General features: G+C 32.1%; 3 protein-coding genes across 3 annotated transcripts; 1 reads left to right on the top strand and 2 right to left on the bottom strand.

Moving 5' to 3' along the window:
• Nucleotides 1-2,731: 2,731 nt before the first annotated feature.
• LOC139484122 (complement C1q-like protein 2) lies at nt 2,732-5,443 on the bottom strand. The gene is made up of 2 exons (XM_071267850.1): nt 5,219-5,443; nt 2,732-3,120 (listed from the first exon to the last, which is right to left on the bottom strand). Exons 1-2 carry the CDS (start codon nt 5,400-5,402, stop codon nt 2,732-2,734), a joined length of 573 nt encoding a protein of 190 aa, XP_071123951.1. The 5' UTR covers nt 5,403-5,443.
• A 28,790-nt stretch (nt 5,444-34,233) lies between these two features.
• On the bottom strand, nt 34,234-37,891 carry LOC139484121 (uncharacterized). The gene is made up of 3 exons (XM_071267849.1): nt 37,882-37,891; nt 35,964-37,562; nt 34,234-35,507 (listed from the first exon to the last, which is right to left on the bottom strand). Exons 1-3 carry the CDS (start codon nt 37,889-37,891, stop codon nt 34,234-34,236), a joined length of 2,883 nt encoding a protein of 960 aa, XP_071123950.1.
• A 25,059-nt stretch (nt 37,892-62,950) lies between these two features.
• LOC139487023 (cholecystokinin receptor-like) lies at nt 62,951-64,546 on the top strand. Its single transcript, XM_071272043.1, has one exon. It carries the CDS (start codon nt 63,178-63,180, stop codon nt 64,324-64,326), a length of 1,149 nt encoding a protein of 382 aa, XP_071128144.1. The 5' UTR covers nt 62,951-63,177; the 3' UTR covers nt 64,327-64,546.
• Nucleotides 64,547-72,089: the final 7,543 nt, after the last annotated feature.

Genomic DNA, 72,089 nt, shown 5'->3' with positions numbered 1-72,089 from the left:
TCATTTCGAAATATTTAATGTTTGTAAACCATTGATTTATAATGATGATCAAATTGTGATAATTCATGGCAACATTAATCAAAGAATATCACCAAAAAAAAAAATGATTTTAGCTTCTCATAAAGAATAAGCAGTGCTTTTGGTTTCGTTAAGTGCATTTTAAATGATTCTGGCTATCATACTTAATACTGATTAGCAATTTGGAATAATTTGACGTGTGCTGCTGTTTTAGAACATTGATGGAGGTAGCGGTATTTGTATATACCATTAACATTTTCTTGATATCGTTTAATATTCATAATGTATTGGCTTATCTTGCCAGTTCTCAGTTGGCACACATACCACATCGTGTTATACATATTTACATATCTTAGCTCCACATAATTCTTTATTTATCATTTTTTTATAAGTTATATAAGCCCATTTTTCATCATTATTTTCAGCCAACTCTGTATACCATTTTATATTTTTCACCACTATTCTCTTATATGCAAATTGCCAAGAGGCTGCTGCATGTCAAAATAGTCTTATCCCGTTTATGCACTTCTTCTTCTATTGGAGTTACTAGATGACATTTACATATTATTGGGTTAATCTGAATCAAATTAAAATCTCTCAAAATAGGATAAAGATTATTCATAAAACCTGATTGATCGGCGTACACTTTTTCTGCTAACACTCTTATTCTGTAATTGTCATTATATTTTTGTAGCGGTTACTTAAGTTGTAAACCGCCTGCTTATTACAGGAAGTGACGTAGTTTTTATAATGTAAGTAATTTTGTCAACAATCTAATCATCATTCTCTTTCAGACTCTTTGACTCTGTATTGCTATTTAAATGATTGGTGTTTAACGCCACTTTCAGCGCTAGTTTGCTACTTTATGGCGATATTTTGTTAATTGAATTGGCAGCGAAAGCCGGAGTGCCGGGAGAACACAATTGTACTTCGGTAGAAAAGTGACAATCCTGGTCAATTTAGTTTGTAGTCGAGCGCACTTGCCACATGCGTGAATCGAACTCACAACCACATTGTTGAATAGATCGACTACTTAGACCATTCGTCAATTGAAGCTCATATGTTGATATTTGACAACCAAAGGATTTTTAATAGGTGAATTCAGAATATGCCTTATTCTTTTCAAACAAGTGACTTGTATGATTATGACTTATAACATCATGGCACACACAAATATTGTCACTGATGTTTTTTCTTTTGTGTTTCACATTATGTTCTCAATAATAACTACTTCTGAATCAAATGTATTTCCAACCAATGGATCGGTAATATACCAACTAGCATTAACATCGTCCAAAACCCCAATGAAAATGATTTGATCCAAGGTAAATATGTTAAGGGTGCATATAACTGCATGTTTGTTGCAAATGGGAAAAAAAGAAGAAACAAAAACACTATTGACATTGTTGACGGCAAATAAAAAAAAGCATTTCATACTTTCACAATAAGAATAAACTAATTCACCTAATGACTTATTCGAAAAAAACAATAAATTCGGACTTTTCATCTCCGGCTATGAATGCATTATCTAAAACAATTACAATATTTTAATAATCTGTATGTTATAACAACTTTTCTTCACATTTGAACATTTTGAAATGATTAAGATCAATTTAATTGTTTAGATTCAGGAGTATGACTTTTGTGGTTAAGTGTTTTTCTTTTTTTCTTTTTATTATCATTTTGCATTTGTAATGTCGGGTCAGTTTGTGGCTTGCTCTATAGAAGAGGGACGAACGATACCAGAGGTAGAGTCAAACTCATAGCTAGAAATAAACTGACAACGCCATGGCTAAAAATAAAAAGACAAACAGACAAATAATAGTACACAACATCGAAAACTTAAGACGAAGCAACACGATCCCCACCAAAAAACTTGGGATGATCTCGGGTGCTCCGGAAGGATAAGTAGATCCTGCTCCACATGTGGCACCCGTTCTGTTGCTTATGTTATTACAAATCCGGTAAATACTCTAATTCGGTAGGTCACATTCGTGAAAAGGGAAGGGTATTGTAGTTACGACATAAATAACATATCCGATATCATCTGTGAAACGGTTATTCCATAACGGTCAACCAACTCGTGATGGCGTCCGTAAAATTTACAAAGGGATGGTTTCAACTTCACCATTTGGAACTCTTGGTTTAAAAGCTTCCCTGTTGAGTAGCAATCCTCTATCAAGGAAATCATGATAGGAAATAAAAGACCAAAAATATCGTATCAATTGGGAGATATATACTCCGTATGCAGGCGCTGCTGGAATATTGCTACATAGAAATGGAAAGTTCACAATTGGGAAGCTAATCATCTATTGTGTCGTAAAGTTTTGTTCTCAACCGACCCTCATTTTCAATCTGTAGATGTAAGTCAAGATATGAGGCAGACTAAGCTGTATCTGTAGTGTCCCTTATCTCTAGTTCGATGGGATAGCTTCGTTCAACATAGTCACCAAATTGTGTATTATTTAGTGAGAGAACATCATCTATATAGCGGAACGTAAAGTTAAAGGATATTGAATACTTATCTTTCTTCCTAAGAAGTTTGTGTTTTTGTCATTGTCGATGCCCGTACGGTGATTTGTGGTTACTGGCTTCTACGTAATTAAGTTGTCTTATTGGCAATCATACCGTTTTCTATTTGTTTTATATACATGTATTACACAAAAACGTGTAGACAGGGAACACGTTATTTTTAAATCATTTTTTTTAATTCCTATATCATGAATCCAGAAAACGACGAATGACTGTCCCCACGTGCATTGTCTACTGCTGGTCCTCTGTGCTGAATGAAGATATGATCACCTGTCTTTAATGTGACAACACCACTCATGACCTGCGACTCAGCATGAGAGGCACCAGACGAGTAGCCTCTTAGCAATAGTTTATGATTCTTATTCATCTGTGCTTCAATATCTGCTCCCTGTCCATTTGAATAAATAACGCCCGTAAATTGATAGGTGCCATCTTTTGGAGCTATAAACACTCCCGTTATAGGATCATATCCTCCTCCGATATTGGTTTTTACACTGTCGAATTTCAGTATTTGTTCGTTCCCAAAATTTTCACCCGTAATTAACACTGCAAAAAAGGCTGGTTTCGTATCTGGAAACAAATATGAATATCACATAAATTTGAATTGTAATGTTTAAAATGTGAATATTATCCTATAGTATTGTGTCTTGCCGCGTCACGTGTACGTGTTATACAGGGAAAATACATTCCAATGATTTGAAACTATGATATGGCTATTTTACTTGCCCAATCAATTCGAAAATATAATAAAATATCTTCCAAATAAAACTTTTCGGATGTTTATAAAACAATAGTCAGATAGATACCTCTTTTCTTCGACTTGGATTTTGTTTCACATATTAGGATTAACATATTAACATGTACAACTAGCTGGCATTGATGAATATACACAATAACATCCTTGTTTCAGAGTAAAGCGTAAAATTAAGAAAATTTGTATCATTGACAATGAGACTTATTAAAACTAGACTTATAATGTTTTATAAAATTGTTCACCATATTGTCGCTGTACCATCAACATTACTCATACATATGTCATACCAACAGATAATAGAACCCGACAATTTCATCTACAAACATAGCAGACACCTACTTACATTTAAAGATTGTTACAAATATTCATTTTTGCCGTATACTATTACACAATGGAATGTACTACCTCCAAAGGTAGTACTTTCTCCCACTCTTAATATTTTAGAGAACAGTTGACACCTACTGTTCTCTACAATATAGAACAGTAAACCTTGTAGTTATGTAAATAGTTTTAACCACATGTCATGTTAGTATTTGTTTATTTTTTGGCACTTTTATTTTGTAAAAATTTATTTATTAGTATCCTACGCATGCGCAGCAGTTAGTAATCATCAAAAATCTTATGGATAACTGGATATCATAAAAAGAAGAAGAAGAAGAGACTGAAAAATATCCACGAAAGACCAAATGAAGTAAATTGAAGCAACTATGGATAACCGTACGGTCTTAACCAATGGGCCATTCCAGTCAATGTCTGCTAAAGGGGGTTGGATGTTCCTTTCTGAGGGGTGTACAATGTATATATCTTAAGGGTGTATTTGTTTTAATTTAATTTTTTATCTTACACGTACAATTATACGCAAAAAACTTAAAAGGGTCTTGCAGCAGTAAAGTTTTTAAGGTAAAAGTAATTACATCTAAGGAAACTATACATCTGATAGGTCTTAATTTGTAGATCTGATAGGTGGTTTTTCATGATGTTTTTTCTGATACGTATAAAAAAATCTTCCCATTCATCCCCACCTGTCAGAAATTAACTGGAATGGCCCAATGAACAAAACCTATGTCAAATAGCTAGCTGTGAATGGTCCGAGACGACGAAATGTATAACAGTTTAAACAAAATAACCAACGTCTTGATTATGAAAACGAATAACGGATATGGCAGACAGCTACCAACATCAACGACGTCGACTGAATGGTAAGCCTTTTGACGTCAAACTGGTATATACGGAATGTGACGGGATTAAAATGCACTCGATCACCCAACCAACCTCGTTCCTGTGAACGTGTGACACACCACAACATATACATAAAACCTGCTAAAACCATTGCTGAAGGCTGGATACATAATATCGACACTAGGCTTACAAACAATCAGCAATTCGAATACAAAGACAAAGTACTGTTCGAATAAGAATACAGTCCATTTAAACTATCATAAACAAACGGCAAATCTTTTTAAAATTGAACTAATAATACGCTTCATATTTCTAAAATGTGCAAAACTTAGTAAACAGAATACTTGGTTGTTAAATATGTGCCTATAACATAAACTTCTGAGATTAATTGTTCATCGGTCAGTACTTGAGTCCCAAAGGGCATGATTTATTGTTTCATTGTACATTTTTTTATATGAGCTTTGTTCAATTATTACATTTGGTAAACTAGTTCTTTTGTGAAACGATACATTCTTAAATATCAGAAGATGTGGTATTAGTTCCAATGATATAACTCTCTCATCCAAGTAACTACAGTTCATTTAAAATATGAAAAACGTCTTTTTTTCAAAACGAAAATTTTGTCATTCAATTACCACTTTTTTAATCTGTTGGTGTAAAATTGGTAGAAATAGCCTTATTTCTTCTAAACATATCCTTGAATATATTTTGGCAACATATAACAAAAATACAAACCATTAAATGTTCTTTTCAGTTGTTCAAGTTCTTTCGTTTGGTTTAGTACGGTTTTCTCCAACTGATCTAGACGATTCAAAATGGCTGCAGGATCATCTAATAATAGACGTTTTCTGGCAACAGCAGATACACAAAAGTATAACAAACAACACAGAGAAAACACACGATAGTGTGCCTTTGCCATTGATGCGATTTATTCCGATTTTGAAATTGAATATTCGTCTTATCTATTCCTACTTGTCATTCTATATTCTGGCCTTGTTAGATATGACACGGTTATTTCATGTTAACTAAATTGTGAAACACCGTTTTCGTGCATGACAAGAACTTTGGGATCATTTAATTTCAGAAATGGTCTTGTTTGTGTTTAATTAGTTTACAACTATTCAGACTTGGTATCTTTTATATATAGATCCACGTTTTATCGCGGTGGAAATCATCAATTACAGTTGATTTAATTTCTATGTAATGCTAAAATTCCACTTGTTTGTTCTTGTCTCGATTAATACCTTGCATCATTTTTTTTATTCAGCAATAAAAGTATGGGAATAGACCTTGAATGCACTCAACCATTGCCATATCATATTCAAAAGTAAAAAATAACCAAAATACCGAAATCAAAGAAAGGTTCTTAACGGAATTCTAAAGCAAATGGCAGAACAAAAAGCTCAAATACATGAAATGAATGGGTAGCATCTGTCATATTCCTGATTTTGGAACTGGCATTTTCTTATGTAGAAAATGGTGAATGAAACCTGTTTTCTAGGCTAGTTAAACCTCTAACTCGTATGACATTTGCTTATAATTCTATCAGATAGAAAACAATGTGTGAGCAAACGACAGAGTTAACTTCGAATTTGTTGATAATATTAGTTACACAGTGTGCAATTGTCCTAATACGAGAATTTATCGGGTCAATAAAATTCATATCGGGTGAGACGAAACCCGATATGAATTTTATTGACCCGATAAATTCGGTATTAGGACAATTGAACACTGTTTAACGAATTTATCCTGATTTTGTTATATTACATACAATTTTATTCAAATTCAATATTCAGACAATATCAACCAAATATATTTTAGATATTTAATCTAAAACTGTGAAAAATTAAAAATATTAGGACTAGAAAGCAACTCAAATTACATTTTTGTTATTAGGTCAATGATATAGGGGAGATAAATCCAATTGACGTAATAAATAAGGGAGATAATTAAATTGTACTGAAATTTATTAGGACAATATCAGCCACTCAAATTGCGAGAAATTACTCTAAATCCGGATAGAGAAGTTTATCCAGTTATACATAAACTTTTTATAATCAGACGGCATATTTTAGGGAAATCTGATCATTTGTCTTCATTGTAACGTCCCTGATTATGACCTGTGAGTCTGTAAGTAATTATAAGTATCACTTTTTAATTTTCATTCAGATGTGCTGTAATATCCTATTCCTCGTCATTTCGATAAATAACATTAATCTCTTGCAGCTTTTGGTTACTGTTATAGGATCATAGCCTCCTCTGATATTTGTTTGTACACAGTCGAATTCAAGTTTTTGGACGTTCCCGATCAATATCATATATATATATAGCCGCTATGTGCTAGATATCTATCGTTATTGAACGTCTTGCTACATACCTAGCATATATTTTGCATTTTCAAGATAGCATGGTGGTTTTTTTTGTAGGAGCTATCTACATTTTTTGTAGATCTTTTTAGCGACTAGGTTCACTTTATACGTTCAATAGTTATATCTACACAGCCTTACGTAGCGACTACGATATTCCGTGGTTGATCCACAATTTGTTTGATAAAATTCAAATAAAAAAAACAATATATGGATACCTAAGTACCTACAGTTGGGTGCAGACCAAGCATTACATAAAGTAAACGCAAGTTAACGCGGCGTGCACATTTTTCGTTAGTTAACTATAAATTTCGCGTTTACTAGTAAACGCCCGTTTACTTCATTTACGTTAACGCGGTCAAAACGGAAATTTCTAATGTCTACTCGAGTAAACGCGCGTTTACTCTGTGTCCGTTTAGTCAGTAGTAAACGTCCGTTTACTTCAGATTTCACAAGTTTAATTTTACGTGCACGTTAAAGTAAACGGGCGTTTACTACAGATTTCTCAATTGTATTTTTATGCGCACTTGAAAGTCCACAATTCCTCTAAAGTCCACAACACCGCTAAAGTCCACAACAATTTTACGCTAAAGTACACAACGCCGTTAAAGTCCACAAACTTTCCGCTAAAGTCCACAAAAGGACCTCCGCTAAAGTTCACAAGAAAACACCGTTAAAGTCCATCACTTTATTACTGCGTTTGCGCTAAATGTAGATATATTGCGATTATACTGGTTGACGATAATAGGTCGTCATATTAGAATTAGAACTAACCAATTCTTTATAAGCACTAAATTCAAACTGAGGGTTTTAAAACCATCTGTCGAGTTATTGGGAAGGGGGACCTTCTTCATTAGTTTTGTTTATTACAATCTCGGCGAGGATGAAATTAAAAAAAATTTTGAGTTAAAATTTTTTTATAAAGGATGAGAAATTTGGCCAACAAAAAGGCAATATAACAATTTATGTAAAAAGTCAGGATAAACTAATAAAAGAAAATGCTGGACCGGAAAGAGGATCGAAACAATCATCAAAACGATATATAAGATATCCAACGCCAGAAAAATAATATATTCAATGCATGAGGAAGCTAAAATGCTTCACAGCTCGTATAAGGACATACAATAAAAATCAGTTTAGAAAACAAACACGGAACCCTATCAAATTGGTTCAATAAAAAAAATAAATGAAATAACATAGATAATTGTTAACAGATACTAAAACAGGACAAAATATGACAATATACCGTCCACTATGATATATATATATACAAATGTATATACAAGTCTAAATTGAAAACAACGTTCAAACCTATGATTGCGTTGGATAAAAACCGCAATTTTTATACGTGTGCATGCAACAAATTTCGTTGTAGAGGGGTCTAAATACAGCACAAACAACATTTTCCAAAAGACCAAAAGAGTGAAAACACTTATTTTAACAAAACACATTTGACTAACAGGTCGAACAACTGATGTTCTTAAACCCTGCTGCCTCCCATTGAGGATTGCCAAATAAATTGATCACAAGGTGTAACCAAAATGGATCTATATTAATTTAATACGAAGTAGAAACCAATAAACTTGCGGCAAAGATGGTAAACCATAACATGAGAAGCTAGATTTTTTACACCATATCCGAATTTCGACAATTAATGTCTCTTCAGTGATGTTAGTGTATACTCGTATACTGAAATCATCTCACAACTTACCTTTAATTCGAATTTAAAATCCCTTCTATTCGAACAATAAAAAAATAATATGTGTTTATTTTCGTACAGCTACACAGTTTGTTTTATGAAACTGTGTTACACTAAAATTAAAGGATATCGTTTATGAACACCAAACTTTTCCGCTGAGATGGAGATTCAACGCAATACAGTATATGGTGAAATTATATTTGATAATAGCAATAGCGAGAACAGAACACATGACTAAGGCATAAAACATTAAAATCTAAGTAATTATTTTGTAAAATGTCAGTCCTTGAACTTAGAAAACTCCTAATAAGATTATATTCCTAAGCATATTAAGTGTATAAGTAGTGGGAAACCAGATGAAAATAATAGAAAAGACTCTTCGTATTTATAAAAGGCGACAAAGTCAATAGATTGTTTACGCCAGTACAGTACAGTGGAAAAACCGATGACATAAGAACAATAGGAAAGTTCCTTTTTATGAAAAATTTCACAAAAACAATAGCAAAGCCGGTTATTATATTGACTAAAACTTATTTTCTAAACAACAATTGTAAAATTTAAGGAAAGTATTTGTTTAATTGTCTTTGTGAATAAAACATGCAAATACATGTTGTTTTTTTTTTATTCAATTTTTTTTTATATAGATAATCGAATTTAAAGTTAATTACACTGCAAGAGTGTTAATCTTAACTTGGTATTGTTTAAAACAAATTGGACGAAATCAGGTTCATATCTAAAATCAAAATCTGGATAAAATGGTCTTCAAAATCGTTAGCAATTTACATTTCCCCAAGGTTTAATAACCTATTCCTAAAAATAAGTTAGGAATTTTTTTTATTCACTTTTTTGGAGTACGCCGGTCTGCTCATTCATTTATGTCATTGTCACGTGGTAAATAAATATAGAACTTAAGTCTTTTCATGAATACATGGATATAATGAATTACACTTTGTGTCGGTACTGGTTGCAACACTAAAGATAAATAAGTTTGCAAAGTAGGTTGTCTGTTTAAAGATTTCCGCAAATTTGTTTACAATTATGTAAGAACAGCTTGTCCATTTTTTGTTAATGTATTTTGGTGTTCTCAGTGTATTCGCATTCGATGTTTACACTGGGATAAGGTTCGTTTGAATTTGTTAAGTATACATTTTTTTGTAAGTAAATTAATTTCAAAATTATTAATTTTTGCTTTATATTCATCGACTCTTTTTGTATATTTTCCCTTAATGTCCTTGATCTAGCTGCATACATATATAAATAATTAGCATTGTTTGAGTGAAGTGTTCAACAAGGGATCTATTCGCAAAGCAACATTTTATAAACAAAACTCTAATTGCATGCCTGCTTTTCTTATCGACTGATATATGAGCGTCACTGATGAGTCTTATTTAGACGAAAGGCGCGTCTGGCGTACAAAATTATAATCCTGGTATCTTTGATAACTATATATACTGAATCTGAACATGTTCATTTCAGTTACCAATTTTCGAAGCATTCAACATAAGTCTGTTTTCCGCAATTTTGTTTTTGAGCGCGTCGGTCTGCTAAATTCCACAACCACTTTGAGTATAAGAATATAATTTATGTGGGAATATATCGATTTGAAAGTTGTGTTAGTTCAAATTAAAGTTACAAGGGCAAGTATTTTGACCAAGTGTAATATCCGTTAAGAGATTTTTTACTCATTTTAAACAGTTTTAAGAATAGGATTTTCTTGAATTTGAACATGTTTGTGTTGTCTCGATTTAATCGCATTAAATGTTTACAGCGAAATAAGATCCGTTTGAATTAGCAAAGTGCCTTGCTTTCAAAAGTGTTATTCTTTACTGCATATCAATCCATTTTGTTAGTATTTTGATTGAACCCCTCTGTTTTATCTGCATACAGATAATTATAATTACGGATTTACGGATAATTGGCATATTCCGGACAGATATACAGCTAGCAGAAAAAAATGAGTGGAAGAATTTATTCGCAGGAAAAGAACTTTAAACAAGAATCCAATAGCCTGCTTCATTTAGAGCTTTATCGAAAGGGAAATGATAACATTACCTAGAATTTGGGTTTTCAAATTTTTAATTCTGTGTAGGGAGCTTTTTTCTGTTTTTGCTCCCTGTGTAACCGTTTGTCTGTCCTAAAGTCATCATTAATACAGCTCTTGGATGGTGTAAACTTCCCCAAAAAACGTGTATGGTGTAATGGTTTATGGCATATGGTTCAATGGTGTAATGGTTTATGGCATATGGTTCAATGGTGTAAGGTGTGTGGTGTAATGGTGTATGGTGTAAGGGGAATGGTGTAATAGTGTTTGAAGCATGGTGTGATTGTGTAACGTGCAATCGGGAATGGTGTGAATGATGGTGTATGACATTTCATTGGTTGAAAACGAAGTTCTTTTCATTTTATTTTTTCGTATTGTAAACATAAACAATAATAATAATCTTAATATTTGAAATTTGATTGCATTATGGGTAATTTCGGATCGTGTAGATAGAATGGGGAATGGTGTATGGTGTAATGTGTAAGGTGTATGGCGCACAGGTGTAACGTGTATGTTGTAATGGTACAAGGTGTATGTTGTAATGGTACAAGGTGTATGATGTAATGGTGTATGGTGTATGGTGTAATGGTGTATGGTGTAAGTGGGAAGTTTACACCATCCAAGGACTATAATAAAAAAATAATAAATTTCAGAAGTTGATATTATTCTCGATATTTGGAGAAAATTGACAATGACAGGAGATTCTTTGAATTTTAGAACTTTAATATTGAGCATGTCTTATAGTACTAAATAAATATAGGCAACAGTAGTATACCGCTGTTCAAAACTCATAAATCCATGATCAAAATCGGGCTAACAAACTAAAACTGAGGGAAAGACATTAAATATAAGGGAATGCCTAAACCACAATAAAACTTAGAAATATTTATTTAAAAACGACACACTTTCAAAATATATGTAGAAAAAATCCATTGTCTATACTGGGATTCGAACTCAATACCTTAAGCATATCAACCCAAGACACATACCCCTACACAAGGAGGACTGGATACCAGGCAACTCTCAGTAATTTAACATATTAGTTGTCCGACTGATTGTTCAATTGAATGTTACCATTTTACTAAGTGGGACGAGTTGGTAAACAAGAGTGGGGCGATTCTTTTTTTTAGAAAGTGGCGATTAAGTGTGGGCCGATTGGCCAGTGGGGCGAGTTGACATGGTTTCATATATAAACATCGTGTTCGGGAGGTCAAAAAGGGTGTATATATTATATCGTAATATTTAAAGTATATTAATATAATGGTTATGTTTTTAAAAACTAGATTTTATGAATTTTAAATGTTTATTCGTCTAATCTAAAACAGCTGGGATGTAAAATAGTTATCCCATTCAGACTTGGTGTGTCAGTGTCAGATCACCCTCCGGCCATTGGGGTGATCTGACACTGACACACCGCGTCCTCAAGGGATAACTAATACATATATAAATACTGTAAAATGACAACTCTTAATTTAAACAATGTGTTGATCAATGCAAATGAAAACTGTTCACAAACGTAAGCTGACGATACGACACAACATTGAAAGTATATTACAAGCAAATAAAAATAAAGTATGAAATAAAAATTCCAAGGTTAACTAGAAATGTCATTGCAAGCAATAGCGGATGTCACCCTGGTCCGCCAATTTCCACTCAACGGCAGCCATTTTAAAACTTTTGATCATTGGATACCCGTATATGCATAACAAAACATCAATCTATTAATTTTTAGAAAGTTAAAGCATTTTGAAAATTTTAACATTTGTACAGTTTCCATGGCAACAGCGGCCATTTTGATGATTCCACAGATGGATGGCAGATCCTTGCATGCCAAGGAACATGTCCACAAAGTTTCATTCATTTTGGAAGACTTTCAGATGCTTCCCATTCTTTCTGTTTCCATGACAACGGCAGCCATCTTGGAAATACCAACACCCGACTGCACTTCTGCACATGGTCAGAAATATTATGGAATAGTTCCGTAACAATTGGTCCATCCAAGTCCGAGAAATAGTCATCAAAGTGCGGAATAATAAAAAAAAGAATCGACCATTTATTATGTCAAACCTCCGTCAGGTTGACATAATAAATGTGACATGAAATAAATGAAATATTCAAGACGAACACTTTTAACCATGCATTTAGGTTCATCATATTAAATGGACAATATGGCTGTATTTAGACATCAAAAACTACTCTGACTACAGACTTACCTGTGCAGTAGAAAAGGTTAATTCTTTTAAGGCCTGGCATCCACTAAACATATAAATGATTTTGTGTTAAAAAAGATAAAATGAACCTTAATTTGGAAAACAATGAAATGATAAATATCTCATACTGCCGGCCACGACTTATAGTGTTGCTTCTGGTTTAACTTATTCATCATTGACAATATGGATTAAAATTACAGTTAATATAGTAAAAATAAAATGTCAAACTAGCCAACTAAGGACAAAAAAGTTGTTAGATGTATACTTGTATTTCTGTAGCCACATTGAGATATAGAGTAACAACAACACAATAGAATGACTTTACAATGGAAGTTTTTTCCGACGTCCGCACAACGTCACGTTAACGTTCGTTGGTTTCTCAACATTCTCCGGGGACGCAGAAAGTGGTTTAATATACTGAATAAACTAAATAAATTTTCCTAGAACTGAATGAAACCTAACATATAAATGAAATGAAATATTTCTTAAAAAAATATTGTTTTTCATGTACAAAAAAGTCATTTAACTTCACTGTCACTGCTTTTGAATATCATTGAAAAATGTCACTTACAGCACTTTCTGAATTGTATCTGTCCAGGCTCTTCGCTGATATCTTTGCGTGTGTGTAATAATGAAATCATATTCACTAATCTCCAAAGGATATAACCTAACAATTGGTCTGTTAAGTTTGGGTTAAATGTTCTAACTGTCGAAGATTCCACAAGGTTATTGTCCCAGGGTAAATTCGTCTTTAAAATCGAGTGTCCATGTCGTACTTAAAGAATATATGCATTTGAAATACATCTCCTAGTTTTACATTAACGGTGAACGGCTCGTTAAGATGTAAAATATTCGTGTGTCTATCTTGCTAGGAATTGTTCAATAAGACGAAATCTACTTTTCACTTGATTCATATTTTCCTGATTGTTTGTAAAATAGGTACTATAACAGTCTTTATCACCTGTATGTAACGGATACGGGTAGGATTCAATTTGTCTTCCATATAATATATGCAATGGGGTAAGCGACTCAGGATCGGCAATGTCCGACGATATACAGGTAAGCGGTCTATTGTTAAAGTGATTTCCATAACTAATGTCTGTAACAGAGATAAATCTATACACGCTTCCTTGAAAATATCCAGTGTAAAATTATTTGACTAATTCGGTAGCCTTTTGCGCTCAGTTTTGCTTAATTAGCCTGTTCACTGTTAGATCTCACTTAATTAATTTCATATGACTAGTAGTTATGTTACTGATATCCAAATAAAAGTAAAATAATGAAAAATTACGACACACAATCCGTATGGCAAGAATTAACATAAGACACTCAAAGTGATAATTTGGAAGGAAGACAGTGGCTGGTTGAACAAAGTTATGCAGCATAGAAAATCGTTAGTATGACTGTCATTCGTGTTTTGATAGATTACGTTTGTTGAATTTTGTTCCAAATTTGACAGAGTTTGTCATTTGACTCATATTCTTACATTAATATTTTTAACAGCATTACTTCTTATAGGTATTACTGTTGATTCACTTTTGACTTTTAAATAATCTCCTCTTTTTGGGATAATATTTTCTATTATAAAATATAAATCATAATAATAAGGTATATCATGAGACATATTGGTCCACAACACATTTGTCAAACTTGTCCCCAGGATCAGTTTTGATGAGGGAATTCTACTTAAAAGTTTCGTCAAAATACTAGAGATATTCTATGAAATTACATGGTCATGTTAACGAATAAACATCTGATCTAATCAAATGTCACATATCGAAGATCGAAGGTTGGAATACAGTGCAGGTACAACTAAAGATTTAAATAAAAGCTCGTTAAATATACGGCGGAGTGTGGTTGTCTAGTATAAAAGTAAGGTTTGAATCACATTAACATATGTGTTCTCGTTCTAGCATGTATATATTAAGAGAGTGGACGTTAAACAACAATTCATTCTCCTCTTCTCATCCATCATAATCATGATCCCCACTATCTCTTTTATCTTCACAAAAATGTAAGTACTTTTACGTATCTGTGACTTTTTCATATCAACTCATTTGTAGCAGCTATTAATTATATACTTTTGGCTCGTATCCACAGCACTTTCTTAATTCCCTTTTCAATTTCACATCAAAATAACAATAGATAACAGGATTTACAATGTGATTAACAATAAATAACCGCCCTATATAAAACCAAGCAAATGTTTCTCCTTTCGAAAAAGTTATTTCATTAATATTCTCAATTGTGTATCTAAGTATCAAACAGATAACCGTAGGTATATAAGAAATGACGTAGGCAAATATTAATACGAAAAACATAGTTCTGATTCTTCCTTTTACTGAACTACTCCCTGATTTGGAAGAGTCTTTAAAGCTATCTTCGTTTTCTTCTATTTCAGTACCTGAATTGCTGTTCTTAGAAGATTGAAGATCAAAAGTTGGAGAATCATGCGCAAGTTCTTGATCCGAGTGAATATTCTGGGTTTCACTCTTTCTTGATGATTTACTTTTAGCTGTGGTTTTAATATTAGATTTTAACACAATAGCAGATGCATATGTATTTTTCAAACTTGTATCCAAAACCTCTTGACTGGACATGTTTTGCTTCTTTTTTGTGGCTAAGCTTTTGTTTTTCGATTTATCTAGAAAGACATCTTTAATCTTTATAAAGACTGGTATGCAAAGGACAATGGTGAAAACAAGATTACACAATACTATCAGAGCAAATATTCCACAGTAGATAGTAACTAGTATCGAGTCTACTGTGGACAATTTACATGTCGTTGTATTAATTGTATAATTCAGAAAAATGTTTTCGGTTGTAACTGTTCCTGATAATCCTAACAGTGGACAAGAATACACCAATGCAAATAAACAAGCAACAGCCAGCGAAACTCTTTTCTGGAAAAGGGTCATCTTTGGAACGAAAGGTTTACAAACTAAAAAGTACCTTTGAATACTTATGATAAGGAGGATATGAGCCGACAGTCCGGATGCAAACACTTGCAAGAATGTAGTGACACAACACACGGTTTTACTTGAATAAGCATAAAAATGTGAATAACTATTTATAGCATAATTTGTGAAAATAGTAAAACAAGCAGTAAGATCCACAATTGCCAATAAAGGAATAAAATATCGTTCTCCTCTTTCCTTTATCCGACAGGAGTACATAAAAATTGTGACACCATTTCCTAGCATCCCTATTACTGTTCCAATAATAATTAAAACTGTATGACTGAGGAAGATATCAGCATATCTATTCTTTAGAAATTCATTCATATCAATATCATTATTAGCCATCCTGCAATGTAAATTGTAATTCGAAAAATAAATTCATATGCATGTTAATCGGAAAAGTCTTCAAGAAATTTTAATTACTAACGTTTCAAAAAAAGTATCTGTCAATAGCAAAGAAAATATTACTTTAAATAAAGGCAACAGTAGTATACCGCCGTTCAAACTCATAAAAAAGGTAATGTGATTAATGACCACCTCAATATATTCTCGATTTTTTTTAATTAGTCCAAGACATTGCTGATATAACCCTATGCGATAATTTGATAAAAATCTTATAAGAATTGTACATTTGAGAGCATGACAGAACGGACAGACGGACAGACGGGTGGATATACAGATGGACAGATTTACGCATAGTACTTCCATGTTCACAACAAGGATTCACGTAAAACGTAACTTTCTATTGCAATAATAGTCGAAGAATGCGAGACAGTATTGTAACTTTTAACTTGTTAGAAGCGACGACATTAATGCTTCATTCCTTGTCTACAGATGGGTTTTGTTACGACATATCTGTCTGTCTTATATATGTTGTTCCTAAACTGTCGCCGTAACTGTATCTGATATCTACCTTTTCATATTTTTATTGGTCATTGTAATGTTTTCATGGTTAAGGGACGACCATTTGTTTTTCGGGGGGGGGGGGGGGGGGGGGCAGGAGGATTTTGAAAATAAATAACTCAGCCTTGTTAATCACAAAAATAAATGGTTTGTTCTGTGGTAGTTGGGAAATAAATTACCTGACTTGCAATGTTTTGAAAATAAATAACTCAGCAGGTATAATCCAAAGTATGAGATGGCACCAGATTCTTCATAAATTCATCTTTTTCCTCAAAAAAAGTCGGGAAACACAATTGTTTTAATGATAAAAGTATAAATAATATTTAAATATACTTGAAATTGGTTTCATTAAACTTGAGGTATATTATTGTCACTTTTGTTTTAACAGGGTCGTAACTCAGTACATTGAGGCAAATGCCTTATGTACGAAATTTCAAAACCAAACGCTTGTCTCCATATCAAATTGTGTTCACGGCGAGTGCCTTGCAAGAAGCAAGTTCTGTTTTCCCTCAGACGTAGCCCTGATTTTTCGGGATCACTGTTTCTTTTTTATTTGTCTTTGGTTCATTGGTTGCCCTTCTGTATTCTGTTAGTGTTGCATTCCTTTTGTAATCTAGTATTTTTGTTATGAGCTTGATCATGAGTTTAAATTTTTTTTAAAACACCAGCCACAGACTTAACTTTGTGAATTACATTTTGCTTTATCATGTACATTGGTCTCTTGGTGTTGTCCCTATAAACTTAAGTTTTACACTGAATTTATACATTTTGCTTTGAGACCAAAGTATTGTCACAAAATTATTAAAAAAAACCTTGCATTTTCAGATTATGAAAGGGTCTTTGAAACACCCAGAAAGCACGATTTTGCATCATTTGTTCTATAGCTTATTGGGCCTTCAGTGGCTCCAAAACCCTTCAAAAAAATGTTTTCGCTATAACGCAAAGGTTTGCATTATTACGCAAAGACAGGGGGAAAAAATAAAAAAAAAAAACAAATGTGCGGCGCTAATACGCTTCCGTAGTAATCAGTCCCTTGCTTTTATGAAAATGAAAAATCTTGCTTCAATAGTGCAGAAAATGAATAATCTGTCCTCTTAGTTTACATAGTTCCCTGATCAAATGGCATAATCAAAAGCTCATCAACCGAATTGAAAACAGCAGCGAATGTCATGTACTGGTATAGTCGTTTCATTATGTAACAAATGGTGGATTAAAATCGGTTTCAAAGCTAGCTAAACCTCTTACTTGTATAACAGTCGCATAAAATTCCATAACATTGACAGTACTTTGAGAACAACAAAAAACATACATAAAAAGTTAAAAAGTTAAAAATTGGGCACAGCAGTCAATATTTCAATACAATCATAATCACTATAAAATGATAAAAGAAACAAATATGTAAACATCGAAAAACAAAATTGCATTTGGACAAAGAACATATCCAGCAAAACTCAAAGACTACAATAACATGAATAATGACACTAGCACAATAACACAATGGCGGAATGTAAAAAAACCTATCCACGTCAAAAGGATATTACCAAACATGAATTTTAAAGTAAGGTTTGTGATTAACAAAGACAAATAAATGATCACCATAATAGCGATATTATGATGATAAACAACGTCAGTATCTGGAATCCAAACTTCAAGCCCATCTTGTATTATTTGTAAAGATATCACACAAAGAACCCTTTTTAGAAAAAGGACATAACCCTTATTCATCAACTTGTTGATTGGACACTGACAACGTTGTATTAAGTGTTGGTAACAGCTGTTAAATGTTGAATACAATTTGAATTTGGAAATGTATATCTCATATGCAAGGAAATTTGGTATTTTGTTGCTATAGCTAAGGTGATGGATATTGATAATTTCAAAAATAAATCCTTAAAAAAAATATGCAGGTATCACGGCTGGTAATCTACACACGCAGAACATTTGGTTCTGCAATGAAAACTGTGAGAGGATTTTCCGGTTGTGCTTGAGTGGAGTAATTGTCACCGCTTCAAACGGTATGTACATTTCGCAATTTTCTTATTCAACTGATCAAAATATTGAAAATCGGAGAATGCTATATTGTGGTGAATACGATAACGAAAATATACATGTATCATTTACTGTTGTTCGTGGAGTTGAACTCCTACAAAATCAGTTGCCAAACGAGAAATTGCCTAAAAAAGTGACATTTGAATTTTTAAATGGTTCTATTAACAGACCTACAAGTTCAAATTCACTTTTTTTTTCGGTCAATGGGTATGAATGACTTTTTTGGCGACGTGTACGCTGTCCGGTGTTGATAGACGTCTTAATAAATCTTCAACCCTAATATTTTCATTATTTCATGCTTGAGGGGATCGGTTCTGATTGAGGACATCGTGAATGGATGAGGGGACGTGAAATCATATCTGTATATCCAAGTTATGAGTCGTTGAAATTTGCCTTAATTTGGTTTAATTGTTCATGAAAAAACACATTTGCGGTCATAAAAAAAATTATGAAATATAAATTTGAAATAAATTGAGGGAAGATTGGTTTTTAAATTATAATATATTTTACGAAGAATAAAAAGAAAAATCGTGTCAACGTATTTGTGTCTTGCTACAAATAAATTTTTAAATTTGAAACTTTTCCTATCATCTCAGTATGTATTTTTTACCAAAATAGTTATTTCTCATTGAATTGCTTATTTGACAAAAAATGATTGTTTTTTTTCGATCTATGAGTTTGGCTGTACCTCTGGTATTTTTCGCCCCTCCCTTCGCTTATGTTATACCAGTTGTGTAACTATTTTCCTAAAACATTTTATCATATGAACCGATGACGTTGGCGTTGTATGTTTATTTTTGACATATGAGTTTAAATGTCTATTTGGTATCCTTTGCCCCGCTTTGACATGTTTGACTTACTGTTGTTGCAGTTACCTGATACTGCCTGGTTATATTGCAATGATTATTATGCTGTGCATCCGTACCCAAAGTATGTGTACTAAGAAACCAACTTACATATGTCGTCTATCAATGAATATAAATTCATGCCAAAGAAAAACAAATGAACTATACTTAAATGAGACGAAAACTAAACGAAACATAAACCGTAGATGAACACAGTCACGTCTTCTCGTTCCCAATGGCGCTTACGCGAGATCATCAAAGTTATCAAAGTTTAAAGTACGAAAAAATAAGTTCGAAAATATCGGGTAGCAAATATGTTAAGAGAAAAGTTTTTAATAATGGCACAAAATAATAATGCAATGCCGTATCAAATTACATTAGCAGATACTAAATGCAAAATCTAGAAGAAAACGACACGTCCTCAACTTAAAAATCTAATATGTTAATACAGTGATATTTTAGATAAACTTACTAGTAGTTAACGTTTGAACAATTAGATGTTCTCCTTTATCTTTTACATATACTATCCCAATGCTATAGTTTCCTTCACAGTTCCATACACTTTCATGTCATGAAACACAAGGGAGAATTGACACAAAGTTCCAAAGTTCAGAGAAGTTAACAAATTCACACGGAACATATAAGTCCAACAAGGAAAATTATTCTAACATAAAAAATAAAAAACAATGTCGTCATCTTGTGACGATCTGTTTCCTTCCTCTCAACTCGATATAAATCATGTGCTAGAGTTTGGATATGCTTTAACTGTTCGTCACGTACCTCCTCGTGGGTGAAAAATTCCAACGAATTGATCAATCATTTAATTGTACCACCCTTTCCACTTTTTATCGTTTTTTACACAGAGCTTTACCATTTAAACCTAACTCAATATACAAAGAACCGTTAACCTTACCCATCCAACCGAGAGTGTATAACCGGTAGACTGCGAGAAACTTGCGGCTCGCTTCTATTTCGAAAATAGCGCGAATTGTAGAGTTTCGTTTTCTCATTCGATTTTGTCCAGTTCAAGATACTGACTTTACAAACCTCAGTAAAAATACTAATATTTTCTCCACAACTCTTCTTTTCCATACACGGTTTATGATCTTTTGTGTAAATAACTTTCCGTGGAACTCAATAATGAACTGGTTTTTCTATTTGAGCCGTTTGATTTACGTCTCATTGACTTATAGTTCACAATTATTTTTTTCACATGAATTTATTTGTAGTCGAAAAATGTTATGTTCCTCATTGGTACACAGAAATTTGCGTATGCGTGGTATATCTTTATTCTCGTGACGTCTGCAATTCTGGTTCCGTTATATATTCTATGGTCATGAATTACTAGTAACTACTTCTATTTAATGTACTATGTCTCTATACTACTTATTTACAAGTTGTGTATGTTCATAGTGAAAAATTAACAATCAACAAATTAAACGTTAGATATACCATGACAATGGTGGTATTTCTCAATACTCAGCTTCCATTAATGATAAGAAACATCTAAAATCTGAATAAGACTATCAATTTCATGATAATTCTCGAATGCCTGTCTTTATTTTTAACTAATGTGCTTTTTCTATATGCCTTCTGGTGTTTCTTTGATATACATATGACATGCCTCTGTACCTATAAATCCCGTTATTGTGCATTATTGTAAAACATTTTTGCATTCTTGTATTTCATATTTGCTAATGTGTTTTATCTATATATGCTTTTTTATATTTCTTTGATACGTATATACTGTGTCTCTTTACTTATACATCCCGTCATTGTGTAAGTATACTATGGTAAATGTGTGTATTCTTGTTTTTAATTTTTGTTAATATGCTTGGTCTATACGCCATTGTGTGTTTCTTTGTTATATATTTTTTATAGGGATTAAGATTATAACACTATGTTGAATGCTTTACCCCAATTTTTGACATTTTTACATTTTATACCGGTTTGTTTTGTTCACACATATTCGTCAATATAATGGAATTTGTTGCGCCTGTCATGCAAGTGAGGGGTTAAGCTAGCTTTAAAAACAGATTTATTCTACAATTTTCTACATAAGAAAATGCTTGCATCAAATCAGGAATATGACAGTTGTTATTCATTCGTTTTGTGTGTTTGAGCTTTTGATTTTGCCTTTTGATTTTGACTTTCCTTTTTGAATTTTCCTCGGAGTTCAGTATTTCGGTAATATACTTTTTACATATCATTTGTTTTAAATTAAACACAACAATGTTTAATATGATAATAAACGATATCAAATCTATAATGAACTCTTAGATAGATGTGAAAAGTAAAATCAAAACATACTGAATTCTGATGACGTTCTATGACATACCCCGGATCATCAACTTTCTACTCAGACGCTGGTGACGTTTTCTAAGTCTGAGTAGGAGCTCCAAGCTAGGTCTTGCATTACAAATAAGTTGTGCCACATTAGGAGCAGGATCTCCTTACCTTTCCAGAGCACATGAGATCACCCCAAGGTTTTGGTGGGGTTCGTGTTGCTTAGTCTTTAGTTTTCAATGTTGTGTCTTCTGTACTATTATTTGTCTGTATGTGTTTTTATTTTTAGCCATGACGTTGTCATTTTATTATCAATCTATGAGTTTGACTGTCCCTCTGGTATCTTTCGTCCCTCTTTTGGGAAATGTATATCCCATATACAGGTGAAGTTGTTAAATTGCTACTAAGGTGGGGGAAATTGATAATTTCAAAATTAAAATCGTCTCGTTTGTCATAGTTTCTGTTACTGAGATGTGAGATGACTTTTTATGTCAAAATCGTGGTAAAGGTATAAAAATGAGTCGGAGGAAGCCGTGTCTTTTGTTTCTTTAATTTCAAGTTCTGATGGATACATCAATTAAATTCAATCAGAAAAGTTTGAATTGTTAACGGAAAGAACATCATCAATATATCTGAAAGTGAAATTTGACTTCTTTTATTTTCTTGTTTTTGACAAGTGTTTGAAGGAACTCCAATTCAAATGAAAATAAGACGAGGTCGCCAAGGAGAGGCGCACGAATGCCGACAAAAATTGTTCAAAAAGTCTACCTCCAAATTTAACAATAAGAAACTCCAGCATACTGATCATTTGTTCCTCTCTGTAGCACGTTTTACCTTTTTGTTCATTATGATTTTTGCCACCATGTGAAAGAATTACGTATACTGTGTCAAGCACTGTAAACTACTCCGAAACTCACTATACACATCGAGTTAATTGAGTAATACATGTCCTACTAGGCTAAGTACATATTACAACCACAGACCTTACCACTGAGACAATAGTTTACATATACTTCGTTCTTAATTCTGTCATTCACTAATTATAAGCTACAAAGTAAATGATTGTTTTTCATAAGGCGAACATTATACCCAGTAAATGTTTGTGTTTCATAAGGCGAACATTATACCCACGGTTGTGTAGCACTAAAACATCACATTTAAGAGGCTTAGATCTGTTCGCCAACTGAACTATATAAACATGTAGCTTTCGATAATCAAATCATGCTTTTCCTCGTTGGCTTTATCTAGGTTTGTTATGCAGTGCATACTGTACTATTTCATTTGGATAGAATACATGCAGATCATAATATTATATTGTTTTAATGTACATCATTAAAAAAAAATTCTCTAGTTGAAACATAATTAAAAAAAAAAAGTATCTTCCTCTGGTTAAACCATAACAAATGTAGTCTGAGGCTCTTTGGTTATTTAATGTCAATCAATCGGAAATTAATGTGTCAAAATGATAGGAGAAAGAAAAAACAACAGTAGCATACCGCTGTTCAAACAATCGATAAGCGAACACAAATCCGAGTCAAAAACCACACCACATACCGGGTTAGATAACAAGTGCTCCGGAAGGGTAAACAGATCCTACTCTACATGTGGCAACCGTCACGTTGCTCATAGTAGACTATATCAGGTAATGAGTTTTATTCGGTTGGTCATATTCTGGGAAAAGAGGGCGTGATTTTGATATAACGATAGTGAAAAATATCTGTCATAATAATAGGCAATCAACTCGAGATAAAACATTTAAATTATTTTAAAGGACGATTTCATATTGAATATGACAACTTCCCCTGTAGAATATAGATACCAAACTGATTGATCGAAAATGGCTTAAAAAGACAAAAGACAAACAAACACATAATAGTACACAAGACACAACATAGTAAACTAAAGACCTCGCCACAAGAAACCCATAAAAACTGGGTATGATCTTAAGTACTCACGAAGGGTAAGCAGATCCTCCTCCACGTGTGACATCCGTCGTGTTGCTCATGTCATTTCAAACCCGGTAAATAGTTTAATTGGGAAGGTCGGATTTGTGAAAAGGAAATGGGGTTGTGTTACGACATAAGGAACATAGTCAATATGATCAGTAGTACGGATATTCCATAACGGTCAACCAACCAGTGATTGCGTCTGTAGAACTATCGAAGGGATGATTTCAGCTGAACTTTTGGAACTCTTGCATGATGTCTCTATTAATGACTTGCTGCAATTTAAACAAAAACCGTTAGGTATGCATCACATTCGTACGAAACTTTATTCATTACCCCTTTCACAACTTCATTCTCTGTTCAATTCATGTTAGGAAACCACTGTTACAAACCCTCATTCAAACCAATACAAACTTATAAATAATTTCGGTTATTGCAAGTCACAGACTTTTCAAACGAGTCCGCTTTGGAAAAAGATGAAAAAGAGAAAAGATCTTTTCTTAATCTTTCCATTGCCAACAAAGGTCTTGATGGCGTCAACTTAGGCAATATCTTTCATCATAAAATTAGTTCAATAAAAAATATCTCCTTATTTCAAAGATCAGTCTGTATCAATCATTTCTTATACCTATACCAAACCTATTGCAACTAAAATTTTCAATTACAAACACGTTTTGCAGGATCTCAATATTGACGACTTCAAGTCTAAACCTCCTGATTACACTTGTGCTAGTTCCCAATTCATGTGTAATCCGACTGGCCACGTTATTACCGTTGACCTCAACATTGTCAATAACACTTCCCTGCGAAATGTATTATCGAAAGGTCCGAAATAGCATGAGACTAAATCCATCAATTGAAAATACAACTTCAAAATGTTGATGGATCCAGTCGAGGATAATGCCAGGCAATAGGCAAAGCGCAAGAAGGAAGACGTAGAACTCTTTCCGATGGATTAAGGCAGTGAGGTCGTTGATACAAATCAGAATTAAGAAACTGAATGGGTCTATCAATGTTCATGCTACGTCAATCTTAAAAGACCCAAATGTTGCAAAACACTTATCCTAACTGAATAACAAATATGTTGCTGTCCCCGCACATAAAGCCCCAAATAATATCGTTTTTGTGTGTAAAACTCATTACATTTACTGCTTGATAAACGAATTAGGTATTGACAATACACTTGGAAACTCAACATAAACCCCACGACACTAAACAAAGAGTATGTACTGTTTGGTACTTGCTCCTTCTTCGATGTGTCAGTAATGACGCAAGACAGAAGGCGAACATCCTGTAAAGAGTGTCGGCTAATGGTCAAAGTCAAGTGTCCGGGTAGAGTTACATTTTTTCCGGCGGGCTGTTACTCTTTGAGCTAACACGCTAAATAGTTAGCTCAGCGTGTTAGTCTAGAACAAGGTTATTTGGTAATTTTGTTTGATATAGTGTTATTCTTAGATGCATGATTTTTTTATTAGTTGTTAGTGTCTTTGAACTAGCTGTCAGATTACTGTGAGTACTCTCAGATCTGTTCATTGTGTCTTTTTGTGTCGGGATGTATAAGTACCCGGCAACGTCCACTTGTATTTTTGTTCATGTGATGATTTTAGCCTTTTTTAACTGATTTTATAGTTCGTTCTCATGTTGTACTTTTATACCACGGTCCCAAGTTAGGGAGGGTTGGGATCCTGCTAACATGTTTAATCTCGCCACATTGTTTATGTATGTGCCTGTCCCAAGTCAGGAGCCTGTAATTCAGTGTTTGTCGCTTGTTTATGTGTTACATATTTGATTTTTGTTCATTTTTTTACATTAATAAGGCCGTTAGTTTTCTCGTTTGAATTGTTTTGCATTGTCTTATTGGGGCCTATTATAGCTGACTATGCGGTATGGACTTTGCTCATTGTTGAAGGCCGTACGGTGATCTATAGTTGTTAATGTCTGTGTCATTTTGGTCTTTTGTGGATAGTTGTCTCATTGACAATCATACCACATCTTCTTTTTTATATCAGGATTTTCTAAAAATGCAGGTTTTATGTTATTTTTTTGTCAAATTATATGATCTTATATGTGTCAAAGTGGCTTTTGATTTTGATCCGAACTCTCTTTTTATGATATATCTCTTTTTTTTGTTATCAAATAAGATATGGATCAATGTTAGAATTATCATAAGACATATCGGTCTGAAGACACATTCATCAAACCTGTCCAAGGGATAAGCTAAGAAAAGGACATTTCAAACAAAAAGAAAAAAAACAACTTCTTGCATCAACACTGGATAAATTCCATATAAATATGATGATCATAGTAATAGATATACATCTTAATTAAACTCGGTTTGTTATTGTTGTCAGGCAAACTTAATGTTGACGGTTTGATACGAGGCCTGGACTAACTAAAAGTATGTACTTTATGGTATTTGTTCCTTCTTCGATGTGTCAGTAATGACGCGCGACAATATACTAAAATCTTGTAAAAAGTGTCGGTTAAGGGTCAAAGTAAAATGTCCGAGTAGGGTGGAATTTTACCGTCGGACTATTACCCTTTGAACTAACACACTTAACATTTAGATCGGCGTGTTGGTCTAGAGCAAGGGTTTTTTGGTAGTTTATTTTAATATATGATTAAGATTGTCTTTAAATGCAGGTTTAATGTTATTTTTTTTGGTCAAATTATAGGATCTTATATGTGTCAAAAGGGCTTCTGATTTTGATTGTAACTCGCTTTTCATGATATATCTTTTTTTTCGTTATCATATAAACTTTGGATCAAATTAATGTTGAGATTTATCATAAGACATACATTGTACGGGTCTGAAGACACATTTAACAAACCTGTCTAAAGAATAAGCAATGAGAGGACATTTCAAACAAAAAGAGGAACACTTTTTACATCAAAACACAGGATAAATCAATATAAATATGTTGATCATGGTAATGGATATACATCTAAATTAAACTGAGTTTGTTATTGTTGTAAAGATTACTGGATGTTGACGGTTCGATTCGAGGCCTGGACTAACCAAAAATATGTACTTTTTGGTATTTGCATCTTCTTCGGTGTGTCAGTAATGACGCGCGACAGTAGGCGAAAATCTTGTAAAAAGTGTCGATTAAGGGTCAAAGTAAATTGTCCGAGTAGGATGGAATTTTACCGGCGGACTATTACCCTTTGAACTAACCCGCTAAATATTTAGATCGGCGTGTTGGTCTAGAGCAAGGTTTTTGGTAGTTTTGTTTAATATATGATTAAGATTGTCTTTAACTGCAGGTTTAATGTTATTTTTTTTGTCAAATTATAGGATCTTATATGTGTCAAAAGGGCTTCTGATTTTGATTGGAACTCGCTTTTCATGATATATCTTTTTTTCGTTATCAAATAAGCTTTGGATCAATGTTTAGATGTATCCTAAGACATATGGGTCTGAAGACACATTTAACAAACCTTTCCAAAGAATAAGCAAGGATAGGAAATTTCAAACAAAAAGAAAAAAAACCTTTTTGCATCAAAACACTGGATAAATTCCATATAAATATGATGATCATGGTAATGGATATACATCTACATCAAACTGAGTTTGTTATTGTTGTAAAGATTACTGGATGTTGACGGTTTGATTCGAGGCCTGGACTAACCAAAAGTATGTACTTTTTGGTATTTGCTCCGTCTTCGGTGTGTCAGTAATGACGCGCGACAGTAGGGGAAAATCTTATAAAAAGTGTCGGCTAAGGGTCAAAGTAAAGTGTCCGAGTAGGATGGAATTTTACCGGCGGACTATTACCCTTTGAACTAACACGCTAAACATTTAGCTCAACGTGTTCGTGCAGAACAAAGTTAATTCAATTTGTTTATATATTAACACATGTGTCCTTTTTCTGATATATTTGCATATAAAACTGACACATGTCGTTAAAAAAACGTCATCAGCCACTTTCCTTTTCTCTCATCTTCATTCTCAGCATTAGCATCATAATCATCATATCATTGACAACAAGATAAACTATGATAAGCGTTTCATCTCAAAACATTTACATCGATGCTCAAGTCTGTAATTTTTACTCACATTTACAGCACTTTTTCAATTCCCTTTTCAATTTTACATCAAAATAACAATAGATAAAAGGATTAACAAGGTGATTAACAAAAATCAGCCGTGCTATATATAACCAAGCAATTGTTTCTCCTTTTGATAAAATTGAATCGTTAAAATTGCCGAGCGTGTAAGTAAGTATTACACAGACCACCGTAGGAATATAAGAAATGACGTAAGCCGTTATGATAACGACAAACATCGAACTAATTCTCTTCTTTACCGAACTTCTCTTTGATTTGGAGGACTTGTTGATGATTTCTTTATTTCTTTTTTCATTACTCGAGTTTTCGTTCGTAGAAGATTGTTCCACTGCAATCGAAGAGACGTTCCTTTTTTGACTTGTATCGTTGGGGAGTTCTTGACCTAAATCTGTGTTCAGGGCTTTACTATTTTTGGATAATTGCGTATTTCCTGGTGTTATGATATCAGATCCCAACTCCGGACCAGATGTCTTGCTTAAACTTGTTTCCGTTACCTCATGATTGGATATGCTATCTTCCTTTTTAGAATTTAAAATACTGTTTCTGGATCTTTTTTTCATAGACATTCTAATTCTTTTTATGACTGGAATGCACAATATGGTGGCCATAACAAGATTACACACTAGTATCAAACCAATAAGTCCAACATAAATAGTTACTGGCATCGCGTCTACTGTAGTCAATCTACATGTCGTTGTATTAATTGTATGATTGTTAAAAACGTCTTCGATTGTAACCGTTCCAGATAATCCTAATAGGGGACACGAATATGTTAATGTAAATAAACACGCAACAGCCAGCGAAACTCTTTTCCAGAACAACGTCATCTTTGGACCGAACGGTTTACATACTAACAGGTACCTTTGAACACCTATGATGAGGAGAATATGAGCCGACAGTCCGGAAGTAAAAACTTGCAGGAATGTAGTGACACAACAAATGATGTTACTCGGGTAATCATAAAAATATGTATTATTCATAACGTAGTTTGTCGAAATATCTAAACACGCGATAAGATCAACGATTGCCAATAGAGGAATGAAATAGCGTTCTCCCCGTTCCTTAATCCGACAGGAATAAAACAGAACGGTTGCACCGTTTCCAAGAACCCCTATCACAGCTCCAATAACGATCAAGACTGAGTGACTGAGAAATATATCGGAATATCTATCCTTCAGATCGTCAGTGCTACCAATAATACTCGCCATCCTACAATGTAAATTGTATGAACTTAAATTATTATGAAATTGTTAAAGGAATTTGAATCACCAATTTTGAAAAGATTACCCTTTTGTCGCTAAGATAAATGAAATTTTACAAAAAGTAATGTGCTTATTTGTCCTTGTTGAAGGCAGCATTGTCACTTCGTGTCTCAATAAGATCGCTGTTCCTTTGCTTTTTGTGTGTCTTTTTATGTGTACGTCCTGTTTCGTGTCATGATTGATTGATGCATCAAAGCTTTTGTTTTTTATTGTTCCCCTTATGCTATTACCTATTTTTTATATCAAATTTTGATATTCAATTGACCTCAGTTTAAATTTCCAACTGAAACACAATACTATTATATATCTTACTTTTTTACGATTTACATTGTGATATTTGATGTTGTTGTGGGTCTGGTGAGATATTTAATTTAAACCCTTTTGTTCTACTTAAAAATTATAATCGATTGAATGTTGTACACTTTAAGGACTCTGCCTAGCAAGGGTTATCTGACTTTGACTTTCTAAGATACTGTAAGTAATATAATGTTCTAGCTTTCAGTTACTGCGATTATTCTTATTTCGGAGCTTTGTTACTTTTTCATGTGGGCGTTATTATATTTAACACCATTTGGTCCCAAGTTAAAGTTGTCTTTTTGACATTGTTTTACCCCCCCCTCTTTTTTTTATTACTATAATTGTATTTTGTAGTGTCATGTATCATATGTGTTTGTTAATTGTATGCTTGCTTGTTTTTGATGATATGTCTCTTTGGTCGAGTTATGATATTTAAATCGATATTTTATAGTTGGGATTTCTATATATATGAAGAAATGTTACACTAGTAGTTCAGGTTAGGATGAAGCTTGGTGCCTGTTTAAACGTTTAAACCCGCTGTATTCGTTTTCACCTGTCCTAAGTCTGGACCCTGTTGTTAAGTGTTTGTCGGTTGTTGATGTAGTTCATAAGTGTTTCTCGTTTTATTATAGCTTAGACCGTTGGTTTTGCTGTATGGACTTTACTCAATGTTGAAAGCCATACAGCTTGTACAGTAGCCATTCATTTCAGTCAAAGTTTTGTTATACTACTAAATTTATAAACATCTATGATCTGGTGGATAATTGTCTGATTGTCAATCATATCACATTTCCTTGTTTTTATATGAAATAAATATAAAAAATTATGGGGAAAAATCTAACTTTGACATTAAGTACGTTTCAGAAGAATGATATATGAAAACTACACTTTTTAATTGTCTTGCGCCCGAAGCGCATTCTCGATTACGCTCAACATTTAAATTTTGAAAGACAGGGTTGTATAAGAACCTAAATATTTTAATAGTTAAATTACCAAAACGTACCAAAAAATAATAACAAAATCCATCCAGCGTCGACTCTGCATTAAGGAGTTGAAACATTTGTTAAATTTATAAACAAAAAGTACTGACTACTGATCTGATAATACCATCGTAAATCATCAAGCCACAGTAGCAGTTCTGTACAAAATGAAATCAGCACTTTATATATTTCATGCGTGCGTCCTAGCATATGTATAGAAAATTTGAAAACACGTACACAACCCTATAGTACTAAAACAGTGTACACTTTAATTGTATCAGGAGAAAAATATAATTCCATGATTACAACTAAACCTTAACCAACAATCATTTTAAATAAGCGGTGTTCAAATTATCAAATCATGTAAAATGCTGAAATCAACAACTTTGACCTACTTACAAGTGGATAAGGCAAACAAACAAACAAAAACAAAAAGGATAATGAAATAGTCGCTTCAACTATGAGCAAAAGATTTATTTAAAAAACGTCACAAATAAAAAAATGTAAGAACATTAAAAAACAAAAAGAATAAAAAGTTTTTTTTTATCAAATTACATTCTTAATGTTAATTTCGCAGATATGTTTTAAAAAAGAAAAAAGGTAATTCTTCACTTTGATATGATAAACACTGATTATTCATTAATAAACTTACCTAAAGTTCAAGAAGGAAAATATTTTAAATACAACATTTCAATACAGGATTTGTATATGCCCAATTTTATAGGCAGCACAATACCAGTTCTAGGAGTGGAGAACACTAAATCAAAAAATAATCGGGGACTATCAACATCCTTTTCTCCGAAAATGGAAATAGAACATATTCAACAATAGAAATGATGCCATATAGTAGTAGGACATATGGAAGAGATAATATCGACAACATCAGTACGGAAGTACGAATAAACTTAACGATTGTTATTTATCACTGATATTCATACCGGTACATGTAACAATCATATCTATAATAAGAGATAGTGAAATTTGATTAAATGATCAGGTGAGTTTACCAAGTGAACTAACTTTGTTTGCTACAAAATCATATGTTGAACTAGGTCAAGACAGGTTTTATTCAAATGAGAGGAATTTATTTTGATTTGTAACATTGTACAATGTAACTGGTAGTATTTTTTCTGTTATCAAAGCTAAACAATACATGCGTGACACAATATGATGTTCCTTCCAATGTTTGCGGAAAGCCCCGTGACAAACGTCAATTTTCATTTTAGTGAAAGGTCAAGCGCTTATAAAATATCATATTGTGCCCAATTCCGTACTCCAGAACCTGTAATCCAGTAGTTGACGTTGAAGGATATCTGTTATATTAGTTTATCATTTTGTTTTATTAACCATGTCATTAGTTTACTCGTTTGTATTGTTTAATATTGTATTACTCGTTTGTATTGTTTAATAGTGTAATACTCGTTTGTATTGTTTAATATTGTAATACTCGTTTGTATTGTTTAATAGTGTATTACTCGTTTGTATTGTTTAATATTGTAATACTCGTTTGAAATGTTTAATATTGTATTACTCGTTTGTATTGTTTAATATTGTATTACTCTTTTGTATTGTTTAATATTGTATTACTCTTTTGTTTTGTTAAATATTGTATTACTCGTTTGTATTGTTTAATATTGTAATACTCGTTTGTATTGTTTAATATTGTATTCCTCGGGTGTATTGTTTAATATTGTATTACTCGTTTGTATTGTTTAATATTGTATTACTCGTTTGTATTGTTTAATATTGTAATACTCGTTTGTATTGTTTAATATTGTATTACTCGTTTGTATTGTTTAATATTGTATTACTCGTTTGTATTGCTTGATATTGTAATACTCGTTTGTATTGTTTGATATTGTAATACTCGAACCTTTGATGTTTTTCATTGTTGAAACCACACTGTTCTATCTCTCTTTCCATGTTACTTTATATATAGACTGGTACAATATTTTGGTATGCTTTCTTTTATTTCATTTTTACTTTGCTGAAATAGTATATAAGATTTATTTAGGGCCAGTTGAAATCCGCTTCTGAGTGTGAGATTTTCCCACTGCGTTAAAGAGCTATTAGTAGCCTTCTGTTCTTTAGTCGGGTTGTTGTCCTCTTTAATTCATTCTCTGTGTTCATTATCAATCCACAGAAGTAAGTCAATAGGAATGACATGGTTATACTGTTAGAGAGTTAGTGTGGCATTTTCTAATCACCGTAGATGTGCATAAATAAAGATAGTTTGTTATACTTCCCCAAACAAGGTTAGGGAACAAGTGGGGAATCTGTAATAATAATCAATGAAAAGTGGTGACAGGAATTGCTCAAAATATCACACAGCAAAACAAACATACGCCAACACCCTACTCGTACAATAAAAAAATCGTTTAATCATACAAAGAAAAACATTAACAAAAAACACATGGTCCAGAAACTTGGTACATGCACAACCATGTAGAGCTTACCCAGTCTACGTTCATACAAACCTTGCCTATCAAGAAAGACAAAACTTCAATCCTGTGTCTTTCAGTACAGTCTAGGCTTTGTCCACCGTTTGTAATATACTACATCTGTGTTGAAAAGAAATATGCAAATGAAAATAGATACATAGATCATTTATATTTAACCGTTGGGGTGTCTTTTGAATTATTTGCATGTGTTATGTCGGCTTTTGTGGCTTGCTCTGTAGTATGGGTTTTGGTCATTTTTGTAGTGAAACAACAAACTATGTTACTCGGCATCATTGTCACCTCATGTCTCAATAAGATCGCTGTTCCTTTGCTTTTTGTATGTCTTTTTATGTGTACGTCCTGTTTCGTGTAATGATTGATTGATACACCATAGCCTTTGGTTTTTTTTTTATTAATGTTCCCCTTATGATATTAACTATTTTTATATCAAATTTCGATATTCAATTGACCTCAGTTTAAATTTCCAACTTGAACGCATTTAACATTACTATTATATATCTTACTTTTTTACGATTTACCTTGTGATATTGTTGTGGGTCTCGTGAGATACTTAACTTAAACCCTTTTCTTCTACTTTAAAATTATCATCGATTGAATGTTGTACACTTTAAGGACTCTGCCTAGCAAGAGTTATCTGACTTTGACTTTTAAGATACTGTAAGTAATATAATGTTCCAGCTTTCAGTAACTGCGATTATTCTTATTTTGGAGCTTTGTTACTTTTTCATGTGTGCGTTATTTTAATTAATACAATTTTGTCCAAAGTTAAACTTGTCTTTTTGACATTATTTTACATCCCCCCTTTTATTTTATTTTATTAATATTGTATTTTGCAGTGTCATGTATCATATGTATTTGTTCATTGTATTCTTACTTGTTTTTGATAATATGTCTTTTTGGTCGAGTAAAGATATATAATCGATATTTTATAGTAGGGCTTTCTTTATATATGAAATAATTGTTACACTATTGCTTCAGGTTAGGATGAAGTTTTGTGCCTGTTAAAACGTTAAAACCCGCTGTATTTGTTTTCACCTGTCCTAAGTCTGGACCTTGTTGTTCAGTGTTTGTCGTTTGTTGATGTAGTTCATAAGTGTTTCTCGTTTTATTATATCTTAGACGGTTTTAGTTTAAACATATTTTATTTGCTCAAAGCGAAAAAGGATCAGACACAAGTAAAACATACTTATAAAGTCTTCTCCACAATACAATATATATAACAATACAAATTGAACGTGAGCATACATCATATAATATAAACAACATAAATATAACTTATCTATACTGAAAAAAGTAGAGGGAATGAGGAAAGAACGACAGAGATTAGGTTGATGATGATAATGATGATGATGTGTGTTTTACCTATGTTGATACTATACTACGAGGAATCGTTTTGATCTCTTTATAAAATTGAATACTTGTTTAACAATTTGCACATTTTGATCATAGGAAAGAGTGTCTCTTCCAAAAACCAGTAGTGTTAAGTCCAAATCGCAGCCTTCGGGAAGCCAGCTGAGACCATTAAACAGAATAGCTCTTTCATTTAGATAGAAAGGACAATCAAAGAAAAAATGGTGCATGTCCTCAATATCTAAACCACATTTACATGTTGGATCAGATATAATGTTAGCTCTAAACAAGTCACAATTCAAGAACGATGCCGAACATCTAAATTGGGTTAATATTATGTTCAATTTTCTTGGACCATATAAATAATGTTTTAAGTTAGATTGATTCTCATTTCGAATGTCGTAGTTTTTTAGTTCTACTTTGAATTTTGATAACGAGTCTACATTTCGAACTGCTATGTTCAAATTATTCCAAAGTTTAATTGTTGATGGGATAAAGGATTGGGAAGTTAGAGTCAGCCTGCAAAATGGTAAAATGATATCTTGTCCATTTCGCAAGGGATATTGTGTTGTACTTTGAATTTTAGGGGGCACAAGGTTACATAAATATTCAGGGGCATTATTATTCTGAATTTTATAAAATAATTGTAGTTTTCTTCTTTTTCTTCGTTCCTCTAAAGTTTCCCAACCAACCTCTTTTAAGACAGTCTCAGAGTGTGTGTAAACAGGCAAACCTGTTACAATTCGTGCAGCTTCAAGTTGTAGCTGTTCTAGTTTAATTGAATAACCTTTTCCACAATTGTCCCATACTTCAGTTGCATATTCAAAAATTGGTCTAATAAATACTAGATATAATTTTTCCAAATTTTGTCGGCTAAGTTGATATTTGAGTTTTCGCAGTATATTCAGATGTTTTTTAACACTATTTAATATATTTTCAACATGGTTGTTCCATTTTGCGTCACTTCTAAATGTAACCCCTAGATGCTTATGAGATCGCACAATTGGTATTTCTTTGTTGTTCATAGTAAAATTAAGGTTTTGTATCTCATTATTTGAAAACATCATAATTTCTGTTTTTTCAGGATTGAAAGACATAAGCCACTTTCTTGACCATTCATCCAGCTGTCTCAGGTCACGACTAACAACTGACTGTATAAGTTCCTCGTCATGACCCGAGTAACTGAATGAAGTGTCATCTGCAAATAGTCTGCATAAAGAAGTTAACTGTTCAGCAATATCGTTAATATATATGATAAACAATAAAGGACCAAGAACGGATCCTTGGGGTACACCAGCTGAAACATTGCAAAAAGTAGAGGATGATTCATTAATGATAACCTTTTGTTTTCTTTGATATAGGTAGCTAGTGAACCAATTTAAAAGATTTCCCTCAATGCCATATGCTTTCATTTTATGTAGTAAGCCAATATGCCAAACTTTGTCAAAGGCCTTCGAAAAATCACAAAAAACAAAACAGCAAATTTCTTTTGTTTCTAGTGCATTTAAAATACAATCATAGATTTCTATTAATTGATGCACTGTTGAATGTTTAGGCAAAAAACCTGATTGGTATTCATAAATTAGTTTGTTATTAAATAGATGATTATATACATGTTTAAACACAACTCGTTCCATAACTTTCCCCACGCAGCTAATTAAAGATATTGGTCTGTAATTAGATGGCAAAGAAGAGTCCCCCTTTTTGAAAATAGCTATTACATTTGCAATTTTCCAGCTGGTTGGATATATACATTGACTAAGGGACTTATTGAATATAATTTGAAGAGGTATTGCAACTTTATCTGGACAAATCTTGAGCATCCTGTGGCTAATCACATCTGGTCCCGAGGCTTTATTTGGATCAAGAATATTAATCATATCTATAATTTCTTGAATAGTGACATGTATGTCACAAATTTTATTGTTAGATTTAGTTTCAAATTGTGGTAAGTTGATATTTTCTTCATTTAATTTGGAGATTAAATTAAAATACTTGTTCAAAAGCTCACATTTTTCTTCATCTTTATATGCTATTTCGTCTATTTTTTCGGTATTTATAATATTTTGGAGTGGGGGGATGTTATTTGATCCATTGTTAGATTTGATTAACATTTTCATAATTTTCCAATAAGTTTTTGTATTCGATACATTATTTAGAATGATGTGGTCTAAATTACTTTCAAATTTTTCTTTAGCAACTTTTTTCATATTATTGACCCTATTTCTCTGTCGCTTGTACTTCAAAATATCAGATTGTTTTTTAGATTTAAAAGCCTTTTTTCGTAATCGATCTCTAGTCCGTATTTCTCTCCTAAGCTCGCTATTGAACCATGGTTTGTCGTTTTTTCGTATAGTTACTTGTTTAGTAGGTATGCACTCCCTTGCAATGTTCAGAAAAGTTACAGTAAATATTTCACATAATTCATTAACATCCTTGTCATCGGGAAGAAGTGCATACCAATCTGTTTCATTCATTTTTTTCAAAAATTTATCTTTATCCATTTTATCATATATCCACACTTCTCTTTTAAAAGTACGTGACATTGATGAGGGACACTCAAGAAATATTACTGCTGCATTGTGATCACTAATATTTGAGGGAATATCTAAAACATTTGATAGATAATATGACATACAGTCACTTATTATTATGGGATCTAAGAGTGTACTACTTTTATCAGTAACTCTTGTTGCTTTATCAATTACATTTCTTAGATTGAACAAGTCCATAGTGTCAATAAGTTTATTATTATTGACATTAAAGAGATCAGAATTTAGATCACCAGTAATCACTATATTTTCGTTAAATTGAAAGGCAGTTTCTATTGCATGATTTAATCGTGCCCAGAAGTCAGTGTCCGCATTCGGTGGACGATATGAGTGACAAAGAAGGAAGTTTTGACCTTTGGCTCGTATTTCAACCCAAAGTGTTTCATCAAATGGATTTTCTAGTTCGCTTTTTCGGACGATACCGATATCATCTTTCACATATATCATTAATCCACCACCAAAGTTGTTTCGATCTTTCCTTATAATGTTATTGAAGGAATCTAGTTTTAATTGATCTTCAGATACACTAGGATCTAAATGTGTTTCTGTTACAGCCAGGACATCAAATTCGTCAGTGAAATTATTTAAGAATTCTAATTTGTTTCTAATACTACGAATATTTAAATTACATATTGATATGGATTTATCGATTTCACTAAATCTGACACTAGAGGGTGTACTCGATATGTTATTTTCATCTGGACCAGGGTTTGGTTCAATATTTCCGACAAGAAGAATAAAATGAAGCACAAACAACAGAAAGATAATGTCAATCTTGGGATTTATAGACTGTAGACAAGCTAGTGAAAAAACATAGAAGGAGCAATGTAAGTTAATTTTTAGTATTTCTAAATAAGTATAATAGTTATAATTAATATAAGTACTACTTTTCCTCTTGCTACATGTACAATGAAATAAGCCAATGGCTGCCCTGTAATCCTCAATGCTGACTCCCATATTGTTTAGGGGGTACAGAAATTAAGTATAACGACAGCCAACGGCATTTTTCACATGGTAACTTGCACACATCATCATCAGAAAAAATGGAGAAGGTAAATATAAAACAAGAAAAATAAAAAATAAAGGTGACGGAAAAACAAACGGTTATCAGAAGGATACCTGGAGTCATATTGGATGATAAAATGGGATTTTTCTTAACTTTTACTATTTTTATAAATCAGTGTGAACCGTGATCTAGCCACTATATTTGAAAGACGAATTGTATGAGCTATAAGGTCCAAACATAGAGTTGGTTTAAAGACGAATACCTACCAATATAGTAATAGTATTAAACACTTCATACTTGCAACTTGAGTATACAGTTTTACATGATATGTATATATATATAATATATAAATCAAATATAAATATTGTACAATTGTGTGTGAATACAATACTATTTTGTAAAGAATTTAATCAGTATCTCCTGTTTTTTTCCCCCCAATAGTGTTTAATTAAAACAAAAAGATACCTTTTTTTACAAACAAAATTATATACACGGAGAATATATTTGTACATTTACATGTATTCAATTATTTCTTACTATAATATTTTGTTGGTGCGTGTTTGTGTTAGGCAAGGGCGGTCTGTTTGACTTTTATTATATTTTTGAAAACTTCTTTTGATCGAAATCGACATTTTTCGTTAATAGATTTATTTAATTACAAGCTATAAAAAATGTACAATTAAGCTGATATGATTATAAGCAAAGTTGTCGAAAGAAGAACAGAACATGTGTACGTTCACTATAGAATGCCACATTTACACTGCTTTTTGTTTTTATTTTGAGTGATCGAGAGATGGTAATTTTATCAATTGTTGAAAAGATCTTACGATATGTACGAACATTCTACTACTTAGCCAACTTTATATAGTTGACATGATGTGGAAAGAAAAAAAAAATATTTTGGGGATTTTTTTTTTTTTATTGAATTATAGACTTTGGTTGTATTTTGGCTATCAGAACAACTAGAAGAAAATCAGCTATACCGTTATAAAGTGTAACTTAATTAGCCGTTATCAGAGCATATATAACAGGGTGGACGGTCTAAGACAGGGTTGTATAGAAACCGAAATATTTTAATAGTTAAATGACCAAAACGTACCAAAAAATAATAACAAAATCCATCTAGCGGCAACTTTGCATTTATAAAGAAGTTGAAACATGTGTGACTTTATAATTCATAAATTTATAAAAAGAAAATCTAAGAAAGGCTAGTTATAAATCATGTCAGTAGTTCCAAAGTATTGACTACTGAGCTGATAATACCAAGTCAATAGTTCAAAAATTGATAAAAAAAAATAGTAGTTTTAAATTATTGCATGAGGCAACAGATTTGTTTAAAGTTTTTTTTTAAAAATGACTGCAATATCTCTATACTAGTTTAGCACATATTTCTCAAAGTACGAAAAATTAAGAAGTGGAATACAATCTTTTTTGGCAGTGTCGAGTGAAAAATTCAACACAAATGCAATCCATTCAGTTAGAATTCGGCCTGCAGCAGTTTGTACAGTAAAACATCATACAGTTTATCTAAATGTCAAGGAACAAATCCAAAGATCTTACTCTTGATGGCGCTAACAGGAGACCCACTACAACATCAAATGTCAGAAAGAAAATCGTAAAAAAAAGTAAGATACATAAAAAAATAAAATAAAAAGATTCTTATCAAATTACATTAGTAGATATTTATAAATAGCAAGTTTTAAGGGAAAAAAAGGTTATTCCTAACTTTGATATGTTAATACACTGAACATTAAGTTCAAAAATGAAATTCAGCCAATAACTACTGTTATATTCTAAATACAAAAATTCAATACTGGCTTTTTCAAAACCAAATTTACGAAGCACAATACAAAGTTTCAGGAGAAGTGGACATCAAATTTAATAATCAAGGAAATAAGAATATCACTTTCACAATGACAATGATACATGTACTATATAGTAATAGGAAATATGATAGGGTGAATGTCGACAACATCAGTACCGGAAACACAGAAAAATTTAACAAATGTTATCCGTCACTGTTGTTTATACATGTAACAATCATATCTGTAATACATTATCTATGATGTGGGATAATGAAATTCGACTGACTGATCAGATATTTTCCGAGATAAATTGTTTTGTTTGCTGTAAAATCATGACTCGACATGTTACTCAATACTAATGTGAGTACAATCTAATTAAAAACCGATCTCTCATCGCTCCCGTTTTCTTATATGTCTCTTTGCTCAAATTTTAACTTTCTACTCCAAATAATGCATAAACTTCTGTAATCATCGAATCCATTATACATGATATATATTGATGTCACAAAAAGACAATTTTCCCCTTCAGTCCAAACGCTCTAAAGGAAAACTTTTTTGATTGGCTTATTGATAGGTGGTCAAATAATTTGCATATCATTATAAATTCATAAGTTCCAGTTCATTCACGTGTGACCTCAAAGCGGGTTTCGTTAGATCGCCCACGCGACATATCAGAAAACGGGAGCGATGAAAGATCGGTTTTTAATTAGATTAATGTGAGCAGCATATATGTAGGACTCTAAAGTGCGATGGTACTCTAAAGTGCGATGATCACGCTAAAGTGCGATGGTCTACGCTAAAATGCGACGGTGTCTCACGCTAAAGTGCGATGGTTGTTTGTTCGCTAAAGTACGATGGTGTCTCACGCTAAAGTGCGATGGTTGTTTGTTCTGTAAAGTACGATGGTGTATCACGCTAAATTGCGATGGTCTAAAGGATAAAATTCTAAGTATTAAAACATCGAGGTTTAAAAAGTCTTTTTGTAAAAGGTTTAACATTTGTGATAGGCTTTACAATTTACCGGTAGGCTGAAGTGATTGTTTCTAAATTAACAAGTCCGACCATGTACTAATTGCTATTAAGGTAACTTATGTTTTGCAAAATATTATTTTTCATGTAAAATGAATTTTTAATAATTCGAAGCGTATTGAATATTTGGAAAATTGGTGTAGATTGCCGTTCACACTAATGTTACAACCTATCTTACATTACATTTGTCATTGAAAATTAAAAATACAAAACTCGCACGTTCATTGTCGGAATATGCAACATTTATTTGTATAACTTAAAAGCTTTAATCAGGCTAAATGCGAGAGAAATGCAATGTTCTCCAAGCTTTCTCCTTTTTGCGTAGCTAGTACAAATACATGTATGTTTTATTTTCCTACAATGTACAGTACGAACTACATGTCTTAGCAGACAATTTATAATTCACGCATGAAACATAAATTTTTATTTTACCGACGTTACTTTTCATTAAAATCGACGGATTTTTAACGGGGATCACAAAGTAAACTGCCACATAAACAATCAATTATGATTCGAACGTATCCGTTTGCTTCATATAGAAGCAGGATAAGTATGCGTATACTTTTTTTTTTATTTATATAGTAAAATAGTCGACTGTAGTCCTTTCTTCCAGCACTCGAAAAAAAATAAACCTTGTGATTCAGCCGACAATGAACACGGTTAAATTAAATCAATTACTAGTAAGCCATGGACATTTGGTGTAAAATTTGTTAATCAAATATTCCTAATCTATCTTCCGGTATGTTCATTTTTAGTTTGTATAAACGACTGTTAACGTCATAATCCAACTACGTTTCTAACGTCTATACTTTTGCGGACCATTGTACTTTAGCGTATGGAAGCATCGCACTTTAGCGTGTACCATCGCACTTTAGCTAGACCATCGTACTTTAGCGTCCCCATCGCACTTTAGAGTCCTACATATATAAACTATAAATCATTTTTAATATATCAAGTTATCACCTAGAATATAACTGTGATATTTGCCGATAATAGACACCCAAAATGAAACATAATCATAATTAAGGTATTTCTATGGCACGCCTGAACCACTTTTATTAATTAATGTTAGATTATCTCAGATAAACTAAGATTATCTCAGCTTAATTCAATTTGAAAAAATCCTAGTTTATCTCAGAAAATACATAAAATTCATTATCTAGAGAAAATCCCGGTTTATTTTAAAATATTAAGAAAATCTAGGTTTATCTGAACTATTTTCAGATAATCCTACTTTATCTCCAGATAATTAATTATCTGAATTTCAGATAATTCATTATCTCATTTTCCAGATAATTTAGGTTTAAATATACCAAAGAACAATGTAACGAGTGTTATAATTGGACGACAATCGTTTGCCAGATACCGTCAGATAATTCATTATCTCAATTCCAGATAATTCATTATCTCAATTCCAGATAATTCATTATCTCAATTCAAGATAATTCATTATCTCATTTTGCAGATAATTTATATAAAAAATACCGTCAGATAATTCATTATCTAATTTTGCAGATAATTTATATAAAAAATACCGTTAGATAATTCATTATCTCATTTTCCAGATAATTAAGGTTTATTACGGATTCTAAATATACCAAAGAACAATGTAACGAGTGTTATAATTGGACGACAATCGTTTGTCAGATTTTATACCGTCCTTTTTTAGAGGCGGCATGCAATTATCAAACTACTCATGGTGTGGACATCACCGTTATTGACACCCGGACAAGCGAAATTCGTTGAATAAATTAAAAAAAACAACAGTGAATTACAGAAGGGCTGATTATATACAATATACATCATCATATACTTTGAACATACTTAATAAACAAATTTGTTATCTCTCTCTTTGACGCTAACTGGCTGTTTATTACTGACGGCTAATTTCGACATCGAATATTTAAATTTAATCAGTCGGTTTTAATCTTTTTATAATGACAACGGGTTTGTAAAATATTTAATTTTAACTATAATTGCATTATTTCGTCATGTGTCAGTGAACAAAATAGAGATTACACTAGAAAGAAGAAAATCAAGTTATCCAATACACAAATAATGCACGATTCAATTATGGAAAAAACAATTATTTCATCATGGAAAAATACATATTTTTCATTTTGCTTTTCAAAATAATTGAATACATAAGTCAGAGTTTAAATGCCTTAAACCTTAAAGAGTCAGTTTTAAATTGTACGATATAAACAATACAATGTACATTGTCGGAAAGACTAAATGTTTGCTTACTCGCTAAGAAACACGGAAAACCTCTTCGTTCTGTTTTTAAATCTGGACCCAAAAAAGTTTAATTTTTACAGGTAAATGTAATTACGGGTGACATGATTGTCAAACCTCTACCTGTTATATGGGTAATAAATATACAACTACCCGCAATAAATGTTGACATAACAGGAAAAAAGTAATAAAAGTCTTTTAAGACTGCTCAAAACAAAAAAATAACTCGTTCACGAAAAAGATATTTTGAAAGGTAAATATTCCTACGGTTTCGGATTTATATTTTTCTCTTATCTTTTTTTCTAATTATCACTCCTGACTCGAAAACTAGCATATTTTAACACAAGACACAAAATCACAATCCAGTGATATGATTTTTTTTTTAAATTAAATCCTGCTCATAGGAAATAGCCTTCTACAATAATTAATTCAGAGCTCTTCAAAATTGACGAAGAACATATATAGAAAAGAAAGAAAAGATATTTAAAATGTGTTCGTCAATCCATGTACAAATAAAGAAGGGAACTTCATCCAGTTCAACCAAAAATCCATCTGAATTTCACAAACTTCTAGATGATATTGGTGTTGTCTCGGTGTTGCAACAAACACAGATGTTTCAGCATATTTTGTACAGAATTAAAATTACTCTACCAAGTTGTAAATTGCTGGTCCTAAGCATGAATAATGGAGGAGCGAATTCAATTATTAGTCGTTTTATACATTTATAAGTAAAAATTAATAAATTCATAAAATTGGCCAGACAAGATAAATTCATCAAACCGGCAAGACAAGACAAGAAAATTAATTACAACTTAGGCACTCGTTACAAGATTAAAAGTCAAGATTCTTATATAAATAATCTCAATAATTGTACAAAATCTAATGTTTGATCGTATTTCACTTTGTTTCTTTTCAAGGTAAATAAATAACATTTTTTTTTTTTATTTCATTCTTCAAGTTTTAATTGTTTATTTTTTCCAGACAATGGACAATTGACATGACAATACACTGTAAATATCGTGCTTAGAATTTAAACACTTGTGATACATGTTTAGATCTAAACGTGTTTAGGATTGTGTTTAATTTCTAAACACATTTTTCAGTAAGCACATAATATTTAAACATGACGTGAATTTAAACACGTTTAAAAATGAAAGTGTAAAGAAATTAAACACATTTTTCTAAGCTAAACACGATTCTAAACACAATCCTAAACACATTGTACTGAGACACGTTTAGATCTAAACATGTAAAAAAAAGTGCACAAAAGATGTGCTTAGAATTGTGTTTAGGATCTAAACACCATTTTTACAGTGTAGTAAACCAAGGAAGTTGATAACCCTCTGAGACTCTGTTTGAATGTATTTAAAACGAATGTAGGACAGAAAGTTACAGGACAAAAAGCCACAGACAAAAAGTCGCGGACAAAAAGTCACAATACAGTTTTTGAGAAAAAAATTCTTTGAATAAGAAAACAACTAATTTTTAAAACATTTTTTTTAGTTTGACTTGAAGTATTCTATATGAACAACTTTGTTATTTAAATGTATTGAATAAATATATATAATGGTTATGTGCCAAGGAATATATCATTTGCATGATCAAAATTTAATAATTTTTCATTTATCAAGGCTTATGGAGAGTTGTCTCATTGGCACTCACACCACATCTTCCTATATCTATTATGAACAAATATCCAAAGCTTAGAAATGAAACAAATTAATTGTGACTTTTTGTCCTGTGACTTTTGTCCTATCAAATTTGTGACAAGTTTATGTCCTGTGACTTTTTGTCCTGTGACTCTGTTTACCATTTGAAAATGACAAAGTTTCGGTGTTAAAAATATCCAGTCTTTAAAAACAAGTAAACTTTATCAAATACAAATATAACAAGAGGCTGTCACAACGACAGCAAACCGGATTTATTAACATTTATTTGTGTCCTGGTAATATCACAAGAACCATTACTGATGAATGGTGAAAGTGAAAATCGTCAATATCAAATTTGACCTCCATTTTGTCATCAGTATCAACATATTAAAATTAGAAAAGCTTAGATTGAATGGTTCATGAGTAAATGCAACAACGTGAATGGAAACGCCATTTTACGATCTTTCAAGAACCATAACTCCTGAACGGTAAAAGTCAAAATCGTCATTATTGAACTTGACCTCTATTTTGTCATCAGTAACAACATATTAAAATTTCAAAAGCTTTGGTTGAATGGTTCATGAGAAAATGCACGGACACGACGGGAAACACAATTTTTCAATCTTTCAAGAGCCATAACTCCTGAACGGTAAAAGTCAAAATCGTCATTATTGAACTTGACTTCCATTTTGTCATCAGTAACAGCATATTAAAATACACAAACGACGAACAAAGACATGATCGTTCATTGTTTTTTTGACACCATGTTATCATTTTTATATTACAAGGTACAGAGTCTTGACATTTTTTTCATAAATACATTCTTCAAGGCCATACATTTACACCTTTATTACAACTACGGATCAAGGTTATCTAGAATACAACAGGTATATTTTCTGTTTCATCAAACAGCCGAACGAAACATATACCCCAAATACAGCTGTGCAGTCCTTTTTTGTTGCACCATGTGCTCTTTTTGTTCCTCATAGCAAATTACGATTTCTGTTGATTCTTTGTTTTCCTTACAAAACAGTAATTATAAGACCCTTTGTGCTCTTATGAACTCCTTTATGGTCCTTTCTGCTATATTGTGCTTTTATTGTGCTCAAAGGAGGTCCTTTATGGTGATTACGAGACCAAAAGAACATGATATGTTGTCATATGTTTGGTATGTAGAAAAATAAGTCTCAGAATAAATCTCTGCGTGGGATTTTTTTCATGAATTTGGATTAAAATATTTAAATGTATAAATGATTTGGTCAATTTTAGAGGTCAATGTCTAACTCTATCTCTACCTCTATTACATGGCCCATAGCTGGTAATAGCATGAATAGTTCAGGTGGTCGTTGTGACAACCAGACACTTCTACCTAATGCTTTAAAACTTTTACTGGTCTAGTGCTATGGGTAATTTTAGATACCATGCATACATATGTACCTCTACTACTGGTAACCATGGCTCACACGGAAAAATCAATAGGACATTGAACAAGTTCCTAGTATAATAGATTTCAACACGTACCTGTAATACATATAGAATATCCAACAAGTACCTACTATACCAATAGCTAGGATATTCAAGAAGTACCTGCTTTAGATATATGACATTCAACTAGTACTTGCTATAACTATAAGACATTAAACAAGTTCCTACTATGATAGTAGGAAATTCAAAACTTACCTGCTTTATTCATAAGATATTCAACAAGTTCCTAGTGTACCAATAGCACATTCAACACGTACCTGTTATATCTTAGACTATATGACATCCAACAAGTACGAACTATACCAATAGGATATTCAACAAGTACCTGCTATAGCTATGTGACATTGACAAGTACCTGCTATATGTAGAGGATATACATTAACTTCCTACTTTAACCCTAGGACATTCAACAAGTACCTGATATGACTTCAGGAATTTAATAAGTACATTTGTACCTGCTATGACTATATGATATTCTTCGAGTACCATCCATGACTATAGGACATTCAATAAGTACCTGTATATCTCCATGACATTTAACAAGTTCCTGATATGACTACAAGACATTCAACAAGTACCTGCTATAGCAATACGAAATTCAACACGCACCTGCTATAACTATAGAAATTCAACAAGTTCCTACTATAACTATAAGACATTCAACAAGTTCCTACTATAATAACAGGGTTTTGCCACGAACTTGATATAGATACGGTATAGGACATTCAACAGGAACCTCCTATATCAATGAGATAACCAACATTTACCTACTATAGCTATAACATATTCAACAAAAAGCTGCTTTATTTAGAGGACATTCACCAAACTCCTGCAACAACTATAGATCATTCAACTAGTATCACTATACCAAAAGGATATTCAACAAGTACATACTATACCAAAAGGATATTCAACAAGTACCTACTATACCAAAAAGGATATTCAACAAGTACCTACTATACCAAAAGGACAAGTACCTGCTGAAGATATTGGACATTCCAAATGACCTTGCTATAACTATAAGACTATAAACATGTTCCTACTATAACAGTAGGAAATTCAGCACGTATCTGCTTTATCAATAAGAAAATCAACAGGTTCTCAGTATAACAATAGAAATTCAACACGTACCTGTAATATATATATATATAAACGAGTCTAAATTGAAAACTACGTTCAAACCTATGATTGCGTTGGATACGTGTGCATGTAAAACAAATGTCGTTGTAGAAGGGTCTAAAAACAGCACAAACCAAATTTTTCAAAAAAACAAAAAAGTGAAAAAGTATATTTAAAATATATATATATAACTCGTCTAAAGATCAACCCAACAATGTTAGTTCTGTAAATTTGCTTTCGAAAATTTTTTGTTCTTCCCTCGCCGGGATTCGAAACCATGCTACTGACACCAAATCGCCTGCACTGCAGCCGTCCCGCTAGACCACACGACCACCTGGGCTTCACAAAATAAAGCTTTCGGTGGCCGTGTGTTACCTTTCCTCGTCAGTTTTAATCTAGCGTCGTACTATAGTACATGATATATAAGGCAAGGAGATGTTATTGTTAAAGATCAGCTCAATTATATATATATTCAACAGTGTTGAATGGTGATAGATATACAGAGTGGTGGTAGATACACTTAAAGTACTTAGAGTGGTAATAGATATACAGAGTTGTGGTTAGATTGTTGATGGATATAAAATCGTTGTGGTGGATGTCAAAAGATTTTAGATATACAGATTGATAGTAGATATAAAACGTAGGGGTATATATACAAACTGGTAGTATATATACAAGGTAATGAAAAATATACAGTCTGGTGATGAATAAAAAAATATTACAGAAATAAAGAGTGGTAGTTTCACCACTTTGTATATCTACCATCACTCTGCATATCTATCATCACTGTATATCTATCATTCCTGTATATCTATAACCACTCTGTATATCTATCACCCCTCTATAATCTATCACCCCTCTGTATATCTATCACCACTCTGTCTTTCATCCACCACTCTGTATATCTACCACCACTCTTTATATCTTTCACCAACCTCTACATCTATCACCACTCTGTATAGCTACCACCACTCTGTTTATCTATCAACAATCTGTACATCTTTCACATTTCTGTATATATATATCACCCCTCTGTATATCTGTCACCACTCTGTATATATAAATTATCACTTTGTATATCGATCATCGCTCTGTATATATATATATATATATTATCACTTTGTCTAACTATCACCACTCTGTATATCTATCACCAATCTGCACATTTATCACCATTCTAAATGCATATCACCAATCTGTACATCTATCACCATTCTGTATATCTATCACCAATCTGTATATCTATCGACAATCAGTACATCTATCACCACTCTGTATATATATCACAAATCTATAAATCTACCACCTCTGTATATTTTTCACCATTTTGTATATCTTTTTTCAAACTGTATATCTATCACCATTATCTATTACCACTATGTATATCTACTACCCCACTGTATATCGTTCACCCCTCTGTATATATATATATATCACCCCTCTGTATATATAAATATAAAACATGTCTGAAAGAGTACAACATCACCAAAAACACAATAAAACGAACAATATGTTAGATATTTCGAATAACAGATATCCTTCCTCGGTAATTGCAAATATAAATATATGTATACAACTCGCTCCATCTGTATATTTATCACCACCCTAACTATCTATCATCACACTGTATATTATCATCAATCTGTCTAACAACCACTACTCTGTCTATCAACCATCAATCTGTATATCTATCCCAATTCTGTATATCTATCACCACTCTGTATATCTATTACCTCTCTCTATATCTATCATCCCTCTGTAAATCTATCTCAATTCTGTATATCTATCACCACTCTGTATATCTATCACCCCTCTGTATATCCATCACCACTCTATATATATTACCACTTTGTACATCTATCACAAATCTATACATCTATCACCACTCTGTACATAATCACCAGTCTGTATATATATCACAACTCTATATATATATCCACTTTGTACATCTATCACCAATCTATACATCTATCACCACTCTGTATATAATCACCAGTCTGTATATCTATCACCACCCTGTTTATCTAAAACCACTTTGTATTTTTACCACAACGTTTTTATATCTGTCATCAATATGTAGATAAACTTCCACTCTGTATATCTATTACCTCTCTGTATATCTATCATCCCTCTGTAAATCTATCACAATTCTGTATATCTATCACCACTCTGTATATCTATCACCCCTCTGTATATCTATCACCACTCTGTACATCTATCACCACTATGTTTATCTTTCACCAATCTGTATATCTATCGACAATCTGTACATATATCACCACTCTGTATATATATCACCAATAAGTATATCTATTACCACTCTGTATATCTACCAACACTCTGTATATTTTTCACCACTTTGTATATCTTTTTTCAACCTGTTTATATATCAGCATTCTGTATATCTATCACCACTCTGTATATCTATCACCAATCTATACATCTATGACAACTCTGTATATCTATCAACAATCTGTACATCTATCTGCATTCTATATATCTATCACCAATCTGTATATCTATCACCACCCTGTTTATTTAAAGCCACTTTGTATTTTTACCACAACATTTTTATATATGTCATCAATATGTAGATTAACTACCACTCTGTATATCTATTACCTCTCTCTATATTTATCATCCCTCTGTAAATCTATCCCAATTCTGTATATCTATCACCACTCTGTATATCTATCACCCCTCTGTATATCTATCACCACTGTGTATATCTTTCACCACTATGTATATCTTTCACCAATCTGTATATCTATCACTTATCTGAACATCTATCACCACTCTGTATATCTTTCACCACTCTGTATATCTTTCACCAATCTGTAAATCGATCCCGATTCTGTATATCTATCACTACTCTGTATATCTATCACTACTCTGTATATCTATCACCACTCTGTATATATATAATCACTTAGTATATATCTATCACCACTCTATCAACACTCTGTATATCCATCACCAATCTGTACACATATCACCACTCTGTATATCTATTGCCAATCTGTACATCTATACTGATTATGTATATCTATCACCACTCTGTATATATATTATCACTTAGTATGTATCTATCACCACTCTATCACCACTCTGTATATCCATCATCAATCTGTACACATATCACCACTCTTTATATCTATCACCAATCTGTACATTTATCTCCATTCTGTATATCACCAATCTGTATATCTATCGACAATCTGTACATATATCACCACTCTGTATATATATCACCAATATGTATATCTATTACCACTCTGTATATCTACCAACACTTTGTATACTTATTACAACTCTGTATATCTTCCACCAGTCTGTATATCTATCACCACACTGTATATCAACCACCACTCCGTTAACTACCACCACTCTGTTTATTTAATCTCATCTATATATCTATCACCCCTCCACATCTATCACCAATCTGTATATCTATTGACAATCTGTACATATATCACCAATCTGTATATATATATATATCACCAATATGTATATCTATTACCACTTTGTATATCTACCAACACTTTGTATATTTTTCACCACTTTGTATATTTTTTTCAACCTATTTATATATCACCATTCTGTATATCTATCACCAATCTGTACATCTATCACCACTCTGTATACCTATCAGCAATCTGTACATCTATCTGCATTCTGTACATCTATCTGCATTCTGTATATATATCACCAATCTGTATATCTCACGACAATCTGTACATACATCACCACTCTGTATATATATCACCAATATGTATATCTATTACCACTCTGTAAATAAATCACCAATATGTATATCTATCACCACTCTGTATATCTTCCACCAGTCTGTATATCTATCACCACACTGTATATCAACCACCACTCCGTTAACTACCACCACTCTGTTCATCTAATCTCATCTATACATCAATCACCACTCCACATCTATCTCCAATCTGTATATCTATCATCACTCTGTATGTATTTCCTTAAGTGTATATATATCAAATACTTGTATACAAATTACCTCTATGTAAGTCTATTACCACTCTGTATAGCTATCACCACTATGTCTATCTTTCACCAATCTGTATATCTATCACTACTCTGTATATATATATCACTACTCTTTATATATATCATCACTTAGTATATATCTATCACCACTCTATCTACACTCTGTATATCTATCACCACTATGTATATCTTTCACCAATCTGTATATCTATCACCAATCTGTGTATCTATCACTACTCTGTATATATATCACCACTCTTTATATATATTATCACTTAGTATATATCTATCACCACTCTATCTACACTCTGTATACCTTTCACCACTCTGTATATCGTTCACAAATCTGTAAATTTATACCGATTCTGTATATCTATCACTACTCTGTATATATATCACCACTCTTTATATATATTATCACTTAGTATATATCTATCACCACTCTATCTACACTCTGTATATCCATCACCAATCTGTACACATATCACCACTCTGTATATCTTTCACCAATCTATACATCTATCCCGATTCTGTATATCTATCACCACTCTGTATATATATTGTCACTATATCTGTCACCACTCTATCACCACTCTGTATATCCATCACCAATCTGACACATATCACCACTCTGTATATCTATCACCAATCTGTACATCTATCTCCATTCTGTATATCTATCACCAATCTGTATATCTATCGAAAATCTGTACATATATCACCACTCTGTATATATATCACCAAAATGTATATCTACTACCGCTCTGTATATCTACCAACACTCTGTATATTTTTCACCACTTTGTTTATCTTTTTTCAAGCTGTTTATATATCAGCATTCTGTATATCTATCACCACTCTGTATATCTATCACCAATCTGTACATCTATCCCCACTCTGTATACCTATCACCAATCTGTTCATTTATATGCATTCTGTATATCTATTCCCACTCTGTAAATATATCACCCCTCTGTATATTTATCACCACTCTGTATATCTTCCACCACTCTGTATATCTATCACCACTCTGTATATCAACCACCACTCAATTAACTACCACCACTTTGTTTATTTAATCTCATCTATACATCTATCACAACTCCACATCTATCTCCAATCTGTATATCTATCATCACTCTGTATATATTTCCTTAAGTGTATAATATCACATACTTGTATATAAATTACCTCTATGTAAGTCTAACACCACTCTGTATATCTATAACCACTCGGTATATCTTCCACCACTCTACATATATCTATCTCCACTCTGTTTATATATCACCACTATGTATATCTATCCTTATCTGTACATATATCACATCTTTGTATCTATCTATTACCTCTCTGTAAACCAATCACCACTCTGTATATCTAACATCAATATGTATATCTATCACCCCTTTGTGTATCTATCAACATTCTGTATATCTATCTCCATCTGTATATATATCACCAATTTGTTTATCTGTCACCACTCTGTATATCTATCAGCACTCTATATATTTATCAAAACTCTGTATTTCTTTCACCACTCTGTAAATCTATAACCACTCTGTATTTCTTTCACCACTCTGTAAATCTATAACCACTCTGTATCTATATCACCACTCTGTATATCTTCCACCCCTCTCTATATCTATCACTCCCATGTATATTTATCACCAATTTGTATAAATATCACCTTTTTGTAAATCTACCGACACTATGTAAATCTTTCAACACTCTGTATATCAACCACCACTCCGTATATCTACCACCACTCTGTGTATCTATCGTTATCTATACATCTATCACCACTCTATATCTATATCACCACTCTGTTTATCTTCCACCACTCTGTATATCTATCACCACTTTGTCTATCATCCACCACTCTATATATTTACTAAAACTCTGTGTATCTTTCACCACTGTAAATATATCACCAATATGTGTATATATCACCTTTCTGTATAAATATCATCACTCTGTATATCTTCCACCACTCTGTATATTTATCACCTTTCTCTATATATATATATATATCACCACATCTATCACCACTCTGTATATCTACCACCACTCTGTATATCTACCTCTACTCTGTTTATCTATCACAATTTTGTCCATCATCAACCACAATGTATTTCTACCACCACTCTGTATATCTATCTACACTTTGTTTCTATCACCAATTTGTATATTTTGCAAATCGGCGGCCAATTCTATCATCCCCTTATTGAGGTCCAATTTTTGGCTCTTCTAATCGAAGTCCAATTTTTAGCTTCTCTAATCGTTGTCCGTTTTAATGGACCTATGGAAAGATCCAAACGCCGAGACATTTTTTGCCGACATGCCGTATTATACAAAAATATATCTTAAAAAACTGAACAAAACTGTGGAAATTGGGACAAAAAAAGTTGATAACAGAACTGAAAGTTGGATTGTCCGAGAAGAATAAAGATTTAAAAAAAAAGGTAGTAAAGACAGTTCTAGGTCAATATTTTTACAACCTATATAGTATATGTGACAAATAAAATATATTATTTTTTTCTCTTTTAATGTAATACCCTTGTTTACAGGTTGCAATATCATTTTTTATGTAATTTAAAAGCTTATTAAAAACAATGAAACGTGTAGAGATTGTTAATCGAACAACTATAGACCAGAGTTCAAATAAAGTGGATGTAAGCAATTATATAGCCCTTTACCTTTACAGCTTGTTGTTCGGTGTGAGCCAAGGCTCCGTATTTAAGACCGTATTTTTACCTATGATGGGTTTCTTTTATAAACTGTGACTTGGTTGGGGAATTGTCTCATTGGCACTCAAACCACATTTTCTTATATCTATAGGGAACTGTACGTCCTTCAACAAGGAATCATTGAGCAATTAAAGGTCAGGACATGACACATATAAAACAATTATTATACAACTAAAAACTAATTTAAAACAAAAAAATCTGAACAACAAATATTCAAGACATAAACCAACGACAACCACTATACTACAGGCACATAAAATATTTGGCTGGGTTTAACATGTTTGTGAGCACTTAATCTTCCTCTAATCTGAGACAATGGTGTAACAGCACAACATAAAAACATAATCCCAATTTATTTTGTATATTTTTCACTCCAAGTGTAAAACAAATGTCATTGGGCGTCGATTTGAGTATCAAACAATTGGACGTCGAATTTAAAAGAATTTAATCACCACTCTGTATATCTAACATTACTTTGTATATCTACAATCACTCTGTATATCTATCACCACGCTATACCTCGTGACACCCCTAATTATTTTTCTATAGAGGCTATGAAAAAAAAAATCCCCATTTTTTCATATGTTTTTTAACATAGGGCCACTCGATACCTTGCGCAAAAGATGCGCCTGTTTCTCCTCTACAAGACCTAAATAGTCATACCCGGTGACTCCCCTCATTGTTTTTCTCAAGAAGCCATAAAATAGGCCAACCCCACTTTTTTCCGTTTTTTTTTCAAATTTTTAGCCCTATAGTTTCAGATTTTAATGATGTTAATTAGCATAAATTGATGACTTTTAAACATTGATTTATAAATAGTATTGTGTATTAAAAATGATTTATTAAAGCAGGAAAGTACATAAAATGTTATTATAATTTTGTGGATACATCTGTTCCTGATTGCATATATACGATTGCCCAATGTGTTCAATCTGGACTACCAAAGTTGGGCTCTCATTTGTATAATAAATTAAAACTCACTGACACTCCATGAATTTACACGTATTTCATTTAACAGTAAAAAAAAATATATTTTAAGTAATAATTTTCCAGAAAGTCTTTAAACCGCCCAGGACCTCCTGATTGCACTGAGTACGAAAGGTTTTCTTAGAACAAAAATAAAGATACAAGTTGCAAAAAAATAGATCTAATTCAATGCAAAATGTGGCGATCAAACACCCGTGTTAACAGCGTTTGTTTAATGGTTAACAATGCACTGGGCACGTGTCGTTAAATAACAAACTAATAAGCAATATAATAGAGTTGTAAGGTAATAAACATGATAAATATTTCAGGTATTGGGCATTTGTCATCATCATGATTAGATTATCTAATTAACAAAAAAACACTTAAAACTTTATATTTCAATTTACTAATAAAATACAAAATGTAAGTACTAAAATGTAACATTAAGCAATAAAATGTATGATACCATATTTCACTGTTTTAATAGAGAAAATTACGGAAAGAAACATGGAGCGTGATATCTTTTTTAATTAAGATTATAACTTTCTAAAAGGAAACCCTTTAGGACTTCTAAATGGTGTATTTCATCTGTGCTAAACTTATTTCAACATTAAAGTTATTTGTCCTAGTTAATTGTGCGGATGTCAGATTTATGTAACATATTTCACTATCTTCATAAGGAAAAATACGGATATTACATTCAAATTCTCTTTAAAAGAAACTCTCAAGACAACTTCCCTCTGATCTTCATTAATATCGATATACCTGTAATACATGTACATCCTAAATAAATCAATTGTTATTTTTTATAAAATTTAGAAAAATTAAACGTTCTAAAACGTTTCCCGCAAGAGTCTTATCTTTCATTATCCTGTCTGTATAGATGTACCATGGTCTCTATATCTTATCCCTTATGACCATGAAATTATCTTCCAATGTGTCGTGACTTTCTATTGGCTCCTTTTTTCAGATAATCAATTTTCTCAGAATTTTCAGATAATCCCGGATTTTCTCAGATAATCCCGGTTTATCTCAGATAAACTAGGTTTATCTCAGATAAACTAGGTTTATCTCAGCTTAATTCAAATTCGAGAAAATTCTAGTTTATCTGAGAAAATATAGAAAATTCATTATCTGGAGAAACTCCCGGTTTATCTGAAAATAGTGAGATAAACCCGCATTATCTGGAAAAAATCGAGATAATCCCGGTTTATCTGAGCTTAATGTAAAAAAGTGAGATATTCCTAGTTTATCTGAGAAAATCCTGGTTTATCTGAGATAATCTAGGATTATCTATAAAGGTGGTTCAGGCGTGCCATATATTTCCGTATAATATATCTTTACATTTAGTTACATGTAGTTCAAATTTCAAAACATTATATATGTGTTGTCTAATTAATATTCTCAATTTTAAAATTGAGAAAGGAAATGGTGAATATGTCAAAGCGACAACCACCCGACCATAGAGCAAACAACAGCCGAAGGCAACCAATGGGTCTTCAATGTAGCGAGAATTCCCGCACCCGTAGGTGTCCTTCAGCTGGCCCCTAAAATATGCATAATAGTACAGTGATAATGGACGTCATACTAAACTCCGAATTATACACAAGAAACTAAAATTTAAAATCATACAAGACTAACAAAGGCCAGAGGCTCCTGACTTGGGACAGGCGCAAAATTGCGGCGGGGTTAAACATGTTTATGAGATCTCAACCCTCCCCCTATACCTCTAGCCAATGTAGAAAAGTAAAAGAATAACAATACGCACATTAAAATTCAGTTCAAGAGAAGTCCGAGTCTGATGTCAAAAGATGTAACAAAAGAAAATAAATAAAATGACAATAATACATAAATAACAACAGACTACTAGCAGTTAACTGACATGCCAGCTTCAGACCTCAATTAAACAGATTGAAAGATTATGTCTTCATCATATGAATATCAGGTACAATCCCTCCCGTTAGGGGTTTAGTATCATACTATCATAAAATATATGAGAAGAACATAACCCGTGTCATGCCAACAACTGTTTTTTTAGAAATAAATGTGTTTAGTTCCGATGCAAAGACCCTATCAGTGAATCAATGTTAAAGCCAAAATATGCAATCTTTAATGACCTGACAACAGTATCGTAACTATATCCCCTTTTAATAAGTCTATTTAAAGGTTTTGTTAGTTTCTGAGGAGAATACTGACATTTTTGTGCTTTATAAAGAATATTTCCATAAAATTTTGGATGTGAAATACCTGAACGTATAAGATGTCTGCATGTTGAGTAATATTTACGAATTATTTCCTTATACCGGTGATAAAATTTAGTAAATGTTTTGACCAGTTTGTGATATCGAAAACCCTGGTGTAATAATTTTTCAGTAATACATAAATTTCTCTCGCTAAAATCTAATACATTGTTACATACACGAGCGAATCGTACAAGTTGAGATATATAAACACCATAAGATGGTGACAAGGGAACGTCACCATCTAAAAATGGATAATTAACAATAGGAAATGAAAAATCATCTCTTTTATCATAAATTTTTGTATTAAGCTTCCCGTTTATTATATAGATATCAAGATCGAGGAAAGGGCAGTGGTCATTGTTATCATTAGCTTTATTTAAAGTAAGTTCTACAGGATAAATTTCTTTAGTATACATACTGAAGTCGTCATTATTTAGAGCCAATATAGCATCCAAATATCTAAAAGTATTGTTAAATATTTGTATCAAATGTTGTTTTGATGGGTCTTTGCTAATTTTAGTCATAAATTGTAACTCATAACAATACAAAAACAGGTCCGCAATAAGTGGTGCACAGTTAGTCCCCATTGGAATTCCAATAACTTGACGATATACGGAATCTCCAAAGCGAACAAAAATGTTATCAAGTAAAAATTCAAGTGCATAAATAGTATCAAAGCATGTCCAATTGACATAGTTCTTTTGTTTATTGCTACTAAAAAATGATCTAAAAGAGTTTGAACATATGTACTCGCATTCCGACTTTTTAAATGCCCAGTTAATTAGGGATGTGAATTTTTTCTTAATAAGAATATGAGGCAAAGTGGTATATAGGGTAGAAAAATCAAAACTTTGAACAGATTCAAAATCACCAATATATGCATGCAATTTATCAAGTACTTCCAACGAGTTTTTGACACTCCAAAAGTAATTAATTCCACTATTTTCAAAGGCCTTATTTGAACAATTTATTATCAGGTTTTTTATTGTACCAAGTGTACTAGTAAGTAAAACAGACAATTTAGTAGTTGAACAATGGCTGGAAGATGAAATAAATCTATATTTGTAAGGTTTTTTGTGCAGCTTCGGAAGCCAGTACATAGTTGGGACTTTCATTGTGTTTGGTTCTGCTTGTAAAGAAGTAGCTAAAAGTTTATGTTTGTTACAGATGTCGTTTTCTGAAAATGAAGTCAGTTGGAATGTTGGTGAATTCGTGATTTCCTTTTGCAGAACCTCTATATAAAATTTACGTCAAACAATTTTGTCTTTTTGTGACATCAATATATATTATGTATACATGTATGTTATTGATATGTTTGGCTTATTATTCATAACATTTGTTTCATGTTACATGAATTATGAGAAATTAAGCGAAGAAAAAGTCGTATTACCTGAATTCGACTGCAGTCCTTTTATCAGTGTTTGTTGTTGCTGTACGATGGTAGCTTGCTGTTGAATAAACATAGACTGTTGTCTCATCGTGTTGTTCAGTATAGCTAACGTATTCTCCATTCGGTTCAAACGATCCTGCACAACGTCCGGATTATTCAACAGCAAACGCCTTTCTTCGGTTTTCACAGCAACGTATATTAATGCATGTATACAGCAGAAAAAGAGAACTCTGGAATTAAATATCATTGTACATATTACTTTTAAAAATCTTATCTATAACGTAACTGACCTTGATCATTCTGTCACATATGATCTTAATAAAATGCCTGACCACAAGGACAGTATATAGATAAGACAATATATAAATTTGAAGTAATTTCTAGAAAAGTTACAGTACGTGTTCACAACAATTGCGAGGTAGAAGTGAATTAAAAAAACAAACATTATTTTTTTTTAAATTTGTGTCAAATCTGACCGAAGACATTCAAGATGTATGGAGATTTAAACAATAATTCTGACTTTTCCACCATGATTGCGTGCATTTTTGAAATATGTGATGTACTTGGAAAATATCATTTGCTATTCCAAAAATTCTTTACCGAAATGGACCAAATCCATGATATTTGCGTACGGTCCAAATACTCACATGTTCTGAAACATAAATAAAGAAACTAAAAATGCAATGAAAAAGGAAGGGTTCGTGTTCTTATTTTCGAATTACAAGCCATTGAAAACTTGACGGGAAATAATTCTCTATAGACTTTTCATATATATTAACGTTGACACCTTTTTCTTTCAAACTTATGAAAAAATAAAAAGAATTTTATAGAACTTTCAAATATGGCTTTTTAAACTATATGTAATAAAATTGTATGAAAAGAAAAGTAGAGATTTGCTGGGGAAACTTTTTATTTGCACTACATGGACAAAACCAGAGGAATCCAAATATCTGGCAAAAATTGAAATACAAGTAAAGCGAACATCCTTAAAGACAACTGAATTATAATATATATTTTCGTGCATTGTGCGCACCTACATATATATATATCAAATATGTTTATTGTCATGGGGAGTATATTACGTTAAAGAATATTTGCCTCCCACCTTTTGGTTTTTGCTTCGTATCTTTAACCCTCTGTCATTTCCCTAAATTATGCTGTATAATAATTTGTGAAACACTATATCAAAAAACGCCTATACTTCTCATAACTTTGTAAAAGCTATATAATCTCAAATAAACTTTGCGTAACATATTTATAATTTATGATTTTTCTTATCAACTCTTGACAAAGAAAATGTTCCCATTCATTGTTCTATAAAACATACAGACATCTGTGCCTATAGAATTTATAAACAAAGACTAACCACAAAGTTATAAGCCTATCTTTTTATTCCTTAGATTTAATGTATCATACATTTTTTTATTGTACATGTAGAAGAAAATTTGGAAAGGCTTAGGTGCAGTGGCTTCTTTTTTCAAAACAAATATTGAATATTAAAAAGGCACACGAAAGAGAATAGTGAGGATAGCGTGTTGTTCAGTGTAGGCCAAGGAATTAATGCTTATGCACAAAAAAAGATCCTCGAAAATTTGTACCGACAACAATCGACCGTTTTCTGAAAATATAACTAAATTTCAAAAGTTTACAAAAATTTTGAAGCTCAATTCAATTATTTAAGACGACAAAACACACAGATAAGATGTATAAAACCCTAAATTAGTCAAATTCATTAAACTTTTAATGTCCATAGAAACAGATGTAAACAATTCAAATTTACTAACTTCACCCTTTTAACCTTCTCTAACAAAGAATTTCATTTCTTTTGTTTAATTTTAACCGGGTTTCCGCCTGTTAAGGAGTTCAATGATCATAATTACATTGTTTATTACGATATTGAGGCGGCTACTTCTTACTTGTAGATTACTCGTCATCTGGTGAATTGAGATTGTTGCCGTATTGACTTATACCAAACATCTCTGTTCATTCAAAGTTAGTTAACAATGACAATTAATTCATTAATTATAAAATATTTACTGTAACGATCTAACAAAGCAAGACTTTATTTTCATTATTCACGTGGAACAATTGAAGCAGTAGTTTCACAAAGGGTTAATATTGTTTAACAAAATCTATGAAAGTTTCAAATTAATTCAACAGTAATTTTGGTAAATAATTCATGATAACATAACAAAAAATTGAGAATGGAAATGTAACATAAATAAATAGAAAATGGAATATGACCTATGTTATAAGATCAATATACTCTGTTCTATAGCATCAGTTACATGTATGACGTCACTACGAAATAAACCTAAATAATGAATTTAAATACAGGTCAAAGATACCAAAGGGACATTTAACCTCATGAGTAGAAAAAAACTGACACTGCAATGGCTTAAAATGAAAAATACCAACAAACAAACAACATAGAAAAAATAAAGACTGAGCAACACGAACCAGATTCATTACTGGGGGTGATCGCAGGTGCTCTGAAAGGGTATTAGTATGTAAAATCGTGATCGACATGTGGCACCCCTCATGTTGCTCATTCTAGTACAAACCCGGTAATAAGTCTAATACGGTATGTCATATACGTGGGGAAAAGGGACGGGATTGTAGTTACGATAATATGAGCATATCCACTACTATCTGTGAAACGAATACTCCATAACGGTTAACCAACTCGTCAGGGCGTCTGTAATAAGGAAATACGCGGACAATAGGTACATGTACAATATCATAGATTTAAAGCTGTCAAAAATGTCTAAAACAACCGAAATACAACCTTTTATCTACATTTGCTATGGAAAATGATCACTATTTTATTTAGAAATGACGAAGTCCAAGTTTATGGCCAAACAATAATATTTTTACCATGACTTCTTTTTTAGGTTATTGTGGTCTTTGTAATTCAGAATGATTATAACAAATGTCTATAAGATTTCAAATAATTATAATTAATTGAACTAAGATGTTACGGAACCTAGAACATATTGTTCCCTATTATCCACCCACATTGAATTATAAAGAAAATTAAGTTGAATGTAATTTGAAGTGTCTTTCCTTCACTTTCATCTTTACTATTGATTAAACAATAGGAAATACCTAATATGGTTTGTAAGATTGGTTGTTTTTTTTTTTGCACGTTAAGTGCATGTTTCCAATTACTCAATCCGCATAAGTGTTGAGTTGAACCCGTACATTGAATTTCACAAATGCACAAACTATATGTATATCATGTATATGTACGATTTATGATAGGAAAAACATAACTACATGTATTATACATTACACTGAATAAAAATGAAATTGAACTGAACAATCTCATACAAGTTCAAAATGAAGCAATTTAAGACCAACATACAAGTTCAAAATGAAGCAATTTAAGACCAACATACAAGTTCAAAATGAAGCAATTTAAGACCAACATACAAGTTCAAAATGAAGCAATTTCAGACCAAGGAATTTCAAGACTGAAAAAGGGTTGAGTAAATTAATGTGTTTTTAAATTTGATAATATCATTAAATAAATTTACGTAACCAAATTGAGGAACTCAAAAATAGTAAGTTAACAAAAAATTAGTGCAGTTATTCATTTGTGCTGATTTTTGGATCAGAGTATAATATAATATATTGTGCATATTGTGGAAAGTTTGTCAACATTGAACCCCAAAGTTTAACCACGTACAACATGTAACTATGTGATAATATGCCTGCTTCCAAACAAGCCATCATACATGTACATATCAAAATTTCCAATATGGGCTGAGAAATAGAGGAAAAGACTACCATTGCCACCTATCTGAATTGAATTGCGCATCTTGACAAAAAAAATACTCTCAACGGATATTGATAGATATAAGAAGATGTGGTATGAATGCAAATGAGACAACTCTCCATCCAAGTCACAATTTGTAAAAGTGATGAGCACGTTCGAGTAACAGACATTTTCCATGGATACTTTTTACAAATGTAGTACGATGGACCATTAAAAAAAACTCTAAATATCCGTGGTAAAAACAATTTGGTTCCAAATTTAAATGTAGCAATAAACATGATATAAATCACTAAGTCCGCTAATAAACACGATAAAATCATGCTCAGGTGTTTCTAGTTGGCGTAAAGTGGTCATTTGTTTAAAATGATACTTCTTTATGGTTTGTTTGAAAGTGTTTCTCATTAGAAAACATTATTAACATGATCAAGAATTATGTTTAATATCATATTTGTATTATGGTCAGTTACTGTACATTAACTTTTCATGGCTTATTCAACTATATAAACTATATAAATGGATATTTTGTATTATCAATGGTCAGTACATTAACTTTTCATTGTTTTATTCAACTATATAAATGGACATTGTTGAATGCGTCTAATCAGAAACGTTGTTTAACTATTATAGCCGCCTTTATTGATCAGCTACCTTATGACAGGATCTAATCATCCAAGAATTATATTGGATTCTAAAAGTACATGACAATACATCCTTTGTATTACCAGAAACACCTGATTCCTGATTGGATATCTAACCTGAAATTTACTTCTTAAGTTTTCTTTTAATCAAATATCGAAACACTGCCATGTTTTCCAAGTGAAAGTTGTATATATAGGACTATAAATTAACTGTTTTGAGAATCTTAGAAAATACACCAAGGAAAAAAGTATTTATTTCAATAATTTAAGGACTGTGTTGGAAATTTACAAAATAGTGACTCAAAATGACTAATAACTCCAGTTTGTTTGAGAATGAAACACAAAACGGAAGTCTGACTCCGACCAAACATTTACTTGTGCCTATTATATATGTTGGATGTCTTTGTGTTCTTGGAATTCCGGGAAATACACTCGTTCTTGCAGTTTATGGCTTAATGCGAAAGTCATCGGTATACAGAACAATCATTCTTGTCCTAGGAGTAAACGATTTGTTGGTATGTGGAATAACTTTACCCTTTGAACTTTATACCATGAATAATTACCTTTCTTTCCGTGAAAAATGGACATGTAAGATTTTCCGGTTTTTGAATTATCTGTTTGTTCATAACTCTATTTTGGTTTTACTGTTAATGGCAATTGAAAGATATCGTAGAGTTTGTCGACCGTTAAAAGTTCAAATGTCAACTAAAATCGGAAGAATTTGGATTCTTTTCATTTTCTTATTTTGTTTAGTCTATACTGTTCCGAACATTTTTATAAGAGGGATACACACAGTCCAGATTCATGCAAACCTTACTGGTCACGAATGTGCGACGTCAGATGATTTTATCAACAGTAATATACCAATCATTTATACGTCCATAAGCTTCTTTATATGCCTTGGAAGTATAGCAATTCTTATAATTGTGTATTTTTGTATTGGAAAAAACATATTCGAACATTTCAAATTTGTTAAAAGTTTGAAAACGGAAGGTAAATCAGATCATCAATCAACAGTCGAATGCACCGCCAATTCGAAATCGATATCTATATCAGACAATTGTGATCTAGAATCCGTGGGTAGGATTTCAATGCATTCTAGATTTTCAAGTTCATTCAAACAAAATTGGCCAAGCATGAGATATTCACAAAGACCAAAGAAAGTTCCAGCACACCACAGCAACAAAAGTACTAAAATTGCTTTATTAATAACAATAATTTTCGTCTTAAGCTATATCCCGCATTTAGTGGCAAGCACTATGTCAGGAGTGCATGGCGACAGTTTTATTTCAAGGTATCTTCCATTATCAGTTTTTCATTTAATGCAAAGAACATACGCCATGAACCACGTGGTTAATCCTTTTATTTATGGTTTCATTGACAGAAGATTTAGAATTGAATGCAAAACTGTCTTAATACTACTTTTTCAGAAATTTAAATGTAGACTTAAATGAATTAAAAATTCAATAATGATATTGTCATGACATGTTCAAAGTACGGTTACAGTTTAGTATTGTTAAATTGTCTTTTCGAACCTTTTTGATATTATTCAAAATATTTAAAGAATTCTGAAATGATCAGAAGGTTCGTTAATAGAAAGTAACATGGATGACACATTCACCTTTGTTTTATTTACTTTTCTTTGTCTCATTTCTACTTTGCATAAGTTCTACTCAGCGGGTATATATTTTTCAAACTTATTTGTTAATTATGTTTTTGATGGACATGTATTATGTGTTAAATAAAATGCTATCAAAAGTCATGATTCTTTGATATTATTAATTTTAGATAGCATGTATATTTACATTACCACAGTAGGAATTCTTTCATGATTCTTTTTCATCAGTAATGATGTCGTGACAAGCTAATAATGTCTTTTCTTCCAGATTCCACATTTTGCATACCTTTGTATATACCTTATGGTTTATAACAGTTCGTCAAAGTGTTTGCTCTAAAACGTTTTAATTATTCTGCTTTCTGATTTTTTGGTGTATCAAGTGTACCTAATTCAGTACTAGTCCAATATCTTGCATATTATCGAATTGAATACTTGATGACGGTTCTTCCAGAAACCATTATCAAATATCTATAACAATTCCTCAAATGGCGAAAAGAATAAGTTGAATTTGATCATTTGGAAGATGTTGTTTAAGTAAAATTACAAAAATACTGAACTCCGAGGAAAATTTCAAAGTGGATAGTCCCTAATCAAATGGCAAAATCATAAGCTCAAACACATCAAACGAATAGATAACAACTGTCATATTCCTGACTTGGTACCGGCATTTTCTTATGTGGAAATTGTGGATGATTAATAAAATTGAGAAAGGAAATGGTGAATATGTCAAAGCGACAACCACCCGACCATAGAGCAAACAACAGCCGAAGGCAACCAATGGGTCTTCAATGTTGCGAGAATTCCCGCACCCGTAGGTGTCCTTCAGCTGGCCCCTAAAATATGCATAATAGTACAGTGATAATGGACGTCATACTAAACTCCGAATTATACACAAGAAACTAAAATTTAAAATCATACAAGACTAACAAAGGCCAGAGGCTCCTGACTTGGGACAGGCGCAAAATTGCGGCGGGGTTAAACATGTTTATGATATCTCAACCCTCCCCCTATACCTCTAGCCAATGTAGAAAAGTAAAAGAATAACAATACGCACATTAAAATTCAATTCAAGAGAAGTCCGAGTCTGATGTCAAAAGATGTAACAAAAGAAAATAAATAAAATGACAATAATACATAAATAACAACAGACTACTAGCAGTTAACTGACATGCCAGCTCCAGACCTCAATTAAACTGATTGAAAGATTATGTCTTCATCATATGAATATCAGGTACAATCCCTCCCGTTAGGGGTTTAGTATCATACTATCATAAAATATATGAGAAGAACATAACCCGTGTCATGCCAACAACTGTTTTTTTTAGAAATAAATGTGTTTAGTTCCGATGCAAAGACCCTATCAGTGAATCAATGTTAAAGCCAAAATATGCAATCTTTAATGACCTGACAACAGTATCGTAACTATGTCCCCTTTTAATAAGTCTATTTAAAGGTTTTGTTAGTTTCTGAGGAGAATACTGACATTTTTGTGCTTTATAAAGAATATTTCCATAAAATTTTGGATGTGAAATACCTGAACGTATAAGATGTCTGCATGTTGAGTTATATTTACGAATTATTTCCTTATACCGGTGATAAAATTTAGTAAATGTTTTGACCAGTTTGTGATATCGAAAACCCTGGTGTAATAATTTTTCAGTAATACATAAATTTCTCTCGCTAAAATCTAATACATTGTTACATACACGAGCGAATCGTACAAGTTGAGATATATAAACACCATAAGATGGTGACAAGGGAACGTCACCATCTAAAAATGGATAATTAACAATAGGAAATGAAAAATCATCTCTTTTATCATAAATTTTTGTATTAAGCTTCCTGGTTTTATAGCTAGCTAAACCTCTCAATTGTATGACCGTCGCATACAATTCGATTATGTTGAATGAGTTTTGTTTAAGAACAACATTTCTATTATTTTGAAAAAAAGTTTACGCGGGTTATTTACAGTGTGCACCACATTTTTTATGTTATTTCGAATAGACAGAAAAAATATTACAGTCATTTCTTATAATTTAATTCTAAATTCCATTTTAAACCGTAGAAAACCATGAAAAAACCTTGATGACGTCACGGTCACTTGACTAAATTATGTCTATGGGCTCATAACAAAATAACGTCAGCCAATCAAAAGACGCGTTACATCCAAAATTAAATTATTGGTATTTAAGGTAAAAAATATTTTTAACCTGAAATACATACCTTTTTTTTAATAAAAATTAGATCGAAATAGAATTGAATGACAAGCGTTAGTGTATCAAACCTTTAATAAGTAAAACAATTTTGAAACAAATAAATAGATAAATTGCATTAAGGTGGTACCTAACACTACTAACTCTATAAAATCAGATAAACGCTTTAATTACGCTGTATTGTTAAGGAAATATTAAGCTTAATCAATTATCAAAATTAGTGTTTGTCAAACTGCTATGTATCCAACAATTTTTTTCTGAGAATGTGATTGGTTCATTTGTTTTGATTTTTTTTTATATTTTTGTCCAAGGGTCAAAGTTAATATTTTGTTAAAATTTTCTGAAAATTAAACAAAATAAGTTCATTGTAGTCAAGGTGTTGAGTATCACCTTAATCGGTATTTTTAATGTGTTTTATTTTTGATTTGTTTGCACCAATCAGCGGTCTGTTGTGATTTGTGCAATTAATACGTTTAATTTATACAATATAGTATTATTTGCGCCAATACTTTAGTATAAAATTACAATTACACCAATCCGTACATATAATTTTATTTCAATATTACACTTTACAGTTGGAAGCTGTGTTTGGAGAAAAATACTAAAAATCCAAATAAAATCAAGTGACGATATATATAAGTGAGCACGAGTTCAAAAAAATAAAAAAAAAACATTAGGTTATACCATATACATGGTTAAACATATGAAAGGAGCTGTACTATGATTGCAAGTGACAGCTATCATAAAAATGATGAGGATATTAAAATATCTAGGGCACTGCATAACGTATATTTTACATCCAATTTTTTATGGTAATATTCTTAACAAAGCGCACAAATGTCGGAACTCAAATGCTAACAAAACCTTTAAACAAACTTATCAAGAAGGGATATATTTACGATACTGTTGTCAGATCATTGAAGATTGCATATTTTGGCTTTAATATTAATTCACTTATATAGAGTCTTTGTATCGAAAATAAACTCATTTATTCTCAAACCAGTTGTTTGCATGATACGGGTTATGTTCTTCTCATATATTTTATGATGCTATAATACTAAACCCATATAAACGAGAGGGCTTGTGATTGATATTCATATGATGAAGACATAATCTTTCAATCAGTTTTATTGAGGTCTGGAGCTGTCATGTCAGTAACTGCTAGTATTCCTTTGTTAATTTATGTATCATTGTCATTTTGTTTAAATTAGTTTCTTTTGTTACCTATTCTAACAGTGGACTCGGACTTCTATTAAACTGAGTTTTACTGTGCGTATTATTGTGTGTTTTCTACATTGGCTAGAGGTATAATAGAGGGAGAGTTGAGATCTCAAAAACATATCTAAGCCCGCCGCATTTTTTGCGCCTGTCCCAAGTCAGAAGCCTTTGTTAGTCTTGTATGATTTTTAATTTTAGTTTCTTTTATATATTTCGAAATTTAGTATGACGTCCATTATCACTGGACTAATATACATTTTTGTTGAGGGGCCAACTGAAGCACGCCACTGGGTGCGGGATTTTTTCGCTGTGTTGAAGACCCAATGGTGGCCTTCGGCTGTTTTTTGCTCTTTGGTCGGGTTGTTGTCTCTTTGACACATTCCCCATTTCCATTCTTAATCTTATTTATCTGTTAATCTTTCTATAACTATAGGGAAGAACGATAAATTAAGTTATAACATTAAAAAGGCTCCAGCATGACAACAAGTGAAATAATCAAAACTTATGCTTATAGTAACATATTAAACAAAAAAAAGATAAAATCGACTCACATAAAGTTTTCCGATTTTGGTATTTAACCGTTATCTTAAACTATAGAAATGGCTTCCATCCCGATATGTGTATTCTCTAACTAAGATAAAATGTTAATTTATTTTATACAAACTCAATTTTAACCTTCTGTCAAAACATTCAATTCAAGACACTAACTGCAAATTGGAACCTTTTAAAAAAATTCTCAATATACTTTTTTTTGTTTGTCATGCGTAGGATATCTAAATGAGTATATTGCGTCGCAATCTTTGAAATTAATCGTTTGAATATTAACTAATGGGTTTTAACTTTTAAATATTGAAATGATCATCAGTTATGAAATTTTGTATATTCAAGGAGAACGTGATGTTGTTTCAACATTTAAGTAAAGTCCAAATGATGGCAACAGTATATTATCATATAGCTATTAAAAAGTCATCAATCGATTGAGAGAATATAAATTCGGGCTACAAACGAAAACTGACGCATTACAATTTTACTTTTTACCACCTGCAAAGTGGTGCGCTTTCAGACGCGGAAATTGATACTTTCCTGATATAAAATGAAGAACCTGGCTTTATTTAGTGAGAGTAAATGCAAATATTAGTTTAAACTGTATTGAATATTCATAGAATTCGGCAAATAATAAGTGTTTAATTTCCAAGATTACAATTGCAGACTTTAAATAAGAAAAGTAGAATGGAGAACCATCATGCATTGATTGTAGTACGTCACATTAAAAAATTTCAATTAGTTATGAAAACAAAATGTTACTATAATTAAGGGCATACAGTGTAGATGAGATTTTTCGTTTATTTGTTCTCGACAATTTTCGTCAATTTTGACAATGCACTAGTGAAATGATCAACGAAACACATTCATTTTTTTATAAGGCATATAAATGTATAAAATATAGAGGTGGAGCTTACAATTTTTTTTAATGGTATTTTCAAACTCCCTAACCGAATGTTTACACACACAAAAAACTCCGGGGTAACAAAACGATATTTTCATAATTTTCACGCGTATTTTGGCATTTAGGTCCTTCGTAACCCCTCTAATAGTCATTGCGGCACAAAGGACATGTTATATCTAAAAATATGGGATGACGAACAGCAAGGTAACGTGAAAAAAAGATAACGTTGAGTATTTCAATACTTATATACATGTTTTGGTATTCAGGTCGTCCATACATTGAATCAAGGAATATCTGTTAACAATAGTTAGGGAAATCCACTAGTTTATTCTCAAAAACTAAAAAAATAAATGAACCAAGTTAAAAACTTTAAAGAGTGCTTTGAATTTTTGTTTCTGATATTAATTTGAATATTTGTAAGATAACATCAAAATGACGAATTTAGAATTACTAACAGATTCGTTTTATCGAGATAACGATATATTTTTATCGAGATCTCGATATATTTAACCGAGATAACGATTTAATAATCCGAGATCTCGTTTTAATAAATCGAGATAACGATATAATAATCCGAGATTCTGATATGACACAGTTTCGTTTTATCGAGATAACGATATAATAATCCAAGATCTCGTTTTAATAAATCGAGATAACGATATAAAAATCCGAGATCTCGATATAACAATTTCGTTTTATCGAGATAACGATATATTTGTTATCGAGATCTCGGTAAAACGGTAATGTTTTATCGTGATCTCGAATTAAAAAAAATATTTTCTAATTTTTTTTTTGTCCCCTTACGGCTTCCGTACTTAACAGCTTCCATGGACTTAAAGGACCTCGTTCCTTCTTTATCAAACATTTCGTTTTGGCTATTTACAAGCAGAAATTTCAAATTTCTTTTCCAATTTTCTCCCGTAATTTTTAAACACTATGTCCCGAAATTTTTCAAAATATTATTCATTTTACTTTATTACACATAAACATAAACAAACAAAAAACAGATGACACTCAACGACTTCACAGGTAAACGGGAAAGCGGCAGGCGTCCTAATAAACGCCTATTAAACAGCGAATATTGATGTGTACCATATATGACTTTGCCCCCAGTTTATCCAAATCTCGCATATTCTCGCATGAATTTTAATTAAACGCTTGACCCACTCAGAACTCTTGGTCGCGAACAAGCTTTCCCTGAACTAGAGTATTATGTATTGCTACCTAATATTATAAAACTAAGGACGACAATTAGAGAAGATATTTGTTTATTAAACAAGACTTAGTACTCTATTACAAAAAGCAACATATTGTTCATTTGGGCATCAAAAGCACACAGCAATGTTTAAACGGAGTCTTTAAAAAAGTCCAGAATATTGATAAACTGTACTTCGATGTGATTCTTGTTTTTTTTAAAACAAAGTAGGATTTTCCGAGGCGACAAAGGGCAAGACAAAACGAATCTTCGTTCACAGTGATCAAAGATCGGATGAAGCTGACAACAAACTGACAATGATGAGTAACGAATTTATAAAGTAGTGTGACGTCAATCAGTTTAGTAAAACAAAACTGCGAGTCATCTTCGTTCAAGTATTGACGAATCCACATCATCTACCCAATACCTTTGAAGCCTTTATTTTAACATAACAACAACTGTGAGCATCTGGAAATAAGGTTTCAAGGAAATCCCGCTGTGTAATATCCTTTATACGGATTCTTCTCCAGTAATTCATACTTTCAATTATAAAGAAAGGAGATTGACATCCTCTTTATTTCATAATTAGATCAAACGTGAAATGTACACGTCAGATAGTAATTACAAAAAAAAATGAGGTTTTTGTTTATTATTATTAAGGATGAAAAATTATCATCAAATAATTATATAGTTCTGCAGCTGCTGCTCATTATTTCAGGTGCGAAACAATTATTTGTAAATTGGGCCTAGTTCTTGAAAACGGTACATATACTAATGCAAGGCGAATCATTATCACCATTTTTATATGCAGTTTATGTAAATGACATAGAAATTGAGTTAATTAAACAAGGAATAGAACCATATGAAGTAAAATTGTTAAATCTTTATCTTTTTATGTATGCTGATGATACAGTTCTCTTCAGCGAAAGTATTTCTGAATTACAAAAAATGATTGTCACTGTATATGATAGTTCATACAAGAATGGTCTTGACATTAATTTAAGAAAAACCAAAATAGTTGTTTTTCGTAACAAAGGTGTACTGAAAGAGAACGAAAAATGGTATTTGAATGGTAAAATGATAGAAATGTGTGATCAGTTTGTATATCTTGGTTTGTTATTAAACTATAACGGTACTTTTACTGTAACACAGAAAACACTATCTGAACAGGGTCGAAAGGCTACATTTTGTTTATTGAGTAAGATTTATGATGATTGTTATAACACTGAACTTTTGATATCCTTATTTGATACATATGTAACAAGTATTGTGAATTATGGTTGTGAAATATGGGGTTTCCATAAGGGAGCTGATATAGAAACGCTTCACTTGTACTATTTAAAAAGAATTTTGAAAGCTAGAAAAACGACTGTAAACCATATGGTGTATTTTGAACTTGGGCGTTTACCATTGTATGTAAATAGATATGTAAGAATGGTACGTTACTGGTTGAAGTTATTAGAATCTAATAATTGTATATTGAATAGTATTTATGAAGACATGTACGAATCTAGTTTTGTTAAACT

The sequence above is a fragment of the Mytilus edulis genome, chromosome 8 (assembly GCF_963676685.1).
Source record: "Mytilus edulis chromosome 8, xbMytEdul2.2, whole genome shotgun sequence".
In the NCBI taxonomy this organism is placed as follows: Eukaryota; Metazoa; Mollusca; class Bivalvia; order Mytilida; family Mytilidae; genus Mytilus; species Mytilus edulis.
The sequence above is the reverse complement of the archived record's forward strand: the minus strand, read 5'-3'. Positions and strand labels throughout refer to the sequence as shown.

What these genes read in the sequence shown, in the direction of transcription:
- LOC139484122 (XM_071267850.1), bottom strand. Translation starts at nt 5,402, where the DNA reads ATGGCAAAGGCACACTATCGTGTGTTTTCTCTGTGTTGTTTGTTATAC. An exon ending in ACTGAAAAGAACATTTAATG is followed by an intron (nt 3,121 to 5,218) that starts GTTTGTATTTTT and finishes ATTTGTTTCCAG; the next exon opens with ATACGAAACCAGCCTTTTTT.
- LOC139484121 (XM_071267849.1), bottom strand. An exon ending in CAATAAGTCCCTTAGTCAAT is followed by an intron (nt 35,508 to 35,963) that starts GTATATATCCAA and finishes GCAATGTTTCAG; the next exon opens with CTGGTGTACCCCAAGGATCC.
- LOC139487023 (XM_071272043.1), top strand. Translation starts at nt 63,178, where the DNA reads ATGACTAATAACTCCAGTTTGTTTGAGAATGAAACACAAAACGGAAGT.